This window comes from Sander lucioperca, chromosome 4 (genome assembly GCF_008315115.2).
Source record: "Sander lucioperca isolate FBNREF2018 chromosome 4, SLUC_FBN_1.2, whole genome shotgun sequence".
Lineage (NCBI taxonomy): Eukaryota > Metazoa > Chordata > Actinopteri > Perciformes > Percidae > Sander > Sander lucioperca.
This window is the reverse complement of record NC_050176.1, coordinates 32,053,965-32,126,053: the sequence shown is the minus strand read 5'-3', so window position 1 is coordinate 32,126,053 and position 72,089 is coordinate 32,053,965. Positions and strand designations below refer to the sequence as shown.

Genomic DNA, 72,089 nt, shown 5'->3' with positions numbered 1-72,089 from the left:
AAACAAGGCGAACCTTCATTTGATTATTTTCATCTTGTGGAAAAATACATTTTTGAGGGTTCAAAAAAATGTCCTGTTCAGGGACCCAGAGGCGAGAACCGTGTCTCTGTTTAGTGTCCTGGCCTGGCGCAAAAAGAAATACGATTGAATGAGTGTGAAATCAAAAGCACTGTTTCTCGTTCGCAGACATGTCTTGGTGAAGTGTCTAGCATTTTTTTTCCCCAAATGGTTTAATAAAATATTTACCCACACTGCTCTGTCACTTGGAAAAAACGAGAAGACGAGGATGCACAATCAATAAGCAGCAAAGGCGAAGTCCAATTATGTAAAAGTGTAAATTATAGATTTGGTGTGATGCCAAGGACATGGACACTTTATTGCTCTCTTGCTTATACTCTTTCTCTCCCTCTCTTTCACATGCACACACAGAAGCAACCGAGAAGAAAATATGAAATTCTAATATTTTGAGCCACAAGCTATTTCAAGTGCAGTGTGACTACATAGTGTACATGTGAGACCATATTTAAATTTGGACTCTTCAGCATCGAGGCACACATTTTTGCTGAAGGTTTATGAAAAATGCATCTATTAATTCATTATTTCGATTGAACCTGTATTATAAAATCCCGACACCGAAACACAACAGTGATTCTGTCTGCCTCAAGTTTCTATTTCCATAATTTAATTGAGGTCACAAAAGCAGCTTTGAAGAAAGTCAAAAGTTATGGGGCAAAAGCTTCGCCATATGTTTGCATCGACCTTTAATTTTGTGAAATATGTGTACACAATCCTCAGCTTCCATGGGTCAACCTCAATGATTATTCACAGCAAAAAACTAGCAGCTGTTGACTCTGACAGCCACATTCCTCTCTAGCCTCCTGCGTTTCAATTTGTCTTACAGCAAAAAGCCCTTCCGTTTTTAAATACCAAGCAGGGCTTTTTCCCACACAGGTCCTGCTGAGGTGAAGAATCCCACTCCTGCCACCACAACAGCAGATACGCCAGGGTCTTTTGAGAGGTTAAAACATTCTGCCGATGTTGGAGGAGGAGTGATGAAGAGAAGCGGGAGGGAGGAGAAGAGGCTCTCTCTGACAGTCAGAAAACAGTCCCTCACAGCGTTCGCCCCAGCCTCTGCTGCAAAAACAACACTTTCCTAACAACGAGTGCCAGGTGGTCACAAGATGAATTCATCGGGGCAATGCATAACGCAAAAGGCAGAGATTATCACATTGCAGCAGCCCTAGGGCCATGGCAGCTCAGGCTGATTGGAGACATAGAAGGAGGCCCAGGAGAGGCGCTGGTCTTCCCTCTGGCCAGCAGAGAGGTGTCGGTCCACTCCTGGGAGAGATGGAGGAGTAAGGGAGAGAGGAGGGAGGGGGTGGGGGGTTCAGAGTGATTGTTCACCTCGCTACAGGCAGCCCTCCCATTGGGGCAGGAGCAGGCTAGGCGAGGCCTGAAGGCCAGACACACACACACACACACACACACACACACACACACACACACACACACACACACACACACACACAGAAATAATACACGCTTACATTCTGCTTTTCAAAAGACACAAACACACAATGATTGTGTCTACCATATCCTTGGCAACATTTCTTCTTGTCATGAGACTTGCAGTCCCAACAAGATAAGGGTTAATATCAAACAAGAGTGCTTGTATGCTTTGCCACTGTAACCCTGCATTGTTCAATAGTTAAGTCTGAGTAGCTGTACTGGTAACTGTGAGTGTGAGCGTGAGTGTGAGTGTGAGTGTGTGTGTGTGTGTGTGTGTGTGTGTGTGTGTGTGTGTGTGTGTTTTTCAAAGGTGATAGAAATCAAGAATAATCTACGCTGTCCAACAACACAATGTAAAAACAGATACTACTGTCATTCAAGAGTTCATCAAAATGGCCATATGGTAAATATGTAAAATCTAAAGGGCATCAACAGTGAAAATTTTTATAAACTATGTCAGAGTGAGGGTAATATATTTTCGGTTATCTGCAAGGAAGAAGCTTTATGTGCAAAAGGTCAAACTGTTTCACAGTCCTATCAAATCTTATACATGATAATCCGTGGTTAACGGTTGCATGTCAGTCATGTTGCATTAGCATTACATGATTTGTAATATGAAATCTTAACATTTGTTTCAGCAGACACAAGTAACAGTATCTCAGACCAAATATAAATCATCAAAAAGTAAAAGCATTGTTCATATAACACAAGTTGAATTTTTTTTTATTTTCTGTTAAAAATAATAAAAGATCCAAATGTCAATGCTACTTAAGAAGAGCGGGTTGGCCATCCTTATAACGTGTCTTTGAGCAAGCCACTGACCGAATTACTCCTGAAGATGTGTATGGAGAAAAAAAGTAATACATGTTTGACAAATGTGTCTGCCATATAAATGTAATGTTTAATGGCCAAATGTGTGTTTGTGGAAGAATTTGATGAAATGCAAAAACAGCACTGCATTATGAATGTAGAGATAATTATAAATAGTATATCTACACATCTAATTGTACACAATTATCTAATTGTAAGGAGATGTGTATTCTGGACCAACTAAAACCACTTATTATAAAACTTTAAGCCACTTTGTGGTTACACAGTAGCATCTTTGAAATGGTTCTGATAGCATTCGTTTTTGTGGAAAACTGAGACAATGGATGAGGTTAATTATCAGTAAGTAAATTAAAAAGAGAAAGGTGTTATTTGAAGCAATAGCTTTGGCTATAATTTTAATATTAAAGAAATATTGTTATGTGATGGCAACAAACTACAGTCGAAGGGCACTCGAAGACCGCAGACCTCCGCCAAGGCACATCTGGCAATTGCTATTGCTATCTCGCAACATTAATGTTCCGACTTGAGGGGGCGTTCATGTGATTTTTCCCAGTCAGGAAAAAAAAAATCTGATTATTCCGACACCACATGAGCACAAATCCAGCAGATCCACCAAGTTTCATAAAAATGGGGGCGGTAGATTTTCCGTAATCCGACAGACAGACAGACAAGGACGGACAGACAGACAGACAGACAGGAGGTAATAAGTGTTTTAAAGGTGGAATATCATCATCTTGGGGCACTAGCGTAACCTCTGGATGTAAGTTCTCCAGTCTGCCATTAACTGTACTTTGACAGTGCCAAAGTAACATAAACAAGAACACAACATACAATATCGCAATGGCAGCAGGATCAGAGTTGCCACATATTGGGGCCTTTATTTACTCGTGGTAAAAGTAAATACTTATTTATGTTGCAATTGCGACAGCTAGCAACCAGGGGTTAAAGTGGGGCGGAAAAATCTGGTTCGGCGTTCCGACACCTTTGATTAATAAGCAAACTAATCTAATTGACAGTTTAATACATCAGTGTTTCCCGTTCGTTTAAAATAAGGCCAAATATCCTTTCCAGTGTTTCCCCTATTTATTCTCTGCAGCGCATGGTCGAGGCCATGAACGAGTAGGCCTGTCACGATAACAAATTTTGCTGGACGATAAATTGTCCCAGAAATTATTGCGATAAACGATAATATTGTCGTTCTGAAACCATTTTCATCTAATATAATGATAATGACATAATAATGCAGGTACACCTTTTCAAAGATCAATAAACTTTTATTTCTAAAGAATATTTAACACTGGAACTGGAAGACATTTTAAATATCCACAATATGTCTTTGATCTCCTTTAGTATGTCGTCTTTTACGCTGTTGTACAGTTGTGGAATTGCTGTTTGTGACACGTATGTTCTCCCAGGTAATTCATACTGGCTGTCAAATGTTTGCAGCATTAGTCGAGTGTTTGTGATAAGACTACAGACTCTGTACTGCATTTAACAATTATTTATTAAACACTAAATATTAAATTTAAATAATACATTATATCTACCTATTTCTATGTGACTATCTGCCACATGGCGAGTAAATGTTTGTACCAAAATAGTTCTGTTTTTCAGTCTTCATTTTGGCGAAGGTGCAGCTATACTTTCTTCTGCTCCTCTGCAGGTCGGAGCTTCGCGGGGGGGGGGGCCGACACACAGACATATACACACACACACACACACGCACGCACGCGCACAAACAGACGCCAGCCACCACGTCACTTCTGTTTACTGATAGCTAGCGTTTACCTTAGACTAATTTATTAGCTAGTAATTGGCGATTTTTGACAAGCAGGTAACGGAGTCTCAGTTCACCGTCCGGGAGCCTCTGACACACTGACAGCTGTAGGCTTGTACCGGTTAATGTTCTGTGCATTGTCGGACATATACAGCAACTTTCCTGAAACCGCTTGCAAGACTGACAAGTCCACAGCGGCGTTTATGTCCGTGCCTGTCTCCACCGCCTCCACCTGCAGGTTGTCAACTGCGTGGTTTGGAATGAAAGGGAGAAAACCGGACGCCGAGTAACAAGGCAGATATCGCTCATATACGTCTTCTTTTTTTGACGGCGCCTTAACGGCAAAGTGCTGCGGAAAACCCCGCTCCAACTACTCGCATTTTCTGTCTCTCTTTCTCTCTCTCTCCGCCAGGAGTCCCGCCTCCACACAAAGACCATGCGACTCACAATTATCGAGCTAATTCTTTTTATCGTGCGATTAATTGATTTATTGACTATCACAACAGGCCTATGGACGAGTCAAGTGTCTGTGGTTAGTTCACGTCTGTAATAATAGCAGGACAGTCGCCTACCATCTGGTAGTCAGTTGAAAGGTGAAGTTCACGTTGTTGGTATCCTACCGGTTACAAACAGGCTCGGTAGTGAACGACACGGTAATGTGCTGCATATCCGGTGTTTTTAGCTAAGCTAGACAAGAATATGCTGTTAAAATAGTTTGGTGATGCTACTTTGCTCTCATTGTTCTTCGTGAAGTAAGCTGGAAGTAAATGTAGCCCCGGTGTGTTTAATGTGGAGTGACTGCTCGGACTCTGTTTAAAAAATAGCTTTTTAAATGCTTGTCAGCAACTGGTCATATGGTAACTTAGAAGGTAATTTGGCCTTGTGTGCTCTGATTAATTTGACAAGCAGTTAACACCCCAGTCATTTTGTTTTAATGAAATCTCAACTCCTGGCAATTGCTCCTGTGTTTTTCACCACTGTTTAGGAAGAAGGAAATAATCAGAGTAACAGGTGAACTAGATTCAAAAAATGTAAATGGTACATTTGAGAATAGAATGTGGCGTGGTAGATCTTAGGGTTCCACCACCTGCCAGATCCCACTTTAACCCCTGGATACAACTGAAGCGATTACAAAATAAAATATTAAATATTATATTAATTTAATAATAAAAATATCACCTGTGTCACATTTGATCACATATTTAAGACATACTGACCACCCCAACAGTCTGATCATAAAAAGGGCTCAGGCTATAAACAAGGATACGGTTTTATGAAACATTCTTCACATTCTTTTTTTTTTTTTTCATGAACCTGTTCATTTGAGATCATCAAATCCCACAACATATGCACTGTACAGTTACAGTGCACAACAGTAAACAAATCAATGTGTCAAGTGTGCCTCTTAAATATCCAATATCCATGGGAAGGTGTGTACATCATGTCTGTTCAAATAAAATGTTTTTAACAAGCTCCTTATGGATGGAGGGGAACAAATAAAAGAAGATCAAAATAAAACCAGACCTATCACAACACAATCAAATCCACCAGTAATTTGTATGTTGCTGCCATTTCCAACCTGTGTTGTTCACTTTTCTGTCAGTGTTTCTTTGTCTTTGCTTATTCTACATACATTATTGACTGGCTAATTTGGTATGCTGGCCCTGTGAGACACTGCAGCATCGGCATGACAGCTTTATCTATTAGACTGAGCCCAATGACAGCCTTGTTCCGGCTACGTGTGTCTGTGTGTGCGCTTGTGTGTGCATGTGTGTTGTGCCTGTTCATGCATGTACACGTGTGTGTGTGTGTGTGTGTGTGTGTGTGTGTGTCATGTGTCTGTGTGTCAGTGTTGCAAGTGGGGTGGGGGGGTCAGGCTCGTTCTCAGTTGCATTAGCACAGGAGCAGGACTGGGACACATCAACATCTTAATCAATATGCGAGAGTCAATTACTGAGGAAGCGCGTGCTTAAGCAAGATCTGATTATTGGGTTCATGTTCAGTCCACCAAATGGACCGAATCAATGCGATGCGATATGTGCTATATACCCCCCCCTTCACACACACTCTCTCATCCGTCCTCCTCTCGCCCCCTGTCACCTCACTACAGGCTCCCTCTCCACCCGCTGTCCCCCACCTATCACATTCCTCATGGACACTTGAGGAACGGAAGGGAGGCTGATCAAAGTGACAAAGAGGAAGGATTTATGCTCTGGTGCGGCAACTAACAGGACTGCGCTGAACTTGTCCAGACAGCACAAGTGTATTAAGATGAAAAGGCTGGCGGAGCTTCAAGCTCTCAACAACCCTTTAAATAAGTCATATTTGGGCAAGATTTATGAAGATAGAAGAGGGTAAAAAGAAACTGTGAGTATCATTTTAGAGGATATCTGAATGTGCTCACTACATTCTACTAGACCAAAGCACACTTTATAGTGAGGTTTTCACCATTTAGACGCTGGCTTTGATAAGCCCTGTGTTTTTATGCTTGTGGAGATACGCGGGAAACTTTATGTGTACTGTTTCAACTGTGAATTTTGCTTGTTTCAGTGGATTACTGTACTGTGGATTTGAATTTGTCTCTCTCTTTTTCCGTTTGTTGCAGGATTTTGGGATTGTAGCGGTTTCTGTTGCTTTTCATCATGTCATTTGAGCGCTTTATAATGATATCAAGCATTCTGCAACTCTTCTCAACCACCCCAGTTCAATAACGAGTGAAACACCAGTGCCGAGATCTGCCTTTTACTGTAGTATTTTCAAGAGCTTTGTCTTTGTGTTTTAGATATTGATGGGTGTTTTTTTCCCTCTCTCTTTTCAACATTTGGCTGTCATATTTGCTTTCATGAGGATTCCGTTTGGTGTGCTGCTCCTGTCTATAGCCCGTCAACCTATCAAGATGGATCACACAGTGGGTTTGCTGCACCTCCTCACAGAGAAACCTCGCCACACCTCAGGCCCCTCCTTGGCCCGGGACCCCACCTCACTGTCGGACCACTTCTTTATTTACCTGACTGAAAAGTGACACATGGAAAACGGAGGACACAACAAAGGAGAGAGGGAGGAAAACGAGGGCGATGAGAAGCCAGGTGGTAAGGAGAGGACCAACAAGGCAAGAAATCAATAGCCCAGAGATTTTTAACTAAGGTTTTTTTTTTTTTCCTCTCACTCTCTGTCTTTTTTTATCTCGTAAGCTGCCAAACATCACCAGTGAAACTTGCACGAGGCAGTCTTTGCCAGAGGGTGAATCATAGCAATATTGATTTGATTATGTAAAAGCTCGGTGGAACCTCAAGCCAGATGCAGAAATAACTCCTCACCTAGGTCCTGCGGGATAGTACACACACTGGTTTGGAGGAGAAAGGGAGATACCGAGACAGAGACAGAGAGGAGAGAATGAGGGAAGAAAGAAATGTTGTTGAGGATAAAAGCATAATTACTTCCCTCATAAGCCATAGATACATTTTTCTTATTTGTCGAATAGCTCTTCCTTTTTTGGTCCCCTGCCTCCCGTTCTCCAGTCTTGCTGGATGATAATTAGCACTGCTCTACTGTACTGAATTAGGAGCTGACAGTTATGAACTCTGCAGAAGAATAGCAAGCTAGAAGCGTGCTAGCCTACTTGATCAGATCTGTGTGTGAGTGCGTGTTACCAGACGGCGCCACGGCTGATAGAAAAGAAGGCAAAAGAAAAGGCAGAGCGTGCTTGGATTCTGATCTATGGCACCCTCTTCTGGACCCACCATCTCTGACTTTCTTTTCCACAGAGAACACAACAAAACTTGATAATCTGTTTATTCACCAATAAAGACTCTTTAGGAAAAAGAAGAAGTATATTTCTCTCTATTTTTTTCAATAAGAGGTCTAAAATTCTCTGCAATGTTCCAACCTAGGTACACATGTAATTATATATAATATGCAGTGTGATCTTTCAGTATAACAACCAACAAGAATGTAGTGTATTTGCTAATAAAAAGGGAAAGACAAGGAATAACATTTTATAGACAATTTCTAGATTTGCAACTTGCAGCAACCATCTTCAAAAGTTACGAATAGAGTTGTGCAGGCCCACGAAAGATTTAGAAACTCCCATATCGGATTTGGCCACTAATTGCTGCCGTACGCAAAGCCAGGTTAGACTAAAAAACGCTCCTGGGCAGGCACTAATTGCGCCACCTTTTTTACAGTGCATTATGGGAGCCACTGATTCGGCGGTCTGTCTTTAACTGCCCTAAATTATGATTCCACCTCACTGAATCTCCACCCCATCAAATGACTGGAACATTGTGGTCAGCTCTTATAATTGGCCTGGGCTGGTATCTCATGTAAAATACTAATCAGATCACATGAGTGGTGGGAGTGTCTTCAAAGGGAGATGGGGTTTCACAGAACCTATTTGAGCGTGTGATTAGGTGGGTATAAAATGGGCCAGAATAACAGATCTCATTAGACTGGACTGTATGCCTACCCTTGCTTTTTTCCCCCTTCCTGAGCATTTTACTCGTATGGACTTCCTGTGAATTTTAAAAGGCATCCATGCTTCTTGGTACTGTAATGCAAAGCAGAAAGGTCTGAAATGCTGCTTGTACCATATCCTCCTGTGCTCTTTGAGGGCTTGTACAGTACAAAATAAAGGCAAGACACAGACACAAAAGATGTGCTGTTGCGTCCGCTGTTAAAGAACAATAACTAGGTTTTCACACTGATTTAATGGATGTTTAAATTTAAAGACTTTTGCATGGGTCGATTTTGACATTAAATGATTTTTGTCGTTTGTTGAAATTACAATACATATTCTCCACACGTTTTACACATTATTCTATTCAATAAAGGCCCCAATTTAAAAAAAAACAAGTGTAAAGATATACTTGAGAGAGATACTTGTAACAGAGAGATACTTGTAACGGAGCATCACTTTGTTTGAGGATTGGCTTATTTTTCCTTTTGATTAAAAACAATTCAAACAAAAATCTGATTTTGTTTCTTTTTGACATTTTTGCACGTTACCTTTATTCTAAAAAAAATATATATCCACCTGAATCCAGCATGCTGTTTAGTTTTAAAAGAAAATTGGAAAGGCAACCAGTCATTTCAACTGAGTTTGACACCAATTGAATTTCTCCCTCATTCTGGATGATTAGGTATTAATGTGATTTAGTGTGAAGGAATGCATGGTTTCATACCTAACTGGCATCGACGGGTTAAAGAGTAAACATCAATTCCAAATGCACATAATCATATTACCGGGCTAATCAGCATTGATTCTTACTCAGATCAAGACAATAGAAAAAGGTTGCATGCAAATAAAATAAAATAAATTTTAACCACGAGAAGCTGTGTACACAAAGGATCTGAAGGACAGATTGCACTTGAGGTTTGAAGTTTGGAAATAAAGAAAATGTTCCTTTGTTCAAACTGATAGCAATACCCTTCTCTCTAATGTATCCATTACTGTATCGAGGTAACTTTAGTTAGAAAGGAACCCTGCTGTAGCAGAGACTCTTTGCTATTGCTTGCTAATAGCATTGGAGCTCTTAATTAAGGTCTGTTTCAGTGAGAAGCCCTCGCTCCTGTAAGCCCCCTCTTCAGAATAAGGATAATTCCCATTCATTTGGAGGATCTCCTAATGATCACTCCCACACTGGACCCAACCTCCAAATAATACAATGCCTCAATCAGCATATTCCACAATCAATTCTGAATGGATTTCCTTTGCTGCTGATTACTTTAATAACTTCAACATATCTATTAACGAATGGGCAATGTGAATCTTTGTGATGATTATCATTTAGCTATGAAAGGAGTATAATTTAATTAGGGTCCAATGTTGCTTTGCTCAATTATGGTCCATGTTCCTTTTTATTATCTAAATTGTTGTTTCAATACAGTCAAACAAAAAAAGGACAAATCGCTTAGATTATAATGTCAGATTAAGTTGTTTTTGCTGCTTTGCACACAAAGGAAAGACCACTATAATGTGCTATGTGAACCAATCTCTAATTACATCAGTGGTGCTTCTAAGATTTGAGCTCTGCGAGGGCTCGCACACTCCAGTGGGTACACACTCTTCTAATGAGTTCCGAGCACAGGATATAGACATATTTTACAAGGAGCTGAAACCTTGGAGGGAGGAATTTCTTGGATCTAACCCCACCCATTTTAGATGCTGTTTCACGCTCCGAATACCTGTGTGACATATCAACTGGAAGAGGCTTCTTAGCGTTCAACTTCAGTATTCAAAATCAAACTTTACACAATATGGATAATGACAAAATGGCCTGCAAGTCTCAGGTAGATGAAGGCCTTAAAACCTTCAACAAAAAAAACATGAAATAAAGATTAAAGTCTGTGCAGATTTAAATAATATGAGCCGTGACTAAAAAAATGATGAAATCCCGAAAAAGTCTCCATAATCTGCACACTGCATCATTTCATATTGTACAACACATCTTTTACAGCATGGTGTAACCCTTTGGACAGCAGAAAGGGCAGCAGAGAATGAACAATCATGAAAATATATTTCAACAACTTTATCTTTTTCTGCTCAAATCTGACGATGTTACTGTCTGAATATTTAGAAGGGCTGAAAAAGAGGCTAAAATAAGATCTGGCAACACCATCACATTACATTTGCCAAGTTTAGTAGAAAAGGACAGTCACTGAGGACTTCACTCAACATCCATGCATCAACCCCACCACATACAAACACAGTAGCTACATTTGTCATCCTTGCTGACAGAAGCAACTGGAGATTGTCATAAAATGTGCATTTGTCATGGCACATGATTTGTCAGGAGACCATCATTCATAGTTCATAATGCCTTCCCTCTGTCTGCCTATCCAGCAATGCTAATGTTGTTTAAATGCCCAATGGAGCTGCACTACACCAGATAGCATCCATCTCCACAAATCAGTCAATCAGTACATGGGAGAGCCCTAGAGAGCCTCTGGATTAGGCCAGTTAGGGTGCTCTCTGGTTTAGTTAGTGGATTAAGCCCCTCTCTCAAAAGGCTCAATAGAGTGAGCCACATAGGAAAGGTAGTGTAGCTGAAAAGTAGTATTTCCTCTGTAACGTATTTGTGGCTTGTGGTCTCCAATGTGTTCTTAATTCCTGGGACAGATGTAATTGTTGCACTGTTAGTTGACTGTGGTCTGGTCCTGTGTGGAGTGAGTCTGTGTTGTCTTACACTTTGTCACAGAAAAGCTGAGAGAAATTAATAATAATTTATAATTTATATAACGGGGGGGGGGGGTTCGGTGCCTTGCTCAAGAGTACCTTGGCAGTGCCGAGGAGGTGAACTGGCATCGCTATCAGTCCACCTCTGTACTTCAGACAATACGGGGACTTGAACCAGCGACCCTCCGGTTCCCAACCCAACTACCTACGGACTGAGCTACTGCCACATAAGTTGTGTTTAAAATGTAGCACTGGTGCTCTTGGATGTAAAAACATTAAAGCAATGTGTGGAATTCCAATTATTCTCCACAGATTCCTACAAAAAAAAACCACAGAAAATTAAAATATTCTGGTCTGACCCTTGGACCTGAACTGTTCTCATTTCTGAGATCTGTATCACATCAACTTAGAATTTACCCTGCCTGCCGCACTTAACTGTGGAATAAACATGTGTGTCACACTCCAAGAAAAAAGGGTTTTTAAGGGTCAGCAAGTGAACACATTTAGACTACCATTCTCTCTCCTGAGTGTAACATTTTGAAGAACCTCATTGCTCCCCTTATCGTGAGCTTAGTGGAGAATCCCAGGGGCAGAGGGTTTGAGATAGGACACATCATTCTGTTGGGGAAACTCATGGGGTCATTGAAGGTACACAGGCTTTTCCCCCTGACGCATACAAGCAGTCAGAAATTAAAAACACTGCAAGGAAAAACAAGCAAACGCTGCAATTAAAGGCCAATTCTTCTCATATAAAGCAAAATAAAAGCACTGTACAAATGGCAATAAACTGCGGATAATGACCTCAGGATGCCAAAGCAATATATTTCCCCCCCTTTTTAATTGTAGTTGTGTTCGCCCTCACCGTTTCATGTTATGGGGTCGGGCTTTTTAAACTTTTCACAGCTGTGTGGAAGGGAAGGGGACAGCATCCTGAGGCGCTTTCAGGCCCTGGTGAGGGGAGTCACTGTGCCAGCTCCCAAGACTTGGATTCATTAGCCGCTTTAGCAGCGCAAACATTACCTTAAATGGTGAGGCCATGTGCTGGCAAGGACCCACTCTCGCCTTGTTTCAATTACATGGAATCAAACATTGCAGGTATGCTAGGCACAGGCTCTTTATTGAAAGAGGGAAAGGGAGGGAGAAAGTAGTTTACAAAGCCCTTGCCCTCCCTCGCCTGTGAAAGCCGGCCTTGTTTTATTGGAAAACTATTATAAAACAAAAGAAAGTGGTAGTTTGGCAAACAGTTGTGTTTTCAGTAACAATGTGATTTCTTTTCTTTTTTTTTTATTTAACAAAGCTGTGCTAACTATTATATGCAAAGTTTTATAGTGAGGTTCCTTTGATTTTATGTGACTTGTCAGCCTTGTAAAAACGTCTGAAAAGATTAGAGCTGGTTATACGTGTCACTCCCCACATGTATGTGTTTCATTATGAACCTCGGACTGATCCTCCATATGCAGAGCAGTATTCTGGCTGTTTGCATTGTTCTTGGGGCTCCTGGAATGCCCACAGCTGGTGCCAAAAAAATAAGGCCTTGTACCTTTTTGCCCCTACACCACTAAACAACTCGAATGTGCTCACACATCTACTAGGAGTCTTTACAGGTAATGAGGTCACTGCATTGGAAAGGGATCATGAACACATTTTTATAATGTGACCCAACTGGAGGGAATTAGATGTTATAGCAAGTCGGTTACACTGAAAAACAAGAAAATTCACACTCACATAGAGGGAAAGGTGCAAAGCGGAGGAGTTCAGAAAATATAAAAATGGCAGCCAGGTTTATGATAAGGTGGTGAGACCACTACAGCACATATAGTTAGAATAACATGTGTTTATACAGCAAATCTAATGTAAAACAAAGCACGCTGTTAGACTGATGAGTAGAGGTAACTGATATATGCCCTATGTAGCAAGATGAAATAGAAAAATAAAAGTTTGTGTAATACATTAACTGAACTATCTTTGGAATGAACTACTCCATGCCAGAGTTAAGAATACCTCCCACTGCTCAAGCATTACTCTCAATTCCCTTATTGTGTAAGCCTGCGTCACCTGTAATATGCAGACCCAAAGAAGACTAAAACCGACTTTACGAAACATTCATAAACAGACGAGCGTTTATCATTTCCAAAATAGTACATACTGTATAACATTGGTTTGCTGATGGGTAAAACACACTCAATTTTAACCAGTCTCCAATTGAATGACAGGACTATAAACACACGGCGTAAAATAAGGCTGCAAAATTTGTACACTTCAATGCAAAGACATTGAAATTGCTGTGAGCAATAGTGTGGCTGTAGCAAAACTGGGGGGGCGGGGGGGGGGTCATTTGTTTGGGTTAGTGAGTGTAGAAACAAAATACATTTCAGGCAGTTGGATGAGAGTTTAACCACATCAGGGGCATAGTTTTTGATAAATAATGATTGACTTGTGGTCTTCCCTCGCAGAGACATACATCACTCACTCACTGGGCTGTCATTGGTATTTACCTCTAATTTAGAAAACTGGCTTTTCCAGAAATACAGTCAATTTTCTCTTGCTTTCTTCTATGTGAAGAAAGTTATGACAATAGACAAAACATATAGATCTTCTGCTTTTATGTAGAAGTCACAGCCATGCAGTGAAGACTAGAGGAGAAGTAAAATCTGGCAGCAGTACTGAAGATTCACGTGATTCCCTGCAATGCAGACATATACTGTTCTACATTAAATTCAAACGTGTTAATTTTATGTGAGCAAAGTAACGTGTATGACACTGTTATGAAAGTGTATAGTGTCTTGTCAGCTCTTTAGCAACATCACTTATACCTCACCGTGCCATCCAAAATCAATACAATATTTTTCTCCCAATAAATAATGTAGGCCTGAAAAAGGTCCAAATGCACGCATCGACAGTTGGCTGCAATTAGAGGGCAGCGGCAGCAGTAACTGATGACAGTCCCTCCCTCCCTCTGGCTCACACGGGATCAGCAGAAAATGAAGACGCGGAGACCACTTTGTCACCGGCTGAGGGTGGACCTGGAAATGACTCCTAATGGAAAAAAGGCTCCCTGAGCCGCCACTGCATCTGCTGCTCCAAGCACTTTCTCTGGGCCGATGGGCCAGCCCCAACCAGTTTCCAGCTCCCTTTATCTAAGCCTTTAATATGCTCTGGGCAGCCAGCAGCGACCACAAGCTGAGGTCAGGAGGCATCGGTGGCTGAGTGTATGTGTGTCTAGTCTCTACACATTTTTGTGTGTGTGTGTGTGTGTGTGTGCGCGCTATGAGAGTGGACAACAGCAGAAAATACTATCAATACCAGGCTACTAGATTAAGGGGAAAATGATTAAAGTTTACTGTTGCGATGTCAACCCCAAGCAACAGACATGAAAAAAAGGAGGAGCAAGATATTACATTAATACAAAAAAAAAAAAAACAAGACTAAAAGACTAGCCATGCTACAGTCCCTGTGAGGCTACAATGCTCATTACACACCAGAAAACTAAAATCTTTGCTTTCTTATATCCTTTCTACTAGTAGAGCAACAAAATGTAAAGTTTGAGTATGACGGCCGTGCCAGAAAAATGACCTTGTTGTTATCTAAATCAAAGGGGGTTATCCCCTGTACGGTGGACATCTTCGGTTCTGTCTGCCAAGCTCAGCTCTAAACGTTCACTGACATAGCGGTGGTGTGTGTTCACTTCAGTCCAACAGATTTCCTGATTACACTAGCCCACACTGCTGGGGGTAACAATCCTGATGTGTGCATGGTATGAACAGTCTGCCTAGTCCTTACCTGTAGAGCCTTTGGATAGGGCACACAAACTGTCCCTACTATATTATATTGAGAATATAATACACTCTGCCAATTCATACCTTTATACCACAAAATCACAAATCTGGAGGGTAAAGGTTGGCATGTCCACCTGCTATATTGGCATTGATCTTAAACTACAGCTGACTTTGACTGAAACTACATCATTTGTTTTAAAAGTATCCTGAGTGTTAAAAAGATAAAGATTTTTTCTTGCTAGTGGCACTAGATGAAAAGTCAATGATCAGCAAAATGATAAGGATTCATCATCTGCAGACCATGAATGTCTGTACCATATTTCATGATAATCCATCTGGACATTTTATTCTGGATTGTTAAACCAACAGACCGACCAAAATTCCCATCCTGAGAGCCATGCCACTAGCATGACAAAAATTGAAGGTACTGCTGGATAAAACTGCTCCTGCCACTTGGGATGCTGTGTATACTTTTTCAGTTTTCAAGACATTTTATCTAACTCCTGTGGCTCCCAAGCATATTAGTCTCAAATTACTTTTTTAGCTGTTCAATTACTTCAGGAAATTCAGAGAGATAAAAGTAAGTACCACAGCTGTCAGAGATTACGCGGTGTACTTGTAGCACAGTACACGCAACAGTCTGGGACTAACTTTCTAAACAGGCTGCTCTGTGGGGGTGACAGAGATGGTAGAATAGAGCCTCCCTTTGTGTCACTGTGCCCTGGCCTCCAGGTGCCTCCAAGTGATGGAGAGGGCTCTGGGAAACATTTATATCTCAAATCCACTTTATCGACCGTTCCCCTGTCAGAGCGGAGCTAGCAGCAGTGCTAGTGGGGGTTGGAGGAGAGCAAGTGGCTCTTAGCACACACGCTGACACTGAAGGAGCCTCCAGCACTCACTCTTTAGCTGCAAGTCTGGAACCTCTTTATGGTGATTGTTTTATCAGCGTTCCTGTCTGTCCCCTGGGAGGCTGGGGCCCAGGGAGGATGACCCTCATTTTCTGAAAGCAAAGTGTTCAGTATTGATCAGTAGGAATGAGCAGCCTGTGACATGGGTTAATTTACTGGACCTAGGAAGGTTCATTGTTTCCTGTCATTCCTGAACTCATCGCACTGACCTTTACCGCCCTGTCCTGCCACGCACTGTGTACACATGCACCCGCGCACGCACACACACACACACACACACACACACACACACACACACACACACACACACAAACTCCACTGCTCACTGTCTAACCGCAGAAATAGAAAAAGTGAGACTGACACATTGACCAACAGATGGATAGATAAAGAAAGAAACAACCACCACTTTGGAAGAAAAAAGTAACTTTGAATTCATGAAGTTTCACATTGTTTTTGATAAAAAAAAAACAAACACGTATCACAATTGGAAAAGAAAACCAGTATCATTAGCTAGAGATGGCATGATACCATTTTTTGCTTCCCGATACCGACTCTGATACCTGAACTTGCATATCGGCCGATACCGAGTACCGATCCAATACCAGTGTGTCATATATTTTATTATGTTTTAACAAGTGTATACTACTATCCCTGTATGGATGTGATATTATTTCTATCTTTGTTGTTGGTCTGGCTCAGGTTAAACTCTTGACTCTTGTGAAACATGAACAAACACAAACAATGAATGCCACAGAACTTTCTTTTATTATGCAGTTTGACAGTCAGTTATAACGGAAAAAGAACATAAATGAACTACTTTAACGTAGATTTTCCGATTACGTGGTATCGGATCGGTGCATAAACTCCAGTACTTCCCGATACCGATACCAGCGTTTTAGGCAGTATCGGAACATCTCTATCATTAGCTCTATATCTGTCGTTTGTTAAGTAAAATGAATGGCTGAAGGTTGATAAATTGATAAGTCTCAAGTCACACATATGAATCTGTCATGGACCTAATGCACCTGTATTACGAAACACTTGCCAGGTCGAAAATATATTCCACAGATAATTCATTGAATATGCAGTCTCCCACTCAATCCACCACAAACTGAAAAGGGCTCAATACCTGAACATCTTTAAGACGAGATATAATCAATACTAAACTCATAACCTGTGCACGGAGTATTGAGAATGACAGAGGCCAAAGGTGAATGTCTGTGGGTGAAAAGGCCAGTTTAGTTACATCAAAAGGTCAAAGCCTTAATGTGATGCTCAATTGCAAAACTTATTAGGGCATGGCCTAACAACCAGACTACAAAGTAGGGTTATACCATTTTAGATAATGCAAACTAAACATAAACAATAGAACAAAAGAAGGAAGATTTTTTTGATGAAAATGAGTAAAATGTTTAGCTTTTTTCAGAATCCCAATCTGGTTTTATATACATTTAAATTCTTGTAACTTTAAACTGTGTATTAACAGTATAATAGTATTATTAGTTCAGTATGTTAGTATGGATACAGCATTCAATTTTTTAAATCACTTGGCAAATTGTGTTTACTTTACAGCAGAAACAATTTGTATAGTAATACATTAGTATGTCATCATATAATTAATTGGAAGCTATATCAATAATCAGTTAATCGTTTAATTTTAAGCACCAAATAGCAACTATTTCCTCGTTCCTGCTTCTCAGCTGTTACGAGTGTCTGCTTTTCCTTCCTTACATCTTATGTGATTGTAAACTGAACATTTTTACTAAATCAATTAATTGAGAAAGTAATCTGCAGATTAATCAATGATGAAAAATAGTCATTAATTGCAGCCGATATATTAAGCACATAGTTTGAATGTAATTTACTGTACCATTTACTAAAAATGAATCACATTTTGATCTTGGAGGCACAGTAGAGAAAATCTAAATGATAAAAGAAATGGTAACAATGAATTGAGGATAATAAGTCATACGTGCAAAGCAGCAAAATACAAACAGCTTCAGCACAAAGGCAAAACTCAAGAGGTCTCTCATGGTTCAGGATTTCCATGCTTGCTTTTGCTATGTTTGATTAACACGGTGGTTAGCTTAATTTATTTTGCCCATTTTATGCAGGATTCGCCCAGCTCAGGATAGAGATGGGGAGGTAATAAATCCGTGAGTGTCATCTCGCTCCCCTCCCCTTTGCCTGGCATCTGCGAGTGCTACGCCACTTCTGATTAGTGCCGCCTTTCCCTCCCAGAAAGCCAGCAGACAGGAACAAACTGATTACTGCCCATCTTCAGGGGATTGGAGACACCTAACAGGAGGATTACATTAACATATTAACGGACGCTTCTCACCTGCAGCTCTCCTAATATCACTTCCATACTCCTTTATTTTTTGGGGAAGGGGGTGAAGTGTATGTGTGGTGTATTTCATCTTCAGCTGGAGAGCAAATGAATAAGGAAAGATAGTGATTCCCTCTCTCCCAGGGTGCGCTATCTGTCATTGATGATAGGTGAAGAGGAGAGGGGCGCCTTTGAAGTTTTTTGACATAAAAGGCGCAAATAAACGCAAACACATCCTTTCAGCTACTCACATAAAATTAGGACCTGCTGAAGATGGGGGTAGGAAGCTGGCCTCCGCAGCCACACCTAATCACTCTGACGGCAGCAAAAGACTTCAGTCTCTGCTCTCCTGGGAACATCGGAATTAAGAATGAGGAAAAAAAAAGTCAAAAAAAGAGTGCTTTAATCTGCCTCAGCTACTTTTCCACTGTTTTAAACAATGTTCTGCTGAAACAAAACAACAAACAACAAGCAGAAACAGAAAAGTTTTGCCGCCCTCTGAAATAAATATGAGGAAACTTTGAGTTGGTTGACAGAAGTATGGATGAAGTTGACTCTGGCTGTGATATCTTCAGTCTTTGATATTTTCACTGCGGAAAAATCATAGCGTGATCCTATGAATCAATTACAAGGGTGGACGGGATAGTCCCACAGACAGTGATAGTTATCAGAACTGTAAGTGTGAGGGGGCTCTTTTCACATTATTATTTGAAGCACTGCTCCAGACAAAATGAGCTAACTGCCAAAGGAGATAAAGGGATTTAGAGATTCAAAAGAATAGAGATTTAAAAATTAATGGTGGAAAGGATTTGCCTTCATGTTTCTACAACTTGTAAGCAGAACATGACTTATAAAGAGTCAAGGAGACAAATTGCTTTTAAGAATAAAGTGATGGTGAAAGAGAAAAAACAAGCCGTGAATATTTAATGGGTACCACAGCCTCTTCGCAAACAAATCAATATGGTGATAGTAAACATAAGGAGACTCATACTGTGGCATGCAGCCCGGGAAAGGAGGGAGGACAGGTGTCAGCCGGCCCAGCCACAGAGTTTAGGTTTATCTTGACATTTCTGAAGGTTAAAAGATTGTAACTGTCTATCTGTGTCAATCACTTGGCTCAAAGGTCACAGCTAGTCTATTTTTCATTAATTATACCCTCAGATGTCTTCAGAATTCACAGACACCTAACAATTCCAACTCCCTAAACAATGGCCGCTTAAAGGTTGTAAGAGAGGAATACATACATAAATATATAATTCTACATTCACACTGATGGTTGGGTACATCTGATTTCAGGCAGTGATGTATATTGACTCTCTGCAATTAAACATGACAGAGATCATCCTTTCTACTGTATCTATATTATAAAACAAGAGTACTTCAAATGAATACTTTAAATAATGCCTTTCTGATGAGAATCAGAGAAGTCTGTGGCTGAGAGTCTGAATGCTGCCATTCTGTCACTTTCTCTGTGAATATAAACACTGTAGCTGCTGTTTCCCTCTTGATAGACTGATTTATTTTAGTGTTCAACATTCCCAAAGCAGTATTTTATTTTATTTTAGCTGTGCTGATTTAAAAGACAGGGTGCATAAAGCCTGGGAAGCTGGTCTGATGAGTCATCTTTCTACTCATCTGGATGAATGTACATTTGAAGAAAGCCAAAGTCTGCATGTCTGCAAACTTTAACATGACAGTGGATCTATAATGATATCAACTGCCATCTACTAGAAGCCATTACCCCTAATAGTTGCTCTGTTGTACAGTCACTCTAAAAGAAAAACAACATTTTACACCATCAAGTTACACATTACGATGCCTTTTTCTCTCATAGTGTCCACATACTGTATTTCAGGAATTCAATTATAAGGGTGGTCTAATTAACAGAATACCCATAATCAGATGTAAGCGAGGAATTAAGGACATGTTCTGAAGGCAAACAGATGTCCTTTTTCTAATTCAGTATTAGTTTATGCTATGTTTGTCTAATACCTACATTTAAAAATAAAAAAAGTATTTGTTGCAGTAGCCAAGTCCTTTGAGGAACAAAATCAAGACACATTGCAAACTTTTACTGACACAATGGTTGCATGTAAGGCTTCAATGAAAACATTTAATGCACCGTAGGACTGTAGAGATAGCGACACAGAACGTCTGAGTGTTAAAAGGAAACCGGTCACTGACTACTGCAAATTGGTTTCAACCATGGGTTCGACAGTTCGACTTTAACAGATGGACTGCTCTAGTCTGGGCAGCCTTATGGAAGCTAAAGGCCCTCTGGACAAAGACAGAACTCCATTGGAATTTAAGATAAGACCCATATTTGGGTCCATTGGTCTGAAGCATCCAAGAGAGGCAACTGGCATCCCTCTGACATATACTTGGGAGAGATTGAGCCTGCAGGATTCTCTGAATTGTGCCAAACTCCCCATGAAAAAGTGATAACATGAACAATGCAGGCCCTCTTTGATGACAAAGTAGGAATGCTTACTCTTGACCAGATCAGAAGGATGGCTGAGGACAGGACAAGCTTGAATTACCTGCAGATAATAAGTAAATAAGTAACTTTTTTGTTATTTGCATAGCAGTCTTCCTTCATGGCTTTTATTGTCATCATTTCCGGTCATTAATGTATTACTCAGACCTTTACTGATAGTATCTTGCTTTGGAGTGTTGTTTTTGAGTCTATTTTGTTAGTGGCTGCGTGAACCTCGGACAAAACACGATTGGCTAGTGATTAGATTTATTCACCTATTAGCATACCTGCAAACTCAGAAGGGCTGAAAAAGGTGACATATTTTACACCCGTCAGCATTTTAACCGTGTTTACTCCAGCTGCTAGCTAACGGTAGGCTAACGTTACCTGCTGCCAATTGTAGTGTTTACTACCGTGACATGCGGCAATGTTTAGGTTGCCTCTCCGTTTTCGGAGCATCAGAGAGTGCAAGCATTTCAGTGGCACCGAAATCCGCGTTGCAATTCGGTCCGGTCGATAATGGTCGTTAAGTCCCCCCCCCCCCCCCCCCCCCCACCCAAAATAAAAACTCTTCAGATCTACACAATTCATGTGGATGACATTTTTCCATTCAAAACAGCGATTTTCGCCGAAAAGCGACTAGTTTGCAGGTATGTATTAGAAACTGGAGGTCTTTATGTGTAGCGGGACCAAGGAATCCTAAAGGTTGTGACACACCAACCAGACGGCCAGCAGAAAAGGCAGTTGGACTGATCAGTCTCCCCGAGTTGGTCAAAAAAGTGCCTCGGAACACACCAAAGCGACGAGACGTAATACGTCTCCATAACAGCAGGCGGCGCTAATCTGTATTGTCGCCCAAAAATGAACACCGGCAGCTGATTGGACGAACGCGTCACGTGGGTCTGGTTTCTCCGGAAATTCAAAGACAGACTGTCATGGCAGCTTGTTCAGAATACGATCTCATATTGTACTAAAATAGTTCACTGAAACGTGTTTCTGAAAACATTTTTAAGCGAGAAATAGGCCATGCAGTTGCTGAATCTGTCTTCATTTCAGATCGACAAAGGTCAGTTTAAAAGATTTTCGTCAGATTTTGAGAGACTCTAGTCACGCTCATCCCGCTCCTCGTTTCCGGGTTAGCGCTCTACCAAGCAGATTGGTCATTTGAGTCAGACTGCCGGCAGTGCCTGCCTTCCAATTCAACATGTCAAATCAGCCAAAATGAAGGCCAACGGCCCCTCGGTATGGAACACACCGAACAGACTTGAGACACTGACCTCGCCAGACTGTCCGACGGCCGCTGTGTGTCTCGGGCTTAAGGAACACTGCTTCGCCTGTTTCTGTGAAGCCCCTTGCACCCTCTTACATATAACTGCTGTAATTTAGACTTTCATTTTGTTTTACTTATTGTGGGTGGGGCTTTTAAGGTTTGCTTGTCCATTACTCTGTCTGGGTGTCACCTTTAACCTTCTCGGGAGCACTAAACGCTGTTCTTGTCTTACCATGCGAAACAAGGCTGAAATAACAACGCTTCTTTCCGCTCAGGGGGCATGTAAGAAAATGGCACACAACCTGAAGTGAACAATTGTATGTGCACTCAGAGCACCTCTCAGAGCATTCCCCGAGCAGGATGCTCCACTGCTGTGACCAAGCCCTAAAGTGAGCGCTGGACTCTTCTGAGGCATGAAATAATAATAACATCCCACTTCCGTCTCCCTGTCAGAGAGGAGGGGAGGAAAGTATATGAGGGCCTTCTATTGTCACCGCTCACTAGAGAGATACCAGTATCCCCGAGACTTTAATGGGAAAGACAATAGGGCTGGCCTAAAAAGGCTTCCTATTAAAATTTAATCAGAGACTTTTGTCTCTCACTATATGTGACGATGTGCGTGTGTGTGTGTGCGTGCGTGTGTGTGTGTGTGTGGGTGTATGTGAGTGTAAATGACTACAGGGACAAGTAACAGCACTCACAGCCCATCTTCATCCCCTCTCGTGTTGTTTGTTTCAAGTTCATCCCTTCCCTGTACCTTGGGAGAGTTATTTCATTTTCTCCCAGGTGTGTCACTATCCTCCTTTAACCACCCAACCACATGGCAACTACTCGAAAAAATGTTAAGGGCAAATTGGATTAACACCACGGTCTATGGTCTGGGCACTTAACAAACACAGATGCACTTAAGGGAGCCCACAGAATGATTTGTGACTGAACAAAGAACTGGAGAGATGGAGCCTGGGCATGACCACAAGACTGGTGTAATATGTCATCTACCGGAAGAGCTATCAGCTCAGCCTACTGGAAAAGGAGTAAACTCCCAAGTGCTGAAGGTAAATTATATAGTGTCAAGTGCTTCTCTCCTACTTTTGTGGCTGAGACAAACATGTTTTATTGTCATCAAATCACAAGGCTTTTGCCTAGTTAGAGGTAACTTTTTTTTGTTGGCAGTTTTGTATTCTCTTTAAAAGGAACAGGCCGACTTATTGGGACTTTAGCTTATTTACCGTATCCCCCCAAAGTCCATACATACCCTTCTCATCTCCGTGCGTGTCGTAACTCTGTCTGGCGCACCCACCGCTAGCCTAGTTGAGCGCAGATCCTGGAGGTAACATGTTCCAACTAGCCTACTGCTCCCAATAAGTGACAAAATAACGCCAACATTTTCCTATTTACATGTTATGATTTGTATAGTCACAGCGTGTACAAATAACAAGGTCACATGAGACACAGTCATCTTCTAACCGTATACATACTGGGAACTATATTCTCAGAAGGCAAAGCACTGCTACTTCTGCTACTTGGGCGGAGTGATTTGCTCGCAGCACACAAGAAGCCCCGTGGTGAGGAGCAACAGTGCTTTTCAGGTGTTGCGCTAATCACTCCGCCCAAGTAGCAGTGCTTCGCCTTCTGAGAATATAGTTCCCAGTTTGTATACTGTAACTATACAAATCACAACATGTAAATAGGAAAATGCTGGCGTTATTTTGTCACTTATTGGGAGCAGTAGGCTAGATGGAGCCGGTTACCTCCAGGATCTGTGCTAAGCTAGGCTAGCGGTGGGTGCGCCAGAGTTACGAAATGCACGGAGATGAGAAGGGTATGTATGGACTTATCTAACTCTGGGGGATACAGTGAATAAGCTTAAGCTAAGCTAAGTCCTAATAAGTCGCCGTGTTCCTTTAATACAGGCACTATGGTTTCTATGGAAGAATATGTCTCAGTATGATCATAAAGGTAGACTGAGATAGAAACTTTCTTTATTTGAGCAACAAAAGTTGCCTCATCCTTTAATTCGATGGTTCTCAGATCCTTTGATAATTAGTAACTAAAACATTTATTTTTTCTTTTCATTTTTTTTTAGCATTATCCATTTTCTTCTGGGGCAACCAGTTCAACAACTCAATAGTGGAGGTTAACGTATTAGTGTGATGAACGTGATGACTTACAGTAGGGAGGCCTGACCCCAATAAACCTTGAATAAATTCTAACAGTATGCAGCTGTGGTCTACTGCATTGAAAGGATTCAGAAAAATGCAAGTGCATTACTCTCACTCTCTCTCTACTTCTCCTCGTATATATATATCTAGTTTAAGGTGTGTTTAGAGATTATTATTCAATTATTAAGTCAGATGGTTCATTATCATACCAATGTTTTAAATGGATGATTAGAAGACAAAAAAAGAAAAAGAAAGTGCTGTAAGACACCAGCTGCTCAAGTGAATTGATGATTCATTAACTGAGGTTCTGCATACTACAAATAAGGTTTAATGTACATACATACATACATATATATATATATATATATATATATATATATATATACACACATATATATATATATATATATATATATATATATATATATATATATATATATATATATATATATATATATATATATATATATATATATATAGTATAAGTCTTTATATATAAGTCTTTGATGGGAAAGTTCAAGTCAAGTCTCAAGTATTTTGCCACGAGTCCAAGTCAAGTCTCAAGTCTCTGGCCATCTGATCTGTCCCTAACACTGTATTGTTAAATCTAATGAAAGCAATGAATGAAACAATGAAAGCATGTCCTGTAGCTACCATCCATACAGTACAGTATCAAAATCAGTTGTAGGATAACTTTATGGGGTCTACTTAACACATCCCTCTAGCCCTCGGACCTGGTGAAATATTAACCTAAGTCTGTCACATCATATGGATACAACTATAAAGATACAATTTGCCTGTTCCCAGCATTAGCACAACACTTTGCGATGGTTAGCATGTTACCTGTGAGGATATATGCTAAATGTAACCTCTCTTTCACTCAAAAAAATGTCTAATGTCGAAATGGAAATCAAGAGAATAGTGGCAGCGCCACACCAGTTACAGAACAACATGCATCTCAGTGTCAGTCCAAATTACGCACAATAAGCAGTTTGAACTCACTGATTTAATGCCATTTATTTTCTAAGTGTTAGTAAGCTCAGTGAAACTGAGTCCAGCGTGAGGGAGATCCGACTCAGAGGAGGAGAGGTTAGTGAGGCCAGCGTAACCACGGCAGGTGACAGTGCGCATCTGCTGCGTCACGCATGGATGAAATAATGAAATAGTAAATAGGACTACAGTAACAGAAATATGTGCAGAATTAAGACCAGTGTTTGGTGGACCGGGTATGCCTTGTTCACTTAAAGGGATATTTCACCACTGGAAATCTGAATATATCTTTAAATTTTATCACTTATGTAGTATAAATGTGAAATTTCTTTTGAAATTGGTGCCTTCTAGGCCGAGAAAAACCAGGAAATGTGTTTTTCATGTGGATGAAAGACACCAAATCCCAGAATGCACTTGCTTCGCTGCTCTGAGTCCACTCCCAAGCCACGCCTACCGTTTACAGACAGACAGACAGTGAGACGGTCAACTCAACTGTGTTTTATTGTCATTTCAACCATATACACGAAACAACGTTTCACCGTGGCTCAAGTGGTTACACAATTAAAATATATAAAAACGACATTATATAAAAATGACATACGAAACAGGCTACATTTAGTGCACACACATTATATGCTCCGTAAAGTTCAGCTAACACATACTAGCATTAGCGCGTGGTAGGCTGTAAACACAGAGTATAAACACAGCCGTAAATTTGCATGGAATGTAGAATGGTCGGCATCTAACAGTCACAAACTCCACCAGCGGTTAGCAGTTAGTTGGATACAAGCACCCCATTTTTGTGCCAGTCCGTTTTAAAAAAGCCACACACCTTGCATGTAGCTGTTGGCTTACTGCCACTGTTTACGAAGTTATTGAAAGCAAAACTAATGACAAAAGGCACAACTCCGGGAGGACTTGGTGTCGCCATCGACAATGCACACACATAAGGCATAGCGCATGCGTTACGTTACACATTATGGCAAAGGGCAGGGGACATGCAGCTCGTCATACGTTTCCCCAACGTATATGCGGCAATAAAAGAAAATAGAAATACATGAATACATTTAGATTTAAAAAGCAATAATTGCATGAAAACAGGTTGTTGACGAGTCTCGAAGCTCGAGTCCGAGTCAAGTCTGAAGTCTTTTGGGTCGAGTCGAAAGTCAAGTCTGAAGTCAGCTGTTTGTGCGACTTAAGTGCAACTCGAGTCCCCATATATATATTTAGCTAATATGGAATGTTCCACTCCTCATTGCCTTTTGTGTGATATTTATTTGTACTTTATTTCCTTTATACTTTGACAAAAAAAACATTAATAAATGCTAATACTACAGGGCCATATCAGTTTCATCTGGTGACATTTAATGGCGAGGCTTAGCCATTGATTACCTCTCTATGCTTTGTAATTGTTTCTTCAAGGAACTGTGAGCCTGTGTGCAAGTGAAGTTCCACATATGGATTTCTTTCCAATTAAGGTTGGAATTATTCACAGGGGGCTCACCCTTGACGGCCTGCAAACAATGACATAACATTGGAAAAACATTTTTGAACCAATCGATTAGAAACAACCAAATGATGTTGGCTGCATGATAAACAGCTCTTCTCCATGGACCTACACTATCAGGCTCTTAAGAGGTCTGATGTCAAATAGACACGCATACATACACACTTCCAACAGGCCTGATCTTGTAGTCTCAGAGGCAGCTAGTTCTGAAAGTATTCTGCGCCACGTGGAGATGGAGAATAAGAAGGTAGGGAGTCGAGACCTATGGGGAACACTGTTCCAAAGGAATGGCTTTATGGAAATGAGGGTTAAAGGGAGCATCGTCCGCCCTCTGATAGGGAGCCTATGAAGCGCTGACACATGCCCTCCCGCCACTCTCCAACATGAAACCATGTTATATGAGAGGGGGTCACCATTCACCCTAATCACGGCCGTGACATGACATGCTGTAGGTTGCCCCTCAGTGTTAAATATTTATGTCAGCACCACCGTATTGCCTTGATGGCTGTCAAGACTTTGACACATGCTCTCTCTTTCTCTATCTCTCTCTCTCCTCCTCTCTTTCTGTTTCCATTAAAATTCAACAAAAACAGCAGGAAAACACAAAGGCATAAGCTTAAGGTAGAGGCTTTTATGTATTTATAACAGCAACTGGCCGTTGGAATTGACACCTTACTGTATATGCAAATACATGCACTATTTTCAGGTGCTTCTTTGCTTCATTCACAACTCTATGCATCAGTGTGCATGGATTGAAAAGTCCAATTGGAGACTGTCCCAAAGACAGGATGAAATTTACCCGTCACCCGTCACATTCACCAGACTCCTTGTAAGTTTGTGTTCCAATAGATGTCCCAGTTAAATAAACCAAAATGTGTGTGCTATACCAACATGTGGCTGTATGTCCTCTTTTGATTAACTTCCATAGTTTAGCTCAGAGTGATTTCACTCACATGAAAGAATGTAAAAGGTTTTGGGGGTGACTGAGATCACTGGAGACATTGCTCTCCTCCTCTAGCCTTGCCGGCTCCCCCATGATAGGTGTCAAAGATATTCTAATGAATGTCAGAGTACATTTCAGGGGGCCATGCTCCGTACAAACCACTGGAGTGGCCCATCTTATGGGGCTGCCAAACCCCCACCACTCTAAGCTCCCCAACACCCTCTTCATGTTCAAGAGGGTTAAGAAGATTAATCAATGTCAATGTCTTTTCCCTTTTGAAGCCAATAAGGTGCACACTGTCTGGCCATGCCCAACAGAACATCACCTTGTTCCGTCGCACAGCCACCCCTTCGCTGCGCTCACTGACCCCCCCAGCAGTCCCACTTGTCAAAGTCAAGGGGGCGTTTGGCGTTTGGTAGAGACTGGCCTTCCGGATAGCACTCAGCTCCGCCCTGCTTGACCTATTCTCTGATATTTGACCACTCGGTTGCAAGACACTTGCTCTTTCGAGCTGAAATGTCACTGGGGCATCTTGTCAGCTCACAGACACCTCGGCTTGACAAGCGATTTTACTTTGGTGTGCTACAAGGCAGAAAATACAGGGCTGAGGCCGTGGCCTCGACGCAACCAAACTGTCAGCTAGCCAGCAGGGCTACTTGATACTGACTTACTGGCCTAGTGTTAAGACACAGGATTTTTTTTTTTTTTTTTTTTGTGTGGCTGGGACATTATAACAATATCTGGAAAACGATGCTGGCCATGCATAAGAAATCTGTAGTCCTGTGTTCTCTGGGTATAACAGCATGAGATGAAAGAGTAAACAAGCCTAAATTAAGTGTTTGTTTTAATTAGTATGATGACAACAAACTCAACAAAGCACGTATCCTGGGAACTAGACATGACACAAAAGGTCAACCTTTGACTTCCTCTGCACTAAGCTTCTGCCTCCTTTTACCTCTCGTACTTTCACCCTCTCCTCTCCTACCCATCCTCTCTTCTCTTGTCACTTGGACCCCCTCTAGTCTATTCACCTTTAAGGTTTTTACTAAATCAGCATGTTCTTCAGTTAAATGAGGGAGAGCACACGCCTCTCCCCTTTCTTTGACCGCCAGTGGCATTACAGCATGAAAGAGAAGGATGGGGATTGGAAGTAGCAGTCACATCATTTCTGGTTTGCGCAACCTGCTCAAAGTTTGCAACTAAATGCTTGTCTTCAGTCGAGCTGACAGGGGAGAAGTGGGCGCTCAGTGAACCATGGCCGGGCTGCCATGAAATGACAGGAATCATTGGCATACATTTCAAACAGCCTCGCGCTATCCTATTAAAGTGCCACATCCCCACTTTAAAACAGACAAGAAGGAATCCGCTTTGATAGATAGAGACTAAAATGGCTTATTGATTTTCTCACCCTTTTTTTTCGTTGTTAGGAACTTTTAAAAATTAGACCCCAAACTTATCTTATTTTTTTAATTACAATAGATTGAGAAAAAGAGAAAAGTGGTCTCTTGTGACATCACAGCTTCTGTATAATTAAATTCATTGAAATGTTTAAATTGTTATGTAATTAGTGAAATACCATGGCACAGTAATCTAGCTATGGATTGTCCTGTAAGCACAGCATGAATATATTAAAATAAATGTTGGGCATCATACTTTTTAATAGTTTACAGCACACATCAGTGCAACCTTGAGTTTCAATGATAGCTTCGTAAATTTAGAGTAGATAATGATTTTTATGATGCCACAATGTGTTAAATCACCCAAAGACAAGGAGTGATCCAGTATGTCATTAGTAGCAACACAATTAAATCAAATAAGTAACTGAGCAACAAGGCCAACTGTTGAAGTTAGACTAACCCTATAAAATATCTAGTTTAATGTGATAATTATCACTAATATTGAGCTTTATCACGCAATGTCAATGCCTCATCCAACATAATGATCTACTGTGAATACTGTTTGGTGGGGACTAAAATATAGTATAAATAGATATTCTGCATACTGAGATGAATTTACTATTTCATTATGTTGATTTTTATTCATTTTTTTCTATTAATATCTGGATTATAAAAGATGAATAGATCACAGAGGTTCTTGACCACTTATGGCCTTCTAACTTAACGGCTGGACTTGACTGCTTCTAGCACATTTAACCCATTATGACAGAGGAAGTAAGGAGACATAATGGTCCTTTAAGCAGTTTACAAAGCTGTTAGTAGAGGTGTAGGGAGTCATGAAGTAGAATTAGACAGGGGGTGAACATTTAGACAATGGTAGAAATGTTTAAGGAATTAGATTTTAAAAGTGTATCTGATTGCATTAAGCTGATGCTCAGGTTTTAGGTGATACTTGTGAGGTTAAGACTGTAAGGATAACCGAGCGGTTTATATGAAACGCTCAGTAAGTGCTAAAGACCAATTAGAGGATTTCTCCAATGAAGCTTATCCAACTATTTTGTTTCAAAGAATATTTTTAGGATCACTCTTGCCTTTCAAATTTAGCAACTAGCTCAGTGAGCTGTGTTACTTTGTAAATATTGTACTGCAGGATAATCAAATTAACATAATTATTTCAGAGCTGCCTAAGGCAAGTGGTGGTTCATTCAGTGTTAAAGGGCTTGTGTCTGGCTGCAGGGTTAAATTCGATAAGTTATATCCCAAACATCCTTCTCCTAAAGTCAATTACCTAAATTTTGATTAAAAAAAATATATTACATTTTGACTCAATTGAAAATTCAGGAACACTTTGACACAAAGCATGTCGATTTAAACTTGGAGGCAGAGCTCTTAATGTTTCTGCACTGCTTGATACAAACATATCCACAGAATTAGCCTAATCGGTGACTGTGGCCGGACAAAGTCCTAACAACCTTGTCAAATGCTTTGTGCCTTTCAGAATAGAGACTGTGTTCTGGCCCATCAGTTTCATAAGGCCTACATTATGGATCGTTGAGTATGTTGAGACACCCATAGCAGGGGATCTGCTGCCATGCTTGATTCCCACACTGCTCAGCACAAATATTATAGCCATAGACATAACATGGTGTAAAACACAATGATCTCTGGGCCACGGCCATCTTCCTCTCATCTATCATTCAATCTTCTCTAATTAGGGTCTTTTTGTCATACTGAGAAAGGGGCACTAAGTAGCACTTCTGGGGGTGTGAATGATACAAAAGAGAGGGTTTCATTTCCATCTGACAGTATGATGGAGATTGAATGTGAGCTTTAGGAAGATAAATGGGCATCCCACAACCCTCCGACACTATCTGCAAAGCTGCTCTATAACCCTCCCTGGGGAATCGTCTAATGGTGAATATTTGGGGCCTCTTTCGTTAAGTTCTGCTTGGGTTTGTCAATAACTTGTCAGGTCCCCAACTCATTGCCTTTAAATTAGTGAATACATTTAGGAAAAAAAAGGAAATTAAACCAATGAAAATTGTGTTTGAGTTATGTTGTAACATAAAACCACTATGACAATGATATAAACGGATCAGTTAGCTGCATAAAATTGCAATTTGAGTGGCGGTTCTAAGTTTTGATTGTCAGTAATCATCTGAAATATATATAAAGAATTTCAAATGGTATACAGAATTTTCTTTTAAAACTACAAAATATTTTTATTGGAGATATTAAAATATTTATTTTTATATGATTATTGTTATTTTATAATAATCGTGTAAATGGGATTTTAAACAGCTTAACAAAAAACATGCCAACGTATGTATTTTCGATTTCATATGCACGATGAACTGCACAAGGCAAACATCTTTCAAAGAGTTTTTTTTTTTATAGATAAAATATAGTCAGGTGTGTAATACCTGACTGTATCAGGTCAGGTATAATTTTTTTGTGTGTAATACCTGGTACAGTCAGTCAATTATCAGGTATTAATTATTATATTTAGAGTTATTATTACTGCAATTTGTGATACCTTTACAAATTCACTTTTTCTTAAATAAAGTGACAGAGTGAGAGTGTGGGCGTGCACCAGAGGGGATGAGTGAATGTAATTGAGTGTACGTGTCACTGTGTGGAGTGTGTGGCTGTGCGTGTGTGTGTGGCTGTGCGTGTGTGTGTGTGTGTGTGTGTGTGTGTGTATGTGTGTGCGTGCGTGCGTGCAGGGAGGGGTCGGTCTCTCTCCCTAACAGCCCCAGCGGCCCTGCTTTAGGCCCGGTGACAGGGCTCTGTCTTTCAGCCACACTTGACTGGGTCCCGCTGACACTCAACTGTCAAGCCGGCAAGCCCTCAACCACCGCCCTAACATGCTCTACAGCTTCACCCAATTAACTTGCTTTCACTTGACATCGCGGCAAAGAGCTTCATAATAGGTGGTCAAGGTGCAGTGTGTCTGCTTTCGCCCCTCTCTGACGACTAGCAGTGCGCATACACACACATTCAAGCTTTGCCCCCACCATCCACCCCCCTCTACTACCTCTCAATGCTTTTGTGCCTCTGTAGGTCTAGCAGGCCTCTCTTGGCTGCCTCTGCCTGTTCACTGCACTGTGACAGCGGGAGAGCATTGATCCAGGAGAGGGGGATGCAGTGGGGTACAAACGGTCCTGCACGAAAACCTACGTACACTAATCCTACTGGACACAACTCAGTCTTCTCACTATAGAATACGAAACTATATATGCAGATATGCACATCTGTGAGCATCTATGCTTGCATGAATGCTTGCGAGCATGTGTTAACATGCGTCCATGAATGTTTTGTAGTTTGGTGTGTGTATGTGAATGATATCAGTGTGTATTTCCAAATGTGATTGTGTGTGTGTGTGTGTGTGTGTGTGTGTGTGTGTGTGTGTGTGTGTGTGTGTGTGTGTGTGTGTGTGTGTGAGAGTGCATGTGTGTCTGTGAAGCATTGTGTAGCTATCTCCAGCTCTCTCTCTATTAGACATTCAGTAAGTTGGACACCAAGCCAGACTGGGCGAAGGAAGGAAAGCGATTTGACCCCCAACTGCGCGTTTGGGGAAGAGGGTCTTGAAGCATGTCAGCTCCGCTCAGGCTCCACTTCCCCTCTGTGTCCTTCCTATTTTTTCCCTAGCGCCAGGCCCAAACTTTGAAAACATCCACCTTAATAGGACCTAGTCAGTGAGAGCTACTCTTCCGTCTATCAAACTGTGATCCGGAGTGTCAGCCTGGACCAGCTTTGACAGAATGTCTCCAAACGAACAGTACAATGGTGTTTCCCTCCCCAGCACTTGGCTACTCTAGTGCAGCCTCCTGGCTGCCTGGCCTCTCCATCTCACTACACCACCTCTCCCCTAGTTCGCCTGCTTGATTTCACCTCATAGAACACCTTGCAACAGTGGGTTGACTGACAGCCACAAGTCAGCCTAATTGTCTTCTTTCCCAATTTAGAGCACATTGGAATGCTTCAGTCTTATTTTCCTTTTTAAGGAGCTTCACTTTTTCATGAAGATGGAGAAAAAATTAAGTTGCTCATCATTATCTAATCACGATGCCTTATCAAACATGTGCTGCAGTTTTGCCATACAATGCAGTGATAAAAGCAAAAAGAAAATTCTTATGCATTGTATGTTTCTAAATCATATGTGGAGTTGTTATAGAATTTAGGAGCTAAAGTTTTAAGTGCCTGTAGTGATTTTTCTGCCTCGTACCCCAAACTCCAAAATGTGTATGTACAGAAAATAAATATTGGGCTTAAATTCCCACAACATAACAATCCCACTCGATCCATTCTTCACTCTGCCCAAAATAATACAATTCATTGCTGTCAGGCCTTATGGCATCCCAAATTTGAACAGCATCGATTGAGGATATTGACCATTCACCAGATGCAACTCCCTGCGTTTTAACACAGTGCGCTGAAATTATATCTGCCCTTCCTGTTAAACAATAGGCTCCCCAGTGGTCCCCATTACTGCATGATAAGTCAAAACAAATATTAGAGGTGAAAATTAACATCAGTAACTATCAGACATGCACAAATGTGTATCACTTGCAATACCCAATTGGAAATTACTAAAATGATAATGAAGATAAGTATTCTATGCAATAACACCACCTCATTTTGTTTGGATTTTATAATACTCTTGAACCTTTACATTTTCAATGCTGCGCCTTTAGGCATCCTGCTCACTGTAGACATCCACTGAAAAGAAAGAGAGAGAGAGACTCAGAGAGCTGACTGTTACTGAGGCCTAAGTGTTGTTTGTTTTGGTGATCTGATTGTTCTGTTGAGTTTTAATTATTAAAACCGGGCGGCATTAGAGTACGCTTGAATCAGAATCTCTCTGATGACTTCCACAGCTGAGGCTTTGTCCAATAAATTAAAAATAACACAGCCAGCTATTTGTGAATCAGTGCTTCTTTTGCACCCCAGACCATTTTAGGTAAGGGAAAATAAAGTCCCCGAATTGGAGAATAGGCATGTGGTTTCATCCAGAGTTTCGCAGCACCTGAACTGCAGTGTACAGTAGCGCTGGACTCAGTCTCTCTCCTCTCCAAACCAAATGTGCCCCTTTAGCCCTTTGGCTGCCAGTGTAGTTTGTCATTTGTCATGAGGGGAGGCGAACTGCACTCCGGCTATACACTGTAGCCTCTTAAAAGCACTACTTGATGTTGTTTTCTCAGTGTGTGTGCGTGTGCGTGTGTGTGTGTGTCTCCTACTCAGCTGTGCTGGTGTTAAGATGGCAACACTTGCCCCTCTAACCATCACTGAGTCAACAAATGAGTCCACACTAGGTGCTATTGGAGGAGCTCCCAGTGGTTTCCCAAGTTCCTGCCAGAGCTGGTGGAGACGTGCATACTTACGCACACTTTTGCCCAGACACACACACACACACACTAAAGAACTAACTGGTCTCAAGGACACTCATGCGGTTTCACATCTAGTCAACCACCCAAACAGACCATTTTGGGCTTCCAGTTCACTTTATACATCCATATCCACAAAGAGAGCACTGGCACAATATTATTAACACTTAATGATTTCCTCTGACCTAAATGCTTTATTTATGGTGCTGTGGAAACAGCAACCAGAGTCATGATTTGGGTTTTAATCTGGCTAAATGTCAGAAGTGTCTTCAACGAGCACACAGGCGCACACAACACACACATGTAATGGCACATACAGTAGTCGCATAATGGAATATGCTCCTGACAAGCTATGCATTTCCCTCTAGCTTTTATCAGACTCAAACACCTAATAGGAATAAACCTTGCTCCTACGTGTATTTATAATAAAACTGGAACTTATTGTAAATATTTCTGCATCGAGGCCCTCAAGTATTGGGCCTGTTTTATGTTTTATGCTTCACATTCATGCCATGGCTGCTTCCTTTAGTGAATTTTCAATTCATATCAGGATAAGCGGTCTGTTCTCAGGAGTACCATTAGAATAAGATAAGTATTTAGCTTCAAGTAAAAAGCCTTTGAAATGAAGCCCTAACTGTAATAGTAGAAGTAGCAACATATCTGAGAGGGGAAGACTTATTTGTTGGAGCGGGATGTGGCTAAGAACAATTTCAGGACAGACGTTACATACAGTGACCTGTATGTATGTGGTCCCAGTGTTTCCCATCAATCACACTGTTCAGTTCACCTTTTGCATTAAATGTAATTTTAGTCCAACTGAATTAATGATGTCAATTTACATTTAAACAGATTATGAGCATCTACGTTTGTATATAGCTTTACTAAATCTTGGCTGTAACCCTGTTTTCAGGAAGAAATAGCAGTCTGGAAAAGAATTAAGCAAGAGAGGGAGTAAGAAACAGAGACAGACGTGTGTAAACGGGAAAAGGGGGAAAGGGGGGGGGAGGGATTTTAATGCCTGTTGTCACCACGTAATGTCCTCACTACGACAAAATGCTGAACTAGAGAAACTGGAGAAGACTTTTATAAAATCCCCCTGCCGCCTCCAACATATCTCTGGGATATTCCAAGAGCAAAACGTATAAATCTGGGTCTTTCCACATCCAAGTCCCTCTCCTGAACACTGAAACACACACACGCACACACACACACACACACACACACACACACACACACACACACACACACACACACACACACACACACACACACACACACACTGCAGTCTGAATACATACTGGGGGCCCTTGTCAAAGTCCTTGGCTGGGTTATATTGAGACTATAATAACATGCTTTCAGTAAGACAAGGTGTTGGTCCTCTTTATCCTATGTCATCTTTACTGCTGTGAGACTCAGCAGAATGAGTCACACCTCTCAATTATTTGCAGCAGGGTTAAATCTGGAATATTCTTGAATATTGTTTAACACAGATGAGGGAGCCAGAGAATCCCATGGCCTTTGTTTAGTTAGTTGTCTCCGTCGTTCACCAGTTGCATTCCATAGTCATGCCATGATTTGTTTTTAATTTACTTTCTCTTCCCACAGCTTACATTTTCTCTCCATCTCTCATCTTGTTATGCGCTTGTGGGGTGTGCACAGACTGTTTGTGAATGAATGTGTGTCCTTATGGATTTATTTATTTGTTTCGGTCAACCACAAGCCGGCGAGCTGAGGAGGAACCGTCATTTTTGCGTAAACAGTCACAAAACACGAGGGAGGGGAACAAGGAGAAGAGAGAGGGGGTGGGGATAAAAAGAATTGGAGGAACAAAAGGCAGACAGAAGTGTAGCATGTTTGGGAAAGACAGGGACTCTCCTGCAGGGCCTGGGGGCACAGCGACGGCGAAATGTGGCCTATTCCCCACCTGGAGCTTGTCGACAGGAATTTAATGCCGGCTCTAACGTCTGAACCGCACAGCAGGAAAAGGAGGAGGAGGGAGAAGTGGGATAGGAAATACTCTCCCCACCTTCTTCATGTCAAACACAAGTCTGTGTGTGACTGTGCTGTTGCTGCCACCTGAGGGACACATTAACATCCTCCCTGTTCCCCGCCAGCCTCATTCCCCTCCTCAAGTCACAGTTATACACATACAGAGACACGATTACACAAATGTAAACAGAATCTTTCACAAACTCACTGAATGTCTTTGTTGCCTGCCCCCGGGGTCGATTAGGTCGCAGGACCAGGCCTGTCCCCATATGGAGGCTTTTGGTCCCACGCCCAGTTTGATTTCCCCTCTGCCTCCCTGATTAAATCAAGCTGGACATTACTGTGGAGGTGGGAGAGAAGGAGGGAGAGTAACAAGGGAGGGAGAGAGGAATTACTACCAAACTTTGTGGAAAGCAGCGACGCACTGCTCCAGACAAGTCACACAAGCTTATCTTCTTCTTTCTCTGTCCATCTTTTCTTCCCTTGCCCCTAATCTTTCTTTTGTTTCCTCAAAGCATTCCATACGTTTGAAAAAGGAATTAATGTATATACTATATGATGCAGAGAACCAAAAAAGTAATCTTCAGAGGAAGGGAATGGCACAGTCTTTAAAAAGGACATAAATCTAAATTAGCCTGAAGGACGTGGTGAGAGGACTCAGTAGTTGCTAACACATTCATGGTCACCAAGCTGGGCGGCGCAGCAGGGGAGCAAGAATGTGGGACAAAATCTGCCAGCTGGCTACAGACTGCAGGACGTTCAGCAGACTCTGCTCAAGTGTCCAGTCCAACATCCTGACTTAAGTGGCTTGTCATTTTATGTATGTTTATTGATGCCAAAACATTTCCATATGTCAAAAATAAAGCCACAGACATCTATAATGCTATCACATAGGCACTGATGTTGATAATCAATATAAGCAACATAAAAAGGGATACATCAAGTTTGTTTCTCTGTACAGTCCATCAGACGAGCTCGATGTAACGTCAGCGGGTGATGAGTCAGAAAGCTGTGTTTTTTTGTGGAGCTGTAGGAAAAAAACAACAACAAGCTGGGCTAGCTCAGTTTAGTGTGTCTCCGGATGATGACATCATGACATGGTGAGTAGGAGGTAAAGAGCAGAACAATAATCATTCATCCCCATCAACTTCTGCCTCTGTTACATAAACACTCATTGATCTTCCTTCCCACTTTCTGACAGCCACACTGGAATAAACAACTAATGCTGTTAATGCACACATACCTAGATACACTGAAATATCACACAAAGTCCTTAAAAAATACACAGATCAAGAAAAGTGCAGATGACCACACAAATAAATCATAAGCTTAGGGACATTTTAGGGATATTTCCAAGTGCATGCATGGGTATGTACTGTATGTGCATAGCAATCAATGTGTGAACTTGCATAGATAAGATGAAACTCTAAACAGCCTCCGTTGTCTGGCTTTTTTTACTCTGGAGGCCTTAAACCAATTTACACACCAACTCCTTCCACCTCCTCACATACAGCCGCATGATGTTTAAATTAAAGACGGAGGGAGGGAGGCAGAGGGGTGGAGTGGGGAGCAGTGTAAAGGAGAGAAAGAAAAAAAGTTTCCTGAACATAGTAGAAAATTATTTTCTCTGGACAGTTTTAAGAGTCGACATCCTGTGCTGGAGTTCTCTAATCATCACCAGCGCAATTTACAATCAGAACACACAGCAAGCCAGTTCAGACCAGCTCATCTGTTGACTTTGGCCCCAGCTGAGCGCCGCGTCCTGCTCTGTGTGTGTGTGTGTGTGTGTGTGTGTGTGTGTGTGTGTGTGTGTGTGTGTGTGTGTGTGTGTGTGTGCGTGTGTGCTGTTGCCATTTGAGACTTGGGTGACTCGGCACTGGGCCATGAAAAGGGTGGGGTGAACGTCGGTGGGGTGAACGTCTGTGGGGCTGAGGCGACCGCACACATACACATGTTCCCTCTCTCTTTCATATACACATTTTTGCACAAAAGGCACACACCATAAAACAAACATCGAAATGCACTTGAGCACACATGCGTGCACAAGTAAGATTTGGCCATAATTGAGCACTTGATAAACACAGATATGCATGCCACCAGGAGACTATTGCAACACATGCAGCCTCAAAAACAATTTGGACGGATGGATTACCACAAAAAGGCCCCCACACACACAATCTGTTGGTGTGTGTGTGTGTGTGTGTGTGTGTGTGTAAATATATTTTTTATATATATATATAGGAAAAAATATATACACGCATAAAAAGTTCAACACATGAATACTCCTCCCTCCCCATATCTACACTCATTCAGTGTGGCCCTGGTTCACAATGCAGAGGCCTTGTGTACATATGTGTGTGCATGTGTGTGTCACACTCGGGATGCTCTCCCACCCACAGTTCCCTTGGCTGGCCTCCACCTAGCCCAAGCCCAGTGCGGTGCTGCTGCCTTGCCGCAGGGCTGAACACAGCTCACTGTGTGTCTGCCCCCTCACAGCCCCAGACTGTCCCGACCAATGTGCTTCTGATTAGGTGGCTTAATTACAGCTGTAAAAACAATGTTGATATAAGCCTCAAAATTGCAGTGTGTCAGATACTATTAGCCAACCTTGGACTCCAGCCATTGTTATCCAACTCCTCCAGCGACCCTCCCTCCCTCCCTCTGGCTCCTCCCATGCTTTTCTTCAAACCTTATGATTTTTCCTCTCCCCTCCACATTTTCTTCACTCTTTCATGTCACAAGCTGCAACACAGGCCAAATGGCCCGCAAATAAACAGCAGTGGCATGCCCATTGACCTTGACACAGACAGTCAGAGAAACCTCTCTGGAATACCAACATGTTGGAAACACATGATAATAAAAAGAGAAAAAAAAAAGAAAAGAAAGAAAAATCATCAATTTTAGCTGATCAGGTGTAGATTACACTTCATTTGTTTAATTGGCTCTTTGGCCTGGGATGCTTGACCTTTTTCAGTGGTCTGTGGTTGTTCAAAATAAGGGCTTTGGCTCTGCAGCAGAGTAAGAGGATATTATATTAGCAAACATTGCAAGGTAGTAAAGGCTTCCAGAGAGGGGAGGTCAGACAGTCTGGGACAGGACACAGGGCTGTGTGTTGGGCTCTTTGTGTTTCGGTGACAGTGACTAAGGAGCAGGAGTGCAAAGTATGCCAGAAGTCTGGTCCAGGGAAAACTCTGCAACACCGTTGAGTTGAGGCAAGGAAGAAAAGCAAAGTAAAAACCTCAAGTATGCAAATCCTGGGTGGTCCCATCTTTGGACTGATGTAAGAGAAAGTCCCCTTTTTACGTCTGTCTCCGTCCTTGAGGCAACTTCAACATCCACTCTCCTGAGAACCAGGTGTTGTGGATGAACGGCAGACATTCATCAGGCTCACTTACAGCTAATCAGCTGAGTTAAGACAACAGGCACTGGAGAGACCAAAGGGAGTGGGTAGAACTTGACAAAAAGGCAGTGGAGTGAACTGAGGGACATGCCAAGGGCGTGTTTCCAAACCCCGCAGGCCTCCATGGTGGCCTGCCTTAGCCCTGTGGCCTTCTCAGCAGCTTGCACTTCAAGGTTTTCCAAATGTGTAATGCCAAGGCCCCAAATTCACAATCGGTATGAAGAGCGAGACACGCGAAACGAAAGCGAGGAAGCAAACTACCCAGGCCTGTATTGATTCTTGTGGACCGGGCAGGGTGTGTCTGCAATTCCCAGCCTTGAAAGGCCGTCTTGTCACTAAAGGTGGAGGCAATACAGTATGCCATCGTTTGAATAATTGATGACTGATTCCTAAGTAATCAGTGTCCTCACAAGACAATGCATTCTCTCTCTCCCTGGTGGAGAGAAAGAGCTCGGCCTGTTTTTGTCCCGATGCCTTTAGAAGCAAAAGGTAAAAGCTTTAATGCACTGAAGCCACTGGAAGTGCTCCCTCTGAAGGACTCCCTCTGGAATCAGCTGGGATGGTGCGTCTCTCCTTATGAGGGGGCCTATCAGAGTGGCCTTCCAGTAAAGGGAGTGAGAGAGAAAGAGAGAGAGAGAAAGACAGGAAGATGGAGTCATTGAGTAGATGTGTGAGTGCACGCTCATGTGCGTGTGCTATAAAATGTATACTAAGTATAAAGTTTGTTTAGGTGGTGCGCATAAAGTATTTGTGCTCATGTACAAGAATGTCTTCATAAGTGCCCATATGTGTGTGTGTGTGTGTGTGTGTGTGTGTGTGTGTGTGTGTGTGTGTGTGTGTGTGTGTGTGTGTGTGAGAGTCTCCTGGAATGTACAGCCCCTTCCTCTAAACAGGAAAGGAGTTCAGTTAATAGCATCACCACCCTTTCCCCTCATACAGAACGGTGGCCAGGCCAAACTTTAACTGTGAGCCAATCTGACCCTGAACCCTCTTCACAGTAATATCGCACACAAAGTCTGATTTCCTGAGATTTCCCCCTATCAATCTCTCTGCAAACGATTTACCTGCTATCTACAAGATATGTGAACACGGCAACAGAAAACAGAAGAAGCAGACAGTTGCGGAAAGGACGAGCCAATAACTCTACCACTGCTTATCTCGACATTAGCAGGTAATTAGTAGGGGTGGGTGAAAAAAAATCGATACGGCATAGTACCGTGATATTTTCCGTGGCAATACTGTATCGATACACAGACGCCAAGTAATCGATCTTTTATGTGTTGGTCAGTTTGTCTGCTTAGCAATCCCATTTTAATATAATAATAGCAATAAAATGGCTGAGATGAACAAACAGAGAAAATTATCATTTTAGATAAAACAGATGTTGACATATTGCAATACGTTTAAAATCACAATAATATTGTATCGTGACATAAGTATCGTGATGATATCGTATCGTGAGGCCTCTGGTGATTCCCACCCCTAGTAATTAGTGAGTCGGTGTGTTGTTTCTTCAGGAGTCCCGGGCTGTGAGGTCGACTCTCACTGGGCCTGTGTGCATTCACCATGTGGGCCCCTTGTAATACAAAGACACGTTTATCCACACACACAGTCCTGTTATCATCTCATAGAGCAACCCCAAGGGTCACACAACAGTGTCCTGAAAAGTACACTAAGCGTGAAAAAAAACATACAACGCTGTGACTCCTGGGAACCACACATTGTTACATGTACAGTGCAACGTATTTGTATTTGTCTTGTTTAAGCGCACCAAAGAAATATTATTGAATTCATGCTTTTACAAACTCTGCATAAATCAACTTTAGTTAATCGCCCCTTTTCCTCTGAATTCCGGCATGGTTCACTTGTAGGCCCGGTTATTTGTGGTACCAAAATGTATGTGTAGCAAAAACTGTCAAGTACCCAAAGCTGGAATCAAATGCTTGCTGATATTCTTACTTTTGTCTTTTGATCAGTCACTTGTTATGTTGTTTATTCCAAATGATGATGTAAGTGAATTTGTCTTTAACTTGTTTTACCTATCACAGGACAATTGTATGTTTGCATGATTCTGTTTTTAGATTTTTTTTTTCTAGCTATAATAGCTGCTTTTAAACAAACAAAACATTGACTCTGGGTCCCAACGAAGCCCATGGCCGTGGTGAGGTAAATGTAATTTACAGTGAGAAAATGCACGCACGGTTCCATTTCGTCTGCTGAAATGTTTGTAGGAAAGCAGTGAGATCATTTCAATATCAAAGGCACATGTTCACTTAATTTGCATTAAACAGGGGAGGGTGGAAGCACATTTGGAGCTAAGAGGAGGTCCTTATCCCAATCAATCAAGACATGTTACTTGTGCAAAATCACATAATTAAAAATGCAAAAACATCATAACTGCTCAAAAATATTCAATTATGATTTCTTTTTATCCCATAGCACATGCCTCTCCTGTTTTCATTATGTTGTGACAGTAAAGTGAAACATTATTTAATATTTAGTGATGAAACAGGCAAGAAACTCTCTAACTCGTGCTACAGAAATAAAATTGAATAGACAGTGAGACTCTCAGAGAAATATGCTGAAAGTGTCAATGCTGCGTCTTGAATATGGCAAAATTGCTTATTTTCAGATTCAGCCACATCAAGCAGTTTTTTTTTTTTTCCTGGCTGTTTGTGGAAGAGCTTGCATATTCATGGCCCGCCTGTTTTGAGAACCTGTCACTGAGCCTGTTATATAGCTCTCCCTGCCTTCCTGTTCAGGATGGCTTCAGAGGCAAAAACACTCCATCAGACTTAACATTGTCCAGCTGACACAGTCAGGCAGTAAAACTGACAGCCAATGGAGTCTAGCCTAGCAAATGAACTGGACATAATAAACCACTGACACAGGGGTCACCTTCTGTCACTGCCTATGTATCTACACATTCATACACACACACATAGAAAAGCACATATACACATCAAGTGGACAATGTGCCCCACATCCTATTGCTATTAAATACCCATACACTCACACACACAGGCACAGACCACCACATGCATACTCCCACTTCTCTCCTTTGACTGGGTTAAATCCAGCGAAACCCCAGCCTTGTATCTGACCTGCCTCCCACCTCAGCTGTAAAAGAGCGAGAGCAGGAAGGAGGATCTGGTGAGCACCGGGCTTCCCACTTCTCAGACAAGAGCAACTATGGATTTCTGACTTAAACTTCGCTAGTTAGAAGGTCAATATAATATTGAAATGCATGGGAATAATTCCCCCTTTGCATGGACAGCTACCTTCATAAATCTGAAGGATTAATAAAACAACTGGGTGAGTGTTTTCTGCTGCTATGAAAGTTCTCACTGACAGCGTATCCCCTCATGGCTCTATAAAAAACAGAATAGGTGTTCGATGGGAGATTCATCAGCATGGCTAAGACTCAGGTCATGACCCCTTTGTGTTGAAACCATCCACTGACAACATTGCATGTGCATATGTGTTTGAGTCTATGTGCAACTAGGTATGTATTTGCTTTCCATGTGAAGATAGTATTGTGTACGTGGTGTGTTATCAATCCAGCTTTCTCCTCCCACGCTATATGACTGCTGTGTTCCCCCCTCCCAACCCTTCCCTCTGCTGCACAGCCTCTATGCACGGAGAGCTCTGCACAGTCCCCGTGGAATCTCCCGTGTCAGTACATTACCTTATAAGTGGAGGCATTGACTGTGGGGACTCTTTGATACACATTCACATACAGTACAAACACAATTGATCGTCAGCAGAACATTGAGAGGAGGGGGATGCTGAAGAAAGATCTACACACATATAAGAGATCACAGGCCCTTCTTGTGGAAAACGAACGGTGTGTGCAAGAAGGAACAAAACGCTTCTTTGATAAGGATGTGACAAGGAGCAATCTTTCCCTGGAGCCAGCTCCGGAGCACTGAACACTATCAGCAATCTGGGAAAGGCTCAGAGCGCCACAGTAAAAATGTAATATTATCCTATCTGTGCAGCCTCACATTGGGCATAATGTGACTGGCTGTATTAATTAAGCGTTTCTTTTTCTTTTTGCATGAGCAGATTTTCCCCTAAGGGATGCTAAAATAATGACTCCATCCTATGACAACATTTGTAGCTCAATTAAAAAAGTGTTTATGTCAATTTTCCCCTGTGTGGGCACTGCCTGTTCACCATGTACACGGTAGTTGTCATCCACTAGCCATGAAGTGTCAGAGACCTTAGGTTGTCATGACAATACACAGGGGTCAAACTTCTCTCAAGGCAAAATAAATATTACATCCAATCTCTGCACTTATTGGTAAAAAGGAATTATTTACTTTATTTTAGTTTTTTCAGAGGAAAAACAGCCTCCAAAAATCAGCGAGTAGCTAATCGATCCCTCCTCCATTTATATTTAAAATTGTTGAAGAGAGGGGCGTTGGTTAGCTTCAAATAAATACTCTCTCTTAGATTTGGATGCAAGCTCAGACAGCAGTCAATGATATGTTTGAAACAATAATAAATTTATTGGAGTGTTTTTGCTCCCAGTGAGAGAAGAGCCCTAATGAGAGTGATCACAGATGCCAAGACCAAGCACTTCAAACAAAGGCAGCTTGTTCTTTCATACATGATAACAGATATTCTCTTTAAAGAAACAAAACAAAAACAAAGAGAGTGACAGAAAGAGATAGTGGAATTATATTATTTGGTGAAGAAAGTCCGAACTGAACAATCACAACCTATTTGCTGTCTTTCTGGGAAATGGTCATAATTACATAATTTGTAAGTGTAAAAGCAGAGGAATTTAGAAAGTTACTAACACTAATTAGCTGTAATTATGGGTCTCCCCTCACACTGTTGCATGCAATCCACACTATATAATAGATGCTTTAGCTGTCCATATTTAGATGAGTTGTGAATATAAACAAGTTGAGTGAGTGAAAAGTCCTTCTTGGTCTATTTAAACCCTCCCCCGCAGGCAACAGTATTTACAAGGAAACGGTTATCATTTAGTCTCTGTTGCGGATCAAAATGTCAAGCTCCACAGAGAATCTGAGCAGTGCTGTTAGGGCCAAAAGTACAGTTTAAGAGCCCCAGGATCTGAGAGAAAAAAAGTGATTTGCAAATGCCCAAATATGTCTAATTGACCTGAAATATAGCCTGTGTGCAGGAACTGTTTGAAATCAATACGAAAAGTGAAAAGAATATCCTTGAAGGAACATTTCAGAAGATCACACCGTTTGTCTTTCGGAGCAGCATTAAGAAGTATGCAAGAATTATGAAAACAATCAAGAAGTCATGAAAGGTCATGAGAATTAAAATTGCAGTGGTTGCAGCAAATTAGGAGAGAGTGAGGAACAGCTGTTTTTCACCTAGTAGACCAGTATAATAGGAGTACACCGAGCACTACTGTAGATTATATGAATATTCTGTGAACGTGAAAGCCGCTTGTGAGTGAATTTCCACATAATGTATTCCCAGTCTATTTGTTTATTGTATGCATTTAGTGGGGTAAATCAATTGGCAGTATTCCCAGCCTTGATTGGATTCACAATTAGCTCTAGTAAGAGACTCCCTGACAGTGGGTATGTTAGATTCCGCACAGCCAACCAACCTGATTGTCTTTCCTTCACATCAACCGCCACTCCACGCCATCCTCTCTCCTGTCCAGGTGCCTTGTGGTTAACGGCGAGGACTGGAGGGAAGTTTCTCCCGTGTGGCAGACGGGCCGTGACAGCTCCGAGATGCTCTTTGACCTGAGAGGAAGGGAAAACAACATCAATGGTAATTCCCCTTCAAACACATTAACTGGGATGAACCGGGTCCCACCGAGCCCCTCTGAGTGGACTCGCATTGATCGCAGAAATCCATGAATAAATTTAGCACTAATTGATTTTTTTTTCCTCTTTAGAAAACAAATCTCTAATTCTGAGTAGAGGCAGTGAATGTAGCAGATTCTGCAACCACCTTACTTTTTTTTTTAATCTGTAGGAAATACATTTTGAGAACTGTCTTAATGAGCTACAAAAGATATTCAGTGTCCCCTCATACCATCTGATCCAGGATGCCTGTTGTTTTCAGTGTAGCCACAAAGTTTTATCATTTTGTGACTTGAAAAGAGTTAATGAAAAAAGTCCACCTTAAGCTAAGTTGCTAAACAAAGAAAATTCATTGCGTTGGGACTGCCGAAGCAACAATCTCAGAAATTAACCCATTATGTCCACTGGATTTCAGCTACCTTTTAATTGCTTTCAGTGGGGATTACAGTTATTGTTGGAGAGGAAATGGTGTCACATATGCATTTACAAGAGTTCCCTATGCCTTCACTCTGCCAGTTGGAAGACTGCTACCGTCAATATCGGAGGAAAGCATTTACAAAAGATTCTAAGCATTAAGTGTAAATTCTGCACTGGGTTTACAAAGTGGAAGATGTTGAAAATATGCTCTCATGAAGGTGAACAACGGTTTTGTTCAAATCGATAAAAAGGAAAATGGTTCAGGATCAGTGAGCATTTCTATATTACAAAGTGTAAGCTAAAGAAAATGTCCTTACAGTTGTTGACCAAAAAGGAACAAAAACAGGATGGGTCTATGAAAAGGATTTTTTTCTAATTGTGGAATCTTTGAAAAAAAAATCCCCAAAATTCAAGGCTAAAAATTATCATTAAGCTATATTTAAAGACAAGCTATTTAGAAATGATTTTGGTCATACTATATAAAGCTGATTAGAAACTATCAGGATCATACTGTTCACAGTTTAGCCAAGGAATCCTAAAGTTCAGTTTGATTCTTCACTCAGATGCTACAGTAATATATTTCATATAATAAGTTTTTCCCTTTGCTTTTCAAATGTAATGCTACAGATGAACTCATTGCTCAGTAAAACATCATAGCTTTGTGAATGAAAAGTGCATGCATTTATTCTGTGATAAACACATACTTTTTTTAAATTTGAATATGGATGCCTGATCTGTAATAGGACATACTAATGGTTAAATATATAGCACTTTGTATATACTAACTGCAGCACATTTTTGATTGTATATTTCAAGTTGTCAATTGAAATAGTCAGGGTGCTTATTCTTAGTAATGATTGAGGAGACTTGATTTGAGAAGTTGTAGATTCAGGTATCATACTGCCACCTACTGGTTGACACTTTTCTTAAAGATGTTCAGTCAGTCAGAGTGCACTCAAATGAGTTCCTCATGATTAAAATGATTCAGTGATTTCAGGAAGGACAAGTTCTACTTCAATGACATCTATGGAAATTAAATATTACATTTAGTTTTACTTTAAATGATAGATAACATACTCTGACATCTGCATTAACTAGGAGAGGAAATGTCCCATGGGTGCCCTGAATAAACATTGTGCCCTGGGCCCTTTAAAGCACATGTAGCTGAAGATGTGGTTATGGTCTATCAAGACTCCCTTCACTGACAAACCTCAATTGCTCAGTCGTGCAAAGGAAAACGCGTTCCTGAAATGTTCCTTTTTTGTTTGATGGATGAGTTGTTCATATAATAGCTGGGCATTACCTCTGCAAATAAACCAGACTTGACATTGCCCTGCGCTGGAACATCTGGGACGCCCCAGAGACAGGATCAAAGGCCTTGCACGTCCTTGGACTCTATCTGTGCCAAACATGCACAGCAAGCTCAAGAACAGCTATCCAGCACATTCCAGTCATCATCATCGGCACTGGCTGTGTTTGTTAGTCATCAGCTATTTCTGTTTAATTTCTTGCAGTCATATTCCTCGGTGTTTTCGTCATGGTAACAGCAGGGCTGGGAGTGTTGCAGCTAGACAATACAGTAAATCAATGTATGAGCTGATTATCCCACAACAAAATTATGTCTTTAGCTAAGTGGAAACATGAATGTGATGTTGAAAATCAAGAGCTACACTGATTGATCTTCTCGCACTTTTCCAACTGACACGTCAGACTGAACAGCGTATCAACCCGGCTCTCATTTGCACTATACTACGGGGGCTGAGCTACAACACAATCCACAATACTTGGGCTTTGTTTGGAAAGAGCCAGCCAACTGCATAACCTTAATTAGTCAAGCTGTATTCATTCAAGTGATTACTACGCCCTGCACAGTAGTGAAGAGAAGCATCTGTCACTTAAACTCAAAATGATTTCTCAATCTTTCCACTGAGAAGAAATGTATCGTAGGTGTTATCAGTATATGATACATTCTGATGATGATTTTGTGCCAAAATTAAATATAATCCTGTCTAGGGCTGCCAATAATAAGAACTTTTGTTAAGATTAGTCTGTCAATTATCTCTTTTCAATAATCGATGAATTGTTTAGACTACAAAATGTTAGAAAATAGTGATAAACAGTACTGTATCTAAGACAAGTACTTGCAACCCAAATATATTCTACCTACAATAATATAAAACAGAAAAGCAGCGAATCCTCACATTTGAGAGGCTTCTATGAGCAAATATTAAGATTGTTTTATTGTTCAATGACTTACACAATTACACAATTATTTGAATTGTTGACAATATGTTTTACGTTGATTGATTAACTGATTAATTTGTTATTTGAGAACTAATCTTGTCCACTATATTCTGATGTGTTAAGTACATTCAAAATGCAAAAAGCATAGTATATCTTTAGCATCATGTAAATTCTGCCGTGGCAAAAAAAAAAAAAAGGACAAAATGAGGTTTATGTGGGATTGTTTTTTTTTTGTTTTTTTTCCAGGTTCTTGAGTTTCATTGTGTTTGCCATTTCTAAATCTTCCCAAGGCTGTGCATCTGCTGCTCTCCAGCCTGCACAACTGGGGGGGGGGGGGGGGGGCAGGATGTCACTTTTGTGAACCAGCAGCAGTGCAGAGGAGGGAAAATGACGCAATCATCAGAAAAGTGGTCTGGGTGGTGAAGCAGGGGCCTTGCGAGGGGCAGGTTGCAGATCGCCCGCACCTCGGCAGATGTGCCTTGGTGTCACTCCACATTCGCAGCCGAATGAATCACCCAACAGATGTTTAACGTCAAGGCCAGGCTGTCACGCCAGCCAAACACACACGTGCACACACCAGCCATGCAAAGATATGCATACACACAGTACAATTTATTACTACATTAGGAAGAGTGGCTCCACAAGGGGTCAGACCAAGGCGCTGATGTTCACCTTGATGTGACTTTCACAAAAAAATAACAAACCAGAGATTTCACTAAACAACATTGAGGTTTTGTAGGGTGGAATACAATCCGGTGATGTGCACTAAACACACAAAACACACTGACTGAAAAGTAGTTCTGTTCAAACTCACTGAGCCTGATGACATGTTTCTACAGCATAATATATTTTCGCTCTTTTTGATCTGTGTCTTGTACCATCCGAACACAACCCGTCAATATTGAAAGATAGAATAGCAGATATATATATATTTTTTTAGATAACTCTACCAGCATCCTCCCCATCCTCTTTTTTTGTGTGACCTTTCATGGCTGAATAAAAGATATTTTGTCAAAACCAATTTTCACCATAAAAGCAACACACAGATTTTTTTTTATAATGTTTTAGGGTGTGTTTCAGGAGGTGTTTTGGGGTGGGGATGACGAAATGCAACGCTACTACAGTAAACAGATGTTTTCCACCTTTTTAATATCACACTGCCATGCTGTAACACACCACATTTCCACAAGTGAGATTTTATTGACAAGAGGAACATTATGGTTAATTAAGACGGATTTCATTTCATACATTCACACAAAACAAAAATTCTCTAGAACAGGTCCTGTGCCCATTGTCATTTAAAGTCAACAATCAGAATGTGACTTATCTTCTCACAGAATTTCTTTTTTTTCTTCTTCTTTTTTTTTTTTATGTGTGCCTTGGTACTAAGAACATTGAGAACCGCTGTGTTAGAAAAGAGCAATTGAAGGTAAGGAGCTTTTTAAGAAAGAGTTACTGGATCTTTGAGAACATTCTTGAGGCCCTTTTCCCCTCTTTTGGAGAAACCCAGGCAGATAAAAGGAAACACTCGGGTGGATTAAAGTGTTCAGAAAGTATCAGCATCAAACCACTAGAGTTTTTGCCCTCTACATTTTTCAAACATAGTCAATAGATCTAAATATTTTACTGTGCCCTGGCCGATTTATTGTTTGATGTTTAAAAACTTGTGTGGAATGAAAGAAAATTCATTAAAGAAGATGGCCCCAGAACGAGGCCCTACGATCAGCTTTGAAAGTCTAGTTTAACTGGGATATTGATCATTCTCTTTCTTCTGTGACAAAGGCCACCAGGGACGCTGGAGGTGTCGGTGGATGAAGGCGCGCTGCCAATAACACCAGACGTTTGTGTATGCACTGTAGGTGAGGCAGGGAATTACACTACTGACATCGAAAAAAATCCAATAAGTTAAAAATGACCAAACAAACATCACATTCTTGATTTCTTGCCGGTCAAAAAAAAATTCAGCGAGGTTTAGACGAAGCCATGTGCACTTGAGGGTTTTGATATTTTTTAAATGCATGACGGATAAGACTACACTAATTGTGAACTTAATTATACAGCTTTGTGGGGCCACTGGAGATAGAAACATAGAGTCAAGTGTTTCTCTGTTTCATTAAGCATCTGTAAAATAGGGCTTTAATCTGATCACAACTCCCAGCTCTTAATCAGGAAATGTCTCGTGTCCTGTCAGTGTGGAAGGAACTGTTCCATTATAAAAAACAATGGATTGTTCTGCTTAACAAGAAACTGATTCCGATTCACAAATCAGAACTATTTTATAAGTAACATACTGTTTGGGAGTTGTATTTTAGTGTGGATTTTCTCTTTTAGTAATCTTTCATGGCCTAAAGATTCTACTACACAGTACCACAAAGTCTAATGTACATGCTGGAAACACAAGAGGGATTTTTGACAGAGTAGGTAGCTCCATCATAGAAATCTTTTTTTAGTAATCTATTTTAGAGATACTCTGCTTGCAAAAAAAGTTAAACCTAATCCACATGAGTTATTCAAACTTAGATTGCTATCAAAGATAACCTGATACATTTCTGGCTTCTTTCTTGATATCACAACATAACATAACATAACCACAACATAATTAATTAAATCTTTGGAATATGCAGCTCAAAGAGTCCTTTTCCCTGAGCTGCAAAACATTAGACAAGCAGGTCTTGACAACTGTCAGCAGTACTTTGGAGATGACCAGGCTCTTAAGAGCTATATCATCAATGTATGTGTCAGTTACAAAGAAAAAACATCTGTGAGTCGTGCCATTTCTCTGAGAATGTGCAAATGGAATACCCTATATCCATGTATAACATAAAACATTATGAAATCAAATTTTGACCAAGAAGCTAGCCACAGTAAAATAAGGCAACTGTTTGTGTGAAGTGTTGTCATAAATATAGTTTTCTCAATACCTATCGATTTGAAACGGTTTCAATACAAATTTTCCGCACTATTAATACACTGGTACCAGCTGTGTTTTCTTGCTTTCTTGCTCTACTGTGCTTTAAAATAATATTTAAAAAGAGATATGTGGGCAGAATGCTTACACTGTATGTGGAATTGTAAGATGCTGCAAAGAGTCATTTTTGCATTTGATTTTCATAAATGTATTTCAACCAATAATTAACACAACTGTATTTTTTTATGTTGTCTTTATGTTAAATACAGTACTGTTTATATACCATATAATGCAACACAAAATGTTTCTGTCCGTTTTGTTCGTCCCTCGTTCTGCACAAAATTACCCTTTTAATCAGTTTTTGGCACAGCTGTGAGTATGCAACATGACCAGTCTAAATAAAAATGCACCTCTTCTTTTTCCAAGCATCAGTTACTGATTTCCATCTCATCTGTTTTCCTGCTCCAGCCATAGCTCTGATCACAGTGTCTGTGTGTTTCTGTGCGGCAACAACTGCTATGAGACTAGATCTCCCACATCTGAACTGGACTAAACCACTGATGGTCACTTAATGGGTACATTTCTCTCCTCCTGTTTGCTGACCACTGTGTCCAGCAGTGTCTATCTCAATCCCAGTTAGTTTTCCACAATCTTTTGTTTTTCTCTTCCTACCTGCCCTGAATATCCGTGCTTTCCTCTGCCTTATCAACCATGAAGTTATTGAGTGGAATTACCATTCTGCAGCTGAATCAGCGACTCAGTAAATATGGAGTAAACAAATACATTGACCGGAGGTGAAACAGGTCCTTACATTCAAATGCAGGCAGACCTGCTGGGCCATCAACTCCCAGAACCAAGAAGTCAAGGCGCTCACTCACTGGAGATTCTGGTTTCTTCCATGGCACGTGTAGAGGCTGAATAAAAAGAGTAGGCATGTCAGTATCTCTGTCATTAGTAACATTTGTCACAGCAAAATCAGGTACTTGAAGTACATGAAATATGGCGCTGACTCTTAACAATATCATGAACTACTGAGCTGCTTACAAATTTGGAGTAGCCTAAAGGGAAATAAATGCTGATAAATTACCCTCCTGCATTCCTGCTACTAAGCACACAACACGTTGACATGTTTACCTTCATGAAAAAACATATATAATAGCTACATTTCACCAGCAACCCCAACCTATAAATTACCACGTAGCAAACATTGCTCCTGTGGACGATCTGTGAGAAGATGCTAGAAATAGCACTTGATTGAAGTTTGATTGAAATCTGTCAAGAATGCTTGGGTTACGAAACTTGGGTCTAGTTTCCAAGGCAACACGTTCACCAGGAGGAATTAGATGATCAACAGAAGCAGTGCTTGTGTCTATTTATTGCCACCATCAAACATTATCTAAATTAGTTGCATGTCCTACCCATATCTATGTTTTATCAGAGCCATTTATCAGAATAAGTTTGGAGAAAAAAAACATTCATACAAAAAACACGAACATGTTAGCAGAAAAGTGTATAGATTTTCAGCCTGAATTTTAGACATACTGGCTTGACCTGATTTATTAAGAATTCCAATCACATAACGTAGTTTTAAAGATGTTCAACCCGTGTAGCCCATTTACACATACTGTAAAACTAGTCAAATGAATTGTTAGTGAATACACATTATATTTTTTCAGTGCCTCGGTGACAATGTCTACCAGCACTCTGTCCTTATGTCCAAGTGTGTAACTCTCCTTTGAAAAGACACACAGGACACAGCAGGAGGGGAGATGTGATGTTCTCTTTTTATTGACTGACACGGGTGATGAAGGCCCATCCTGCACTTTGGCAGGAGGGTAGGCAAACATGCGGAGGTGGCACCCACCAGGGTGCAAAAAGGTGACAACATGGTCGTCCTTCATAGATATTCCATGCGTAGCTTTACCCTCAGCTGCCCTGTCAAGGTCTGTGTATGCCCCTCCAAGGGGGCTGAGACAGGGTCATGGATGACACCCGCCTCTACGCCAGACGTGACAGCACAGCTGGGCCGCTTAATGACAGAGGGGCCTGGCCCAGCACACACCTGCCCATCCTGGGCAGGGCAGGCGACCTCACGGGGAGCAAGAGGAGCCGCTGCCACGTTCGATGGGCAGATGTTCTGGAGAGGAGACAGCAGAGACAGCTGCACTACAGGGACCCCTCCGTTTCTCTCCTCTCTCCAGTAATTGAAAATCATGTAAAAGGTCAATTGCGTGATACTAGCTGTCCCTCTCTGCAAGTTGTTCCTTTCAGCCAGAACATGACAAAAACACTGACTGGATGACAGCTTTTGCCGCAATTACTGCCCATTTAGCTATGGATGTCCATTTAATGACGAGATCTGTAAACATTCCCAGTGAATAAATCTGCATATAAAAAGAGGTGTGGGCCATCTGTTGGAGCGGGTCCCTGAGAGAAACCTAATCATTGGGTACATTACACAGACACTGTTATGACATGTTGACTCCAAACGAAAGAGGACTGTATGGGGGGGATGTAAATAAATCTAATTTCAAACTTTATCAACATTTGCTGAAAAGCCAGCCAACAGAATCTGTGTAAAGAGTCCAGCGTGGTAAAGGGGGTCAGTGCCTGTCTTGAATACAGACAGAGTGACCCTCTTCCTCGGTTTCACTCTGATGAGAAATGGCAAGGTTCTAACCTCCACAGAATTGCTCTCCGTTTGTGGTTGTCTTAAACAGAACCAGCTACAGAACTGTCACACAACATCAGCCTCTCTGGAATTTAGCAGAGATTTCTAGACCTTCATAGACAGATTAACGATCAAAATAGACCATGAGGACTCAAGTAACAGGGAAATGAGATAAACTTTGGCCGCTTTCGCAAGAAATTTTATGTTTGACTTAGTACTAGAACCGTGGCAATATATTTGAGAACTTTTCTTACTTGACCTAGATAAATGCAAGTTTTATGGGAACTGGAGAAGGTACAAAATCTTTAGATGCTCAGACTGTGAAATGCAGTATTTAAAGAGAGTGTGTCAGTGTTGGACAAAGGATGGCCTGTACAAATGTGACATATCATCCCACATTTAGTTCAGTAATTCAAAAGCTTGAAAAAGTTGTTATGTTTAATGGGGAACAAGTTAGGGCTCATCCACAAACATGTGGTTTTGAGGGAACTCTAACATTTAACAAAAACAAGTGCTGTGACTTGAGTACCAGCACAAACAGGAAGGAAACAATGTATTCCATAAACTCCCCCAAATGAGAATTTTATCAATAACACTTGTGTCTGCAGGAAAAACAAAATGAAGCTCTTCAAGATGCATGTTTCTGGTTCGACTGACCGTAGTCCTTTGCCAATAACAATGTTACCCGCAATCACGATCCAAACCACACACCCTTGGCACGGCACACTGTCACAAATTATGTTTTGATTCTGACCAAATGCAACTGCTTCCTGTCTAGTGCTGTTTTCTCGTACTGTCTGTTTTAATATCTTGAACCAAATGCAAACTAAGAGATGTTGTTTTCACTGCAGAAGGGACATTTAGTAACATATCTGAAATGTTGGATGCTGCAGATCCTCCAATTACTATAACCTCAGAACTTCAAAGAAAACAACACTATCTGCGCTCATTTTACCCAAAGAAAATCTATTTTACACACGGTTGTTCCATCATGGACTTTACTCCTAATTGTCTCGCATGTCTAGAAAACAAATATATAACTATTATTTCTATTTCTAGTTTATGTTATGTCAAGTCAATTTTGCGCTGGCTTAATGTTGCGTTGGTTATTTGTGGTTGGACTTGGACAACAGTAGCTAGCATACGCTGCTACTTCAGCAGCTGGGGATGACTGAAATAATCAAACATTTAAGCTTTCTTCGAACAATAAAGTTAAAGTCAAGTATAAAAGAGTGTAAACATTTTACTTAAAATATTTAAACATAAAAAAATCTAAATAATAGCAATGTTTCCTCTATTCAACAGCTCCCATTTGAAAGTCTGTCTGTGCTTGGTGTGACAATATCACCGCATCATTTAACATTGTTATCTTATCTTTAATATCCCAATCCAAGTCATATCCATAACGTTAACTACTCTTCTGGAGTACGGAGCCCAGGCTAATGGAGAATGGAGATGCGGGGTGTCACATCCATGGAAAAGAGATGGAAAATTAAATTGTCACTAATGCTAATTAACGTGGCTCAGCGGACAGACGTGCCGCTCCACCAGAAACATCTTTAAATGCACCGTAGGGCGCAGACTCTAAAATGTATTTTTATAACATCTTAGTTCCGATAGTAAGTATAGTAAGTTAAAATAATCGCCTTAATATAGGCGCAAGAAAAAACAAATAGTCGATCATCCCTTTAAACCTAACAAGAAAAAAATGTCCTGAATGAATGAATGAATCTTTGTTTCACTAGCACAAAGGGGGAAATAACAACAAAAACAAAAGAAACAACAACAAAAACATCTGCCCAATTGTGTATTTTAAACATCGGTATCGGCCCAGAATTACACAGTCGGTGCATCCCTAATTATTTCTTATCACTCCTGAAACCAGTTGGCCTTCAAATTTAAAGTGCGTGACTGTGTTTGTGTGTATGCCATCTGTATGAGAGTGTAACTGTGCAACTGCATGTGTGTAGCACACCAGAATGCACATTTCAAAGGCAAGACAGCTCCTGGGCTTGCTGAACTTTTGCTTGTTATCAGGAGCTGAGAGTGAAATGGAGAGAATTGATCTTTTGTCTACTGGAGGTGCACTCCCTTGGGCTGGGCCGCTCGCTTGCTCACTCGCTTGGCTGCCGTGCAGAGGGCTCTCTTTCTCATCCTCCCACCACCATCCCCTCACCCCCTTCGTTCACTCACTCACTCACTCTCACTCTCTCTCTCTCTCGCTCTCTCGCTCTCTGCATGGCGGCAGCTGCCTCTCCTCCAGCTGACACTTGTCCTGCCGTTACTGGGAGAGATGTGCGCTGAGCTGCTGACACCAGGATTGATCTTCCTCCTTTTTCCCATAAGCTCCATATCAAGCTCCTAGAGACTCTGGAGGAGACAAAGACTGGGCAGAGGGGTGAGGAGAGGATAAGGGGTTGGGGTGGTGGCTGGAGAGGAAGGAAGAGGAGGGAGAATATTGTCAACTCACATCACCTCTTCAAACTAACAATGTTTTGGTGCAGCGAAGGAATAGAGAACACAAAGTTGACAGTTTTATTGGTGGTGGTGAGAGGAAGTTCACTCGTTTTGCTAAATTGTTGCTCAAAGTGACACCACAAGACCAACAAATAGATATCCTAATGCTACTATCACTATAACTATTTGCTAAAGTGAAGTAGTATTAAAAATAAAAAGAGTTGCATCATTCTGTCAATAACAGACATCAAAACAATCAATCCATTTTTATAGGTCACATGTAGGGATGTAACGGTATGAAAATTTAACCTCGTGGTTATAGTGACCAAAATTATCACGGTTTTCGGTATTATCGCGGTATTTTTAAAAGTGTATTCAATATGTTCAGAAAGCACTAATAGGCATACACAAGCTGAAATAGTTTCAAAAAGTGTAACAGTTTTTATTATATTACAAAAATATAGGCAATAGGCTTGTAAAAACTATTGAAAACTGGCTACTGAAACACCGGCCCAGTGTAGGGTGTCTGGTAAGAACTTCAACTGGAGATGTCTGACTTTGAGATCCAGGAAGATTTATTTACAACTCCAACATGAAGATAACTATGAAGTTGTATTTGACGTTACATGTAAAGTTGGATGTGGTTCTTTAATATAAAGAAATAATAATGGACATTAATAAGCATCTGACTTACTATAAACATTATTTACCAAAACTAAATGTTATAGCCACCAGCATATAACAAGAAACAATACTAAGAATTACATTCATTTCTCTGTAATAATTAACATAAATGTAACATATTGCTCAGTAACACAAACTGAGAATAAGCCACATCTATTACAGCACACATATCCATAACGGACTAAACAGTGTAATACACCTTTAATAGCTAAGTACGTGGCTCCACAGCGCTAGTCTGTTTACTGGTGATTGCACCTTGCTAGCAAATTGCCCTAACACAACCTGAATATCAACACGTGGCTGCACAAGTAATATTAAACAATCTGCACATCTATCAGCTATGCAATAAGAAACACAGCAACAGCAATATTATCAAGGCGATCTCTCTCTCCAAATAAATGTCATGTTGTAACACAGGCTAAACCACATCGTAGCAGAACACTTATTGAAATATGAATAAACATAGCTTTAATGTTTACACAGATAACGAGGCAGTAAAACCCATGACAGTTTAACAAGCTACAGAATAGTTTTAACTTACGTTCTGGGCTACACACACGACTTCAACAAGAAACGGGAAAGGAATGATAAAGAAAAAAGTCAGTTTACAGCTGCTGTATCTGTCCCCTTCTCCTGTCTGAGCGCGAGTGATTGGCAAGGAGATGACTCTCGTCACTGATTGGTCAATCAACTCAGGAGAGAGAGCAAGTGTTGCTATGGGCTTTTTTTACAAGGCTGATAAATGTCCTGAGCGCGGTCATCTCCTCCTTCCCCCATGATTCCAACTTCAAGAAACGCACTGTAGGCTACGCAGTGCGCCCGCGCGGCAACTTCAGGGGACTTGGATGAAGCTGGGAACATGCGGTTTCCACACCGTGGTAATCCACCGTGATAATAATAATGATATTTTAAATGAAAACGGTAATTGTTATCATCAACATTTTTACCGTGGTTTACCGTTACACCGGTAATCGTTACATCCCTAGTCACATGAATCTGTACGAGGTACAATTCCAGTGAAATGTTATCCCATGAGCAATTCAACTTGTGCATGATGAATCATGCACAAGTTGGGCACACAGAAAGCACACAGGAAGAGTCACCCGGTTGAATGGCACCGGCACTCTAGGGGCCCTATTTTAACGTTTGCATGGCGTGAAGCGCCTAGCGCAGGTCCATTGAGGGCGTGTACAAATCCACTTCTGCTAGTTTAACGGCAGAAAAAAAATGGTCCGCGCGCCAGGCGCATGGTTCAAAAGCGTTGTACTTAGTGTCTTCATTAATTCATAGGTGTGTTTTGGGCATAACATGCAATAAACCAATCAGAGTGTCATCTCCCATTCCCTTTAAAAGCCAGGCGCGTTTGTACCTTGGCGCATTGCTATTATGATGGCGGATTTGCACCGTAATATTTTTATTTGTAATCTTTTGCATGTTTGTGTGCTGCTGCGCTTCCCTGTGTGTGTGTGTGTGTGTGTATCAAGCATAGTGAGCGTGCGCTGTGCACGAGCCTAGGCGCATTTTACTAATCCGCTGTTAAAATAACAATGAAATCCTGCGATACTGACTTTAGACCAGGTTTTTGTTGGTCAATGGCACGACCACTTTCCGCTGCCTCAAGATAGCAATACGCCAAGAATTCACCTGAACACACCTCCCTATAAGACCGGCACGCCCATGGGCGCACAGATGGGCACAGGTGCATTTGCTATTTAAACGACACCCCGCGCTAGATGGGAAGTTGACAACTGCATCGGTCTTAAACTAGCAAAGATGTCTGTCTGAGTCAAACTGGTAGATTACTGTGCACACAAGATCATTTTGAGGTCACGTTTAACAGCACAAACCCAATCAAAACAAGTTATGACTTATGGCAAAGGTAGCACTACTTTCAGTGTTGTTTGCTTACTTCACTTCTATTTCTTTTGTATTGATTTCCACTTACTGTAAAACAAGTTAATTATGCTGATGAAATAGATTTTTAAGAAATCGTAATTATTAACTTTTTGCTGCATCCTGCTGTGACTGCAGTTAGAGCAGTGCTTGGGAGGCTTTTTCAGTGGCAGGAAAAATAACCGGTTGTGCAACTAAACTGTAAATTGTTTAGTATTCAATGCAACATACAGTAAAGTATTTCATATAATAGCTAATTAATTAGGCTATATATAGGCTATTTAATATTTGAGGGGTGACTTAATCATCATATATGTGCACTAAAGGCCATGCAGATCTGTGTATCAGCATTTCACAATATGTGTGTCTTCATTGATTAATTTATTTCAGGTGTGTCCAGATTATTGTTTGTGGCAATTGAGCTGTTGCTGCTGTAATAATTAACTTTAATATTCTTATTTTTTTCAATATTGAAATTTTGAAATATAATATAACATTTTTTTACACCAAAAATGATGAACTAGTTGACATAGTTTTGATTACCCTTTAAAGCACAGAAGTTATGTCAGGTCTAACCTTTCTCTAAACCAAAACTAAAACCTGGTCTACACTGGTCTTAATTTGATGATATAAAGACACTTCAAATCATCAAAATCAAATCATCAAAACACTTGTATTGCTAACAACAATCAGATACACATGCCAGATTTTTTTTCCCATTCTATAAAATGCAGTTTGTGGTAAAATAGCAAAAATGTTACAAAACACCCATTGTGCAATGTTAATAAATCCTTTAGCAAAATGCCTGAAGCTGCAGCTGCATCTGGATTTCCACCTAAACCAAATCACTTCTTTCCTGGCTCATGGCCTAACCTTCATCCAAATTTCATTAATATTTGTTTATAGATTTTCCAGTATTCCACTAACTCACAGACAAACAACCAACAGAACTACAAAACACAACCCCCTTGGCAGATGTAAAAATTACAGCATCTACAACTGAAATGTTTAAAAATGTATCTGGACTCATAATTAAACTGAAAATAGTCATAAATAACATGACCAAACATTAAAACACTTTAATCAAACTCTGTGTGCAGCTATACAGTAAAGCATGTATTCTCAGTGGTTCTTGTGGACTTCTGTCGTGATTGTAAGTCCAGGCATCTGAGTGGATTTAACTAGGGATCTTTACAGTTATTACTCTGTGTTATTGGCATCGCGAGGAGAGCAGACCTGGGAGGAAGGGTTCAGGGTGGAGGGGGCAGATGGGGGAAGTCTAGCAGCAAACATGATAATTTGCAGGTTAGCCAATTTCAGGAGGCTGGATGGCCCGATACCCTTGGTAAGCATCCGAGAGCAGCGGAGACCAGAGTAGAGCAGGGCAGAGCCGTGCAGGAGGAAGATGAATCAAGTTTAATAACAAAGGGTTCTAATTGCCCCCCACAACCCCACACCCCCACCTCGGAGCTGAACTCTAATTACGGTGAGAACACAGTGCACTGTCACCCAATATTAAGTTGTTGAAGAGCGGGACGAGATAATCGATAAACACTTTAGTTGTAGAGGTGGGGGGGGGGGGGGGGGGGGGAACAGTGAGAAGAGAGAGAATGAAAAAAGTAAGATGCCCCTTCCATTCAGTGGGAACCAGGAGCACCCAAAGCCCTCCTGGCTCATGAGAACACCGTTGGGATGGTCCAAGAATGATTGCAGAGCAATAATCCTGAGCGAACACCCCCCCCCCTCATACAAATACACATGCCCTAAACACTCCCTCAAACACACATGCACGGAGCACATGTGAGCATACAGCACAATGTAGAGCCCCACTTTCCCCACGGGCTGCCTGAGCACCCGTGCGTCTGAGAGGAAAGGTGAACACGGTCACCCTAATTACAGGGGCCCCAGCTCTCTCACACACTAACACACACTCACCAGGCATAACTAAAGACAGGCCAATTAGGGCGAGAGGGAGATAAGGGAAGTTTTATTTGTATACTAATTAAGCCCCTGATGAAATTCAAAAGGGAGGTGGTGAAGGGGACTCGGGGAGGGAGCGGACGGGTAATTGTGTGTTTGAGAAAAGGTTGCTTTAGGTGCGGTTATCTGAGAAGCACAGCCTTGAGATAGTTGCCCCCTAATCCCATGCTGAGCCCCAGCACTGCACTCAAGGTCTCTCATAATTTGATCTGTTACATATGAAATGGCAGGCTCTGACAGCGAGATCATCAGCAGCGTTTACTGTCTATTTGGTCCTCGTTTCAGCTAAACATAAAAGAAGTTGTCATGCCAAAGAGACTCAGGCCTGGGGATGAACTGCCACCTTATTTGTTAAACAAATTGAGCAGCATTAAGAATATTTAGCAATGTGCATTGTACATATGCAAAGTAATATTTAAGGATATAACCTCTGATCACCGAAGTATGAATTAAAGAGGCTGATTATCCTAAATAGACTCTTTGAGGTAAAGCACAGGTGTAACTAATAACATTAACGATGGCTCTGTTCTATTCCATTGTCCCAGTAAACAGCTACAGTGACCTAGTCTACCTAGTACATTTCCAGAATAATTGCTTAAAGGACAATTTCGGCGCAAAATGAACGAACGCTGTGTTTGAGCTATGTTACTGGTTACTGGTTGCACGGCGTTCATCGTTCGACTGGTCACGACTGTTATCCAAGATGGCGGCCGCATGTAAACATTAACGCTACTGTCTTTATAATCTATCTTTGTAATAAACTGTCTGTACACTTACAAAGTTCTCAATGCTTCGGTTTCCATGTAGGAACCCTCATTATGCTACCGTTTAAGTGTGGTGCTAATTTGAGCCTTGTTAGTGGTGTAGAAATAGTGATTTACCTTGTGCCCCGAAAGCTAGCGTTAGCAGCTAACCCCTGGTTTGCGGTAGCTTGTTTCAAGCTACAGACACTTTCGATTAGCATGAAAACAGATCCCAGAGAGCGTTTGACTCGGTACACATATGTTATTAACCCCTAGGTTCAATTTGCGCCGGAATTGTCCTTTAAAGCTTTAGCGCTTAACTTTTTGATATTAATAAACGTCCGTTACATTCAAGCCATTGCCAGATGAGTTGCTACAAAGCTAATTAAGACTATCAGCTCCACACAACTCCGTCTGTATTTCTCAGTATGGCTATGTTCAGAAGATTGTGGCGTCTGGTGACTTTCCCGCGCAGAAACTCGAGTGAAGATAATTACCACTTCTGAAGAGTCCATCATGTTTTTTTACTCCTCCCTGTCCTCCTTGGCTACTAGCAACTGCGTGGAGGAGGGGTGGGGGCGAGTGTGCGAACACTTAAGGCTTGTATCATGTGGACGCGCCGACCGTGTTGTTGTCATTACTTGGAATTCCTCATGGGGACGACAGAAACTACGCACTATAGCTTTAACATCCAGCGCTGACAGATGTTCCGCCGGATGTCCCTCACCTTCTGTTCTGTGTGTTGCCGTTCTCAAACTCTGTTTGATTCGAGAAAGAACAACTTTCGAGCTAGCAAGCTACATGCTGAAAATGGAAAGATTTGAAAAAAATTTAAATAGCTTGCATTACTGTATTATGTGAACAGTTAATTTCATTTAATATTGTATGTGGCATTTTCTTTTGCATGGTGCAAATATTCCACTAAAGCAAGTTCCATCCCGAGACCATTTTGCAGAGGCACCGTCGTTGTGTCCGGAACTTAGCGCCGCCCAAGACGATTGTGATTGGTTAAAAGAAATGCAAACAACCCAGAACGTTTTTTTTCCCCTATCCTGGAATGTATGTGTGGTAGAGCCAGACCTTATTCCGCAGCTCTGTGGAGATAGGTTTGGAAATGCAAGACTATGCATAATACCCTAAGACAGTCACCTAAATGGAATGCGCCGTTCATTAAGGTTGTTATACACCTGTGGGTTTCCTGCTATGAATAGCAAAAATGTGTAATCACACAAACTGTATTTTGCTCAGCAGGTAGTCCGATCATTAGTGGACATCAGTAATAACCCTTGTCACACTTTTGTTTCAGCTGAATATTTGTGTGAGGTCTGTAGGGGTAATAGTCCGTATGTCAAACAAAAAAGGCAAAGATTAGGGACCGTTCGGTATTTATGGAATGGACCACCGGAGGAAAATAGGGGAGGGTCATGTCTTTTTATATTTTGCTAAGGGGAGGGTAATCCAACATTTTTTAGTCTGGGTGGGTGGGGTCGCACAACTTTTTTATTCATGAAAAGAGCAAAATTTCAAAGTGGCTTGTTTGGTGCATATTTATCCATGTAGCTCTCAGTCTCGGCCCCCTAGCAGATGGTCTGACCGCATACGCGGAGTTTGCTGGGGGGGCAGGAGGAGCACTGCCCCCCTGGTGGCTCAAACGGGTAATTGCATTGTTTAAAAATTTTGTGGAATAATTACATCTGGCATGACCAGATATTAAATAAATATCTTAAATAACACAAAACAACTAAATGGTGATAGGCATTACATCTGATTTCATATACTGCTTTGGTAAAAAAAAAATATTACCTGGCTGACGATGGGAGCAGCAGGACGCAAAAAACGAAAGTTACTGTTGCACTAGTCTGGACATCTTGCCGTGCCAACCTTGCAATAAAGGTTTCCTAAATGCCATGTATATAAATGTGATGTCAGCTTACTAATTGATTGCGGGCTTTGTGTAGATTTGGACTTTTATACGTTTATTCCACTTTGTTTAAACAGCGAAGTGGAGAGACCTCGTATGTGACGCTCATATCGGCCTTGCTGGATACACCGTATCATTTACCTTTTTGTAGATCTACTGATCGCTGTGGTTTACTTATTTTTCGTGTCATTGGATTACGGCAAAATGCGGATCTGTTTTCTCAACGTGTCTTAACGTTTTATGGTGTGACTGCACTTGGCTTCTGCGTTTGGAGAGGCATCTCAACAACACTGATTGTTCACCGTTACATTTTAGTTGAATTTAAGCGTCTTTCTATTGCGTTCCAAAACAGCCGTGCCGCGATTGGATTTCATAAGGGCGAATTGTTAAATTGTTACAATGTAACTTAAAAACTTTAAAAATAAACATATATGTTTTGGAATATAATATTCAGCTTCGGCAGCTTTACCTATGTGCTAAAATATACAATGATGATAGTGACGAGTCCATAGCAACCAGTGTTGAATTGGTTATATCCCAGCGTCGTTTGCTGAATGGTCTCAATGTTTTATTGTTTTATTTCATATGAATACTAGTTTACTGGAGGAGTAACTTAGTATTTGAAGTAATGCAGTAATACATGAAGTGTGCATTTAGTTTTCATGGTTATTGTGTTTCCACAACAATGTTAGTAAGTAAATCTACTGAAATGGCCACCACACCATAACAGAGGAGTGGGATGTGTAAGATGAGAATGCAGAGGTTAACTCCTGTACATCATGGCTGTAAAAATCAAATGGTATCTGTACTTCTTTGCTAAGTGCAAACTTGCACACGAGGGGAGGGTCATTCCTTTTTTTCAAATCGTTTTGGAGGGTCATAGGAAAATTATTACTGACGAGGGGAGGGTCACGTCTTTTTAGGTTAGAGGCCACAAAACTCCTCCGGTGGCCCCTTAATTAAATAACGAACAGTCCCTTACAGAAAAGTCTGAAAAAAACAAATATGTTTTGAGGGGTGGGGGAGGGGTTCTTCCCTATTTCCTATATTATCAATAAACCCCTCAGACTTATCCCACGAGCCATTAGGTTTTATATATGCATACATACGTGATGCCACAACATTAAAAATTAAAATTTTAAAAGTGTAAATGTCATACGCTGCATTTTGTAGCTGAGGCTGGATATAAAGTCAGTTGCCAATTTATTAGGTACACCTAGCTAAAACTAACATCCCCTGCAACCTTTGTGAAGGTTATAATGTTTTTGTTGAGGCTGCTTTAGTGTATATTTTGGAGGATGTAGTTTGTGGTACTTTTGGACTATACTTCATACATACAGGGAAGTGTCTTTGTTATTCAACCTATCCGCATTGATATAAATGGGACTAAATAATAGAAACACCTGTCAGTATAACACAGTGCAATTCAACAGCACCATAAACTAACAAAATTATCATACAGTTGAATCAACAGCTCTTTAAAACAGCTTCAACAAAACCGGAACACATTACCCTTTATGATGGTAGAATTTATTGACTGTTGTATTAGACTGCATTAGTTGTATAGGTGTACCTAATAGACTGGAAACTGAGTGTATGTAGTAGAAATAAACATGTCTTAGAGAATTATATAGGCTCATACACCTAAAAGATTTGTCCTCTTATTTTGATGGTTGATGTCCTAACAAGTAAGGTGCTGTTCAGTACAATAATGTCAGTTATACAGGGGTTAAAGCAAGAGCCTCAAATGCTGCCCTGGAGGAAATGTGTACAATGTATTGACTTAAGTATTATATAAATGTAAAACTGCTGAATTCAGGCATGGTGCCTGAGTTATAGTAAATTACATCAGTATCAGCAAACAGATGTTAGTTAACTGATACATTACCACAGGCCCTACTGCATGTCATAAACAATAATTGTGTGGTTTAGGACTGGCTAATATATCAATATTATAACGTTATCAATATCGTGATACAGTATGAGACTAGACATCGTCTTAGGTTTTGGACATCGTAATATGACATAAGTGTTGTCTTTTCCTGGTTTTGAAGGCTGCATTGCAGTAAAGTGTTTCATTATGTGAACTCATCAGACTGTTCTAGCTAGCTGTTCTATTATTTGCCTTTAACGTTACACACTTACTTAGCTAGCTAGTCATTACAGTATATCAAAAATCTCATTGTGTAAATATTTTGTGAAACCACCAATAGTCAACCCTACAATATCGTCGCAATATCGATATCGAGTTAACGTTATGTTAGAAAAAGCAACAACGGTTAACTAGCTAGCTTGACTAACGTTAGCTTATTTACCCAACATTAACATTAGCTGTATTGTTGGCTAGCTACATCACAGGTCACTTACTTTTCCAATAAATATAATGCCAACTCCAGTAAGTCCAAAGCTGCCTCCACCTTTCAGATGTCACACCAAAGTTCACTCGTGTTTCGGAGAAACAAAACCGAATTTATGAGCACATTAACTTCCTGGTAACATGTGTGTTGTTGCTGGACGTTAAATTGCGCTAATCAAGATTCCTAAACATGGCGGTCAACGTGAGCTTCAGTATGACGCAAAAGCAGTAACGTTCGTCATTCATTGCCCAGAAAAACGTGTGAATCTTCTGCATATATTTTATGTTTGGTTGGTTGTCCAGCAGTTTTATTAGCCCGTCTAAATAAAAATTTGTTTGTGTCAAGACTACCTTTTATTGCTTAAAAGGGGACCCAAAGTAGGCTATATCAAATAAATAGATAAATAAACTATTATTAAATAAACAATCATGTGAAAAAATACAGACAAAATATAGTCATTAAAGTAATTGTTATTCAATTCCAGCATTTATTAATTTAGGCTATAGCCTAATTAGAAGTCTTTTTTTATTTCAAAACCCAATTTTTCCAGTGGCCAGGTTTTTTTTTTTTTTTTTTTCATAATGCCACTTTTTTACATAATAAAGTCTTTGTCAATCAAGGAAAACAGGACAAAGGCAGTAGGCTAATGTTTATGTATTTATGAAAAAACTTTTGCATAATATTGAAATGATAAGCCATATTTTTATTAAAAAAAACAATAATGAAACACTAGTTACGAAGTAGATTTATTAAATATTGTCTTACAAAAAAGTGTTGCTATTGCTTTGGTATAAGTAATAATAATTTTCTTTTTGCAAGAAAATATTTAATAAATCTACTGCGTAACTTGTTTCTCATTGTTTTTTGGTCTAATTTCTAATTATAGATTTTTATTTTGATGAGACCATTTCTCATATATATATTTATAAAACAAAATCATAAATTATATAAATAAATAACTGCAATATCTCAGTTCACTGAGATATTGCAGTTATTTATTTATAACTTTGATAGGAGCCCATCCAAGAGTGAAAGTCCATCATTAACCCTTCTACCTCAACCATCTTAAGACATCATCATTACCAGTCAATCTTAAAGCAGTTCTGTAAAGATCGACCTGGCATTCAGCTGCTTCATCAGGAGCAGCATTTCATCTCTTATTAGAGATTAGCTTCACAGAGACCCCCTGTGATGTGTTGTCACAGTAAGCCATGTTGGGCTTGGTATCAAAGTGGGTGCCCCACCAAGCTTTAGCATAGCTCCCTCTGTATTGGCCTCAAAAAGCAGACCACATGTGGCAAGATCTTCAAAAAGTCAAGCAATCTGAATGATTTGACAGGTCACAGCAGGTGGCTGTGTTGCTCATTTCTGAGACCAATTCTTCACTGTTTCTCCACCATTTTGCAAAGCTCTCTGCTTCAAATTAAATTTGCCTACCAGCATATGAAAATATTAATGATGTAATAATTTAAGGTCATATTCTTAGTATGTTCAATATACTGTATGTTTTATACTTGGGTAGACCACATATGTAAACTAAAGTTTTGAGATATTGTATCAGCACAGATTAAAATTCAAACAGTGAATGGGTTTAAGACAGTCTTTGATGACTGAAATATTCTCACTGTCACATCCTACCATCAAGTGGAGTACACTTAGATAATTCATTTCCTGATATCATTTAGATTTAATATCACAGTCCAGCGAGAAAAATAGTTTGCAATGCTCTGAATTTCTATTGACTCTCAATAGTGCAATTAGTTATAGAAAATTTGGATCAACTTTCAGAAGACAGATTGCGCTGAAAAACTGACTTATATAGATTAAGAAGAGTGCGAACATTTATCTATGACCATTTGTGCGTTGTGGATTTACTTGCCAGAGAGGGGCATTGGGGGAAGATTTGAATAATTCATCCAAGTTAAACCCATTAAGACTATCCATGTGGACACTTTTTTGATGTTAAAGACAGTGTATGATCTTACGGTGCTTTCAAACTGTATCTAGCTTTACTTATGGTGTCTGTTTTCCCCTGAAGCGACAAAGATCAACTGGCCTTGTGTTAATTTTGTAGAAGTGTAGTTCAGAGGTCTTTGCTACAGTGTTGGCAGACTAGCTCCGCTGTCAGTGTTTTACAGTTTTGCACCCAGCCTGAATAAGGTCTCTCAAAAACTACAGAATGACAAACTATTCAGTACATCTTTCACAAAATGTATTTGAAAATAAATAGGCATGAAGGAGCTTTTATTGTCAAATGACTCTGTCATCAGCTCAAAACTTTGATTAATATCCTACTTTTACCTCAGAAGTTCATCAGCTTGATGAGAGTATCACTTAAAAATAAAGGCCCATGTGAGAATTGCCACTTCCTTACTTTCTTATTAATTCATATGCTATTAATGTTGTTTACTTATTTTCTGCAAACACATCAGTCCAATCTTCATCCATCTGATAGGTTTCCCCTCTTGAATTTCACACAAATATTTGGAGGTGATGCAAACCCCAGCAACAACCACAGGGTCAAAACAGGGTTGTGATATCTCAAACATAAACATAAAGCATCAAAAACCTCCCAGAATACTCCACTATGAGTACCAGACAAAGAGCGTGCATGTGAGCATTTGAATGAAGTGTAATTCACCACGGTGCTTGTCATGGATCGCAAAGAATAACAACATCTAGCGATCGGCTCCAACAGCATAAGAGCTGTCAGAGCCTTTTTGTTTTTGCCCAGTGGTCACTCACACTTTTCAAGTCGGAGGGCTCGACTAAGCCCCCCCCCCACAGTGAGGGTAAAAATCAGACAGTAGGCGGTTTGGCATGTGAAGCAGGTGAGGCAGAAGCTCCCCTTTGGGGCCTGACTGTTTCTCCCAACCTCAACACTCTCAGGCAGGATCTCTGCAGGCCTAATGCATAGAGTATACATTTTGGATGTCCATCTTCCAGTTTGAGTCCAACAAACTCCCTAAACAAAAGTACTGCTTGTCAAGCATGTAGTGATAAAATCGGTCCTTGTATGTTCACATATTCTTAGCTATGTGATGAATCCAACGGGGATTAAAACACGACAGAGCCAAGGCTTGTGACCTCAGAGTGATTCCTTCAGCAGTTATTAGCCGGAGGCCACAAAGGAGAGCTCTAGAGAGCTTTCTACACAAGAGCCAGTGACAGGCCCTGCACAGAAAAACTGCCAGGGAAGCATAATAAAGATAATTAGCAATGAGACCACTAGCCGCCCGTAGCCCCACCACAAGCTCCGTATCCCCTGGATAGCTCACCCCCTTCATCCTCAAACTGTGCTTAACTCATTCCCCCCGCCCCCATCTCCTCTCCCCCATTTAACCATGTTCAGTATCTGTCAGTCCAATAAGCATCTGATACATGATGAGTGGTAATGTCTCCAGCTGATGAACTTTACAGGTTACTGTTAAACATTTAAAAAATTGCCTTTTAGCCAAGAATTAGATGAGAGGATGGATACCACTCTCATATCTGTCCGCTTTTTAATGTCATCCCTCTAATTTCTTTAATTTCTAATTTCATTTTTATGTATTTAATGGCATTGGTATTTAAATAGTTCTTTAGATGTTTTCTTACCTCTCAGCTTGTCTCGGTGTCTCTGTAACATATGAATTTCCCGCCGGGATCAATAAAATCCTCTCTCTTATCTTAAATATGAAGCTGGAGCTAGCAGCCAGTAAGCTTAGCATAAAGACAGGAAGGACTTGTTGTTTTTACACTTTTTAGACAGATTAAACAAACTGGCTAGAATGTGTTCATCTGTGAGCTTTACAGGTTCTGCTAAGTGGATTTTGTTGCCTTTGGACAGAGTCAGTCTAACTGTTTACTCCTGTCTTTATGCTAAGCTAAGCTAACCAGCTGCTGGCAGTAAATTTACACGAGAGTAGTAACAATCTTCTCTTCTAGCTCTCGTCAAGAAAGCAAATGGAAAAGTAAAGAAGACGAGTGAATTTCCCAAAATGTTGAACTGTTGCTTTAAGCTTAAAAAACAGTGTGCAACATTATGCATTGAACATTAGCACTTCAATTACAGGCCTCAACACTGAAACCTCAGTCTCGGCTTTGTAAGAAGCACAGAGTGAAATCAGTAAAAAAAAAAAGCAAGAAAAAAAAAGCAAGGTCGTCTGGTGTTTAGCAACCCATTACTGGACCCACAACACTCCACCATAATCCCAGCCCTTTGGCCATGTTACTTGTGTCTGAAAACAAGGTAGTGTAATTTAGAATGCATTTCAGGGCAATTAAAATTTCTCAGGCACAATTACTTATTCCCCCAGTGGGGCAGCCTCAATCAGTCTATGTGTGTAATGGGTTTACAGCCTTGATGCGGCAAACATGTCCTGCCTATCTGCCTCGTACTCTTCTCAAGGCTGTGGTTATTAATTGTGGCTAAAGTTGATAAATAAAATCACCAGTGCTCTTAATGCTAATTAGTGTTTGAGATAATATTTATGATTTCATAAGCACATATTTCTCCAAAGGCTCAGGCATTGTGCCCCCTATCCATCGGTCATAGGCTGTCTTGGATGTAATCTATCTTTGGGGAAAGGAGAGGCCGAAAGAGGGGCCAGAGGAAACACAGGCAGTAAATACTAATAGTACTTAGTGGGTACTTTGGGAGCAGGCGTATTTCAGGCTATTTATTGAGCTGGGCTACTAAAGCAGAGACACAGGTTTATATATAGAAATATATGATAAATAGGATTGCAACACAGTATAAACACATATTTAAAGCAGCATGTAATCAATATCTTTATAAATTATTTACAGTGAGTCAAGACTACTGGTAAATTAATTTATGGTGACAATCCAAAAGAGAGTTATCAACCGACTACAACTGGGAAGATAGTGGGGTATTTACCAGTTGAGGAGCCAGATATTTCGCTCATGAGTTAGTGAAGACCAAAAACATTAACGGAGGCCTGCTTCCTCTGGTGGCCAGAAATATGACTCCATATAGAGAAGCAAAGTAAAATAACGGCACGTTCAGGTTCTGTTAAGTCGAGTAGCCCCAGCAAGTTTAGATGTCTGTTATAACAAAAAATTACTTTAGAAGCAAGAGTTAGTGAATATTATGCATATGAATGAAACCAAGTTATGACGCAGTAAGTACCCACGCTGCTGAGTTGGTTCATTTTCAAGGGAGGTTTTTGTATGATCTCACAGCAGTCATTAAAAGCAAGCGCTGCAGTGGCTGCAAATTTGTCTTAGAATATGTAATCCTGGAAACTTGCTTTAATTTTTTTAAAGACAGATAAAATAAATGCTCAATGAATGATTGTATTGAGTTACACAAGCTGGTGAAACAGGATAAATGATATAGCATGAAAATAATGACTTTTGACATGTAGTAAGGGTAACAAAAGGATTTTTCTATTTAAAAAAATGTGACTTAAAGTTATTTTTTTCTGTTGTGCTTCCATTTACAGAGCAGCTTTGTATGGCTTGATCCATTGTGGCTTTCCAGTACTTTGTAGCCTGCAGTGTGTGCTGCTGAGATGATCTTGACAGGAACCACTTCCTCTCACTTGCCCGGCACACAGGCATTGAGAAGCACTACAGCTACTTTTTAACATCACAACATGCCTGTGCCAGTGGCTCACTGGTCTGACTATTGATCCAAGTCACCACATCAAGGTGAGCATCAGTGCTGCAGAATCCATTGTGGGACCTCATCCTAAAAGAGCAGAGCGGTCCACAGCTCTAGGCGATGCCCGAAAGAGTGACAAGTGCTGAAACCACTTCAAGGGGGCTAACAGTGCCCTCAGCCCTTTCTAGTCCCAGCTTCAAAGCCGATCGCAGCCTCTGGCAGTTCACCCCCTCCTTTTTCTCCCTCCCTCTCTCCCTCTCTATGGTCCTCTGGGGTAGCTGGCCCCCTTCTCCTCTCCCAGGGCCGTCAATGTCAAAGCTTGAGTGAGTCCAGTCAAAGCTAGAGTCGCCCCCCTTCAACACACACTTGTTTTTTTTTCCTTTCTCCCTTTAATTTTCTCTTTCCCTCTGATGCGCAGGTCCCATCCCCTCTGCATGACTGGCCCTCACTGACAAGTGGAAATCAGAGAGATCCTACTGGCAAAAGATGGAGAGTGAAGAAGACTTCAGTAACGTGTACCCTACAGCTATCAGTGTCCTCAACTCCAGAATAAAGACACCAAGCACATCGT

The 72,089-nt window shown here is 40.8% G+C and overlaps 1 long non-coding RNA gene across 2 annotated transcripts; it reads right to left on the bottom strand.

Moving 5' to 3' along the window:
* Positions 1-17,761: 17,761 nt before the first annotated feature.
* On the bottom strand, positions 17,762-66,206 carry LOC116034397. 2 transcript variants are annotated; one of them, XR_004897019.1, is made up of 6 exons: positions 65,918-66,206; positions 56,080-56,301; positions 52,013-52,115; positions 45,428-45,569; positions 18,556-18,653; positions 17,762-18,273 (listed from the first exon to the last, which is right to left on the bottom strand). It is a non-coding gene; the product is annotated as an uncharacterized LOC116034397 (long non-coding RNA). The 2 variants fall into 2 exon arrangements; XR_004101073.2 differs by having other exon boundaries at positions 56,080-56,242.
* Between the last annotated feature and the right edge of the window lie 5,883 nt (positions 66,207-72,089).